This window comes from Chiloscyllium plagiosum, unplaced genomic scaffold (genome assembly GCF_037043375.1).
Source record: "Chiloscyllium plagiosum isolate Xiang-an unplaced genomic scaffold, Cpla_swu_hap1 HiC_scaffold_40, whole genome shotgun sequence".
NCBI classification, from domain to species: Eukaryota; Metazoa; Chordata; class Chondrichthyes; order Orectolobiformes; family Hemiscylliidae; genus Chiloscyllium; species Chiloscyllium plagiosum.
Genome location: NW_028270178.1, coordinates 9,985,434 through 10,046,428, shown reverse-complemented (window position 1 = coordinate 10,046,428; position 60,995 = coordinate 9,985,434). Strand labels below are relative to the sequence as shown.

Here is a 60,995-nt window from a genome sequence, read left to right as displayed (position 1 = left end):
CTCATATCACCAGGGAACTGTCTGTGTGGAGTTTGCATGTTCTCCCTGAGTCGGCATGGGTTTGATCCAGTGGTGGGACTTGGCCCCGCTAACTGACCCACCGCGTTCAGCGGTGTGCAGGCGAGGTGGGTAAGCCACAGGAAAACCCCAACATGGGCTGTGGGAGATGGAAGGCTTCTCCCCTGGCGATTGGTGCGCTCAGATGGGCAGAATGGACTCATTCTGCCCGGCGGGGATTCTCGAATCTGGTTTAGCCTGGGCGCCAATCTCAGGGGATGACAACAGAACAGTTCACAAGGCAAAGTTCTCAACTGAAAAGACACACATCTGAAGCAGCAGACATCGTAGATTAGATTAGATTCCCTACAGTGCGGAAACAGGCCCTTTGGCCAACCAGTCCACACCGACCCTCCGAACAGTAACCCACACAGGCCCATTTCCCTCTGACTAATGCACCTAACGCTACGGGCAATTTAGCACGGCCAATTCACCCTGACCTGCACATCTTTGGACTGTGGGAGGAAACCGGAGCACCCGGAGGAAACCCACACAGACACGGGGAGAATGTGCAAACTCCACACAGTCAGTCGCCCGAGGTGGGAATTGAACCCTGGTGCCTGGCGCTGTGAGGCAGCCGTGCTAACCACGGAGCCATTGTGCCGCCCCTAATGTCGGGAGAGAACTCCAGAGGCTGCAGGAAGGATACAGGAGCGCAGGTCCAGGTAAGAGGAACCTCAGCAACATGGACACATTGGAGCAGCTGGAACTGTTCTCCTCAGAGAAGAGACAGCCGAGAGGGGAGAGGATTGAGGTTTTCAAACCCAGGAGGGGTCTGGACAGAGTGGAGAGGGAGAAATATCTCCATTGAGAGAGGGATCGAGACCCAGAGGGACACAGATTGAAGGCGATTGGGAAAACAAGCGACGGGTGACACAGCGAGGGGTTAGGGTGTTGGACGTACTGCCTGAGGGTGTGGGGGAGGGAGGGACATTCGAGGGGTTAGGGTGTGGGACGCGCTGCCTGAGAGTGTGGGGGAGGGAGGGTCATTCGAGGGGTTAGGGTGTGGAACGTGCTGCCTGAGAGTGTGGGGGAGGGAGGGTCATTCGAGGGGTTAGGGTGTGGGACGTGCTGCCTGAGAGTGTGGGGGAGACAGGGTCATTCGAGGGGTTAGGGTGTGGGACGTGCTGCCTGAGAGTGTGGGGGAGACAGGGTCATTCGAGGGGTTAGGGTGTGGAACGTGCTGCCTGAGAGTGTGGGGGAGGGAGGGTCATTCGAGGGGTTAGGGTGTGGGACGTGCTGCCTGAGAGTGTGGGGGAGGGAGGGTCATTCGAGGGGTTAGGGTGTGGGACGTGCTGCCTGAGAGTGTGGGGGAGACAGGGTCATTCGAGGGTTAGGGTGTGGGATGTGCTGCCTGAGAGTGTGGGGGAGGGAGGGTCATTCGAGGGGTTAGGGTGTGGGACGTGCTGCCTGAGAGTGTGGGGGAGGGAGGGTCATTCGAGGGGTTAGGGTGTGGGACGCGCTGCCTGAGAGTGTGGGGGAGGGAGGGTCATTCGAGGGGTTAGGGTGTGGGACGTGCTGCCTGAGAGTGTGGGGGGAGGGAGTTCATTCGAGGGGTTAGGGTGTGGGACGTGCTGCCTGAGAGTGTGGGGGAGGGAGGGTCATTCGAGGGGTTAGGGTGTGGGACGTGCTGCCTGAGGGTGTGGGGGAGGGAGGGACATTCGAGGGGTTAGGGTGTGGACGTGCTGCCTGAGAGTGTGGGGGAGGGAGGGACATTCGAGGGGTTAGGGTGTGGACGTGCTGCCTGAGAGTGTGGGGGGAGGGAGGTTCATTCGAGGGGTTAGGGTGTGGGACGTGCTGCCTGAGAGTGTGGGGGGAGGGAGGGTCATTCGAGGGGTTAGGGTGTGGGACGTGCTGCCTGAGAGTGTGGGGGGAGGGAGGGTCATTCGAGGGGTTAGGGTGTGGGACGTGCTGCCTGAGAGTGTGGGGGAGACAGGGTCATTCAAGGGGTTAGGGTGTGGGACGTGCTGCCTGAGGGTGTGGGGGAGACAGGGACATTCGAGGGGTTAGGGTGTGGGACGTGCTGCCTGAGAGTGTGGGGGAGGGAGGGTCATTCGAGGGGTTAGGGTGTGGGACGTGCTGCCTGAGAGTGTGGGGGAGACAGGGTCATTCGAGGGGTTAGGGTGTGGGACGTGCTGCCTGAGAGTGTGGGGAGACAGGGGTCATTCGAGGGGTTAGGGTGTGGGATGTGCTGCCTGAGAGTGTGGGGGAGGGAGGGTCATTCGAGGGGTTAGGGTGTGGGACGTGCTGCCTGAGGGTGTGGGGGAGGGAGGGTCATTCGAGGGGTTAGGGTGTGGACGTGCTGCCTGAGAGTGTGGGGGAGACAGGGACATTCGAGGGGTTAGGGGTGTGGGACGTGCTGCCTGAGAGTGTGGGGGAGGGAGGGTCATTCGAGGGGTTAGGTTGTGGGACGTGCTGCCTGAGAGTGTGGGGGAGACAGGGTCATTCGAGGGGTTAGGGTGTGGGACGTGCTGCCTGAGAGTGTGGGGGAGACAGGGTCATTCGAGGGGTTAGGGTGTGGGACGTGCTGCCTGAGAGTGTGGGGGAGGGAGGGTCATTCGAGGGTTAGGGTGTGGGACGTGCTGCCTGAGAGTGTGGGGGAGGGAGGGTCATTCGAGGGTTAGGGTGTGGAACGTGCTGCTGAGAGTGTGGGGGAGGAGGGACATTCGAGGAGTTAGGGTTGTGGGACGTGCTGCCTGAGAGTGTGGGGGAGGGAGGGTCATTCGAGGGGTTAGGGTGTGGGACGTGCTGCCTGAGAGTGTGGGGGAGGGAGGGACATTCGAGGAGTTAGGGTGTGGGACGTGCTGCCTGAGAGTGTGGGGGAGGGAGGGACATTCGAGGGGTTAGGGTGTGGGGGAGGGAGGACATTCGAGGGGTTAGGGTGTGGGACGTGCTGCCTGAGAGTGTGGGGGAAGACAGGGTCATTCGAGGGGTTAGGGTGTGGGACGTGCTGCCTGAGAGTGTGGGGGAGGGAGGGTCATTCGAGGGGTTAGGGTGTGGACGTGGTGCCTGAGAGTGTGGGGGGAGGGAGGTTCATTCGAGGGGTTAGGGTGTGGGACGTGCTGCCTGAGAGTGTGTGGGAGATAGGGGTCATTCGAGGGGTTAGGGTGTGGGACGTGCTGCCCGAGAGTGTGGGGGAGACAGGGTCATTCGAGGGGTTAGGGTGTGGGACGTGCTGCCTGAGTGTGTGGGGGAGGGAGGGTCTTTTGAGGGGTGAGGGTGTGGGACGTGCTGCCTGGGAGTGTGGGGGGGGGGGGGGGAACAGGGTCATTCGAGGGGTTAGGGTGTGGCTCTGTGGCCTTCCCGTGTGCTGCAGAACAATGCACAGCAACATGTGCCTGCCCACTTCAGGGAAGGAGCACCTTAATGCCTAGTAAGGAAGGGTCACTGCGGGGAGCGGCCTTACTCCCTGGGCCCTGTGCTGACCACAGGGAGGGACACTCCGGGGAGCGGCCTTGCTCCTGGGCCCCTGTGCTGGACCACAGGGAGGGACATTCCAGGGAGCGGCCTTGCTCCCTGGGGCCCTGTGCTGACCACAGGGAGGGTCACTCCGGGGAGCGGCCTTGCTCCCTGGGCCCTGTGCTGACCACAGGGAGGGACACTCCGGGGAGCGGCCTTGCGCTGACCACAGGGAGGGTCACTCCGGGGAGCGGCCTTGCTCCCTGGGCCCTGTGCTGACCACAGGGAGGGTCACTCCGGGGAGCGGCCTTGCGCTGACCACAGGGAGGGTCACTCCGGGAAGCGGCCTTGCTCCCTGGGCCCTGTGCTGACCACAGGGAGGGTCACTCCGGGGAGCGGCCTTGCGCTGACCACAGGGAGGGTCACTCCGGGGAGCGGCCTTGCTCCCTGGGCCCTGTGCTGACCACAGGGAGGGACACTCCGTGGGGAGGCCTTGCTCCCTGGGCCCTGTGCTGACCACAGGGAGGGACACTCCGGTGAGCTGCCTTGCTCCCTGGGCCCTGTGCTGACCACAGGGAGGGTCACTGCGGGGAGCGGCTTGCGCTGACCACAGGGACGGTCACTCCGGGGAGCGGCCTTGCTCCCTGGGCCCTGTGCTGACCACAGTGAGGGACACTCCAGGGAGCGGTCTTGCTCCCTGGGCCCTGTGCTGACCACAGGGAGGGACACTCCGGGGAGCGGCCTTGCTCCCTGGGCCCTGTGCTGACCACAGGAGGGACACTCCGGGGAGCGGCCTTGCTCCCTGGGCCCTGTGCTGACCACAGGGAGGGACACTCCGTGGGGAGGCCTTGCTCCCTGGGCCCTGTGCTGACCACAGGGAGGGACACTCGTGGGGATGCCTTGCTCCCTGGGCCCTGTGCTGACCACAGGGAGGGACACTCCGGGGAGCGGCCTTGCTCCCTGGGCCCTGTGCTGACCACAGGGAGGGACACTCCGGGGAGCGGCCTTGCTCCCTGGGCCCTGTGCTGACCACAGGGAGGGTCACTCTGGGGAGCGGCCTTGCTCCCTGGGCCCTGTGCTGACCATAGTGTGGATCACTGCAGGGAGCGGCCTTGCTCCCTGGGCCCTGTGCTGACCACAGGGAGGGACACTCCGGGGAGCGGCCTTGCTCCCCTGGGCCCTGTGCTGACCACAGGGAGGGTCACTCCGGGGAGCGGCCTTGCTCCCTGGGCCCTGTGCTGACCACAGGGAGGGTCACTCCGGGGAGCGGCCTTGCTCCCTGGGCCCTGTGCTGACCATAGTGTGGATCACTGCAGGGAGCGGCCTTGCTCCCTGGGCCCTGTGCTGACCACAGGGAGGGACACTCGGGGAGCGGCCTTGCTCCCTGGGCCCTGTGCTGACCACAGGGAGGGACACTCCGGTGAGCTGCCTTGCTCCCTGGGCCCTGTGCTGACCACAGGGAGGGTCACTCCCGGGGAGCTGCCTTGCTCCCTGGGCCCTGTGCTGACCACAGGGAGGGTCACTGCGGGGAGCGGCCTTGCTCCCTGGGCCCTGTGCTGACCACAGGGAGGACACTCCGGGGAGCGGCCTTGCTCCCTGGGCCCGGTGCTGACCAGTGCCAGCATACTCAGTCGGTGAGGTACCGTTGCAGGACGCTGGACAATATTCTCGAGCTTGGTGTGGCTGAACTCCAGGCTGATGACATTGTAGAGCTTCTCCCGCTCAGCAGCTGGTGTCTCATAGTACTTCACCCACTGTGCCATCGTCATCTCAATGCCTTTCTGGGTATTGACATCCATCACATCCACCATCCTGCGACTCCCTGCAACAACATCAAACAGGAGATCACTCTGGGGGAGGCACAACGCCTGCGGGGCCAGAGAACACACAAGAAGCAGAGGGACAACAGCCCGATCCCCTTCACTCTCATGTTCTCCAAACACCGACTGGAGATGGCAGACAGGGGCTGGGTGGCAGGAAAAGACTCAGGGGATGGGGCAAGGTCTCCCTGAGACAGCAAATAACTTTGTAACCCCCCTCTGAACCCCGACACCCCCTCCCCACTGCTGTCACCCCCTCTGGCCCCTACCCCTCCTCCCTATCTCTGTCACCCCCTCTGGCCCCTACTCCCCCTCCCTATCTCTTAACGCCCTCTGGCCCCTACTCCCCCTCCCTATCTCTTAACCCCCTCTGGCCCCTACTCCCCCTCCCTATCTCTTAACGCCCTCTGGCCCCTACTCCCCCTCCCTATCTATCTAACCCCCTATCCCCCCTCCTTATCTCTTAACCCCCTCTGGCCCCTACCCCCCCTCCCTATCTCTTAACCCCCCCCCCCTCCCTATCTCTGTAACCCCCTCCGGCCCCTATCGCCATCAATTCTTTGAAAACAACTCGATAATTGAACTAAGGAATCCCCAATGTGAATCACTGAGCTAGTAAAGAGGAACTCACTGCAGTGGTTACAACATACTCACCTACAAACATTTTCACGTCATTGACACTGAACCCGGGCTCTGGCATTCTGCACAAGGGAAACAGAATAAAATCAGGCAGTTTCTGAACCAGACATGGAAGCCATTCAGTCCATGGAGTCTGGCCTAGCTCTCTGAATGAGCTCCGGCCAATCCCACTCTTGTCCCACCCTCTGTTCCCCTCCCTGTAAACCTTCCCCTCCTGGGGGTACTTACTGAAGCATCTCTCTCTCAGGCAGCACCTTCCAGATCACAGTAGTGCACTGTGTCCCCAATTCCCCCCCCCCCCATCCCACCCCCCTGACTCTGGGTCTTTGCCCAAATCCCTTCAATCTGGGTCCTTCGGTCGTGCTGAATTAACAAGGGAAATTCCCCTCGCGATAGTGAACGCTTCAATTCAATCTCCCCCCCTTCTCTGCTCAATGGAGGGATCCTTCCAGAGTCTGCAAGTTCCTCATCCCTGGAAACCTTCTGGGAAAACACCTTCCGCACATCCCCAAGGGATACTTCCTGAAGTGAGGAGTTGCAGACTAAATGGGGAGGTGAGATGGTTGCACTGGGTGGGGGTGGGGGCATGCAATTGGTTGAATGGTGTCAGCTGCTTTGGTCAGCAACTCCAACACCCCCCCCCCCCCCCAATTCCCACACACTCACTTGATTCCAAGGCCATCTTTCTTCTTGAAAATGAGCGGACATCGCAGACCATCTCGTTGGACGTACTGGAAAGTGAAATCTACGGGGGCAGCAGAAGGGGACAAGGTTAATGCAGCACGCTCAGCAGGGTCAGGTGGTAACCTGAGGGCGCAGAAACATTGTCAATTCCCTCAATGATTGGAGGATGGCAATCAGACAAATTAGACTAGACCAGATTCCCCCAGAGTGTGGAAACAGGCCCTTCGGCCCACCAAGGCCACACTGACCCGCCCAAGAGTAACCCACCCAGACACATTTCCCCCTGACAAATGCACCTAACGCTACGGGCAACTTATCACGGCCACTCCACCCTGACCTGCACATCTTTGGACTGTGGGAGGAAACCGGAGCACCCGGAGGAAACCCACGCAGACACGGGGAGAATGTGCAAACTCCACACGGACAGTCGCCTGAGGCAGGAATTGAACCCGGGTCCCTGGTGCTGTGAGGCAGCCGTGCTAACCACTGAGTTACCATGCCTTTCCAAATGGTAATAGACCTTTGTTAAATTCAGTCATCTGATGTGGGTCGCCCTGGCTGGGCCCAATATTTACTGCACCGTCCCCAGTTGCTGCCCCACCCCTTGAAAAGGTGGGGGTGAGCTGCCTTCCTGAACCATGTGCTGTAGGGTAGACGCACAGTGTCCCTGAGGGAGGGAATCTGACCCAGGAAGGAATGGAGAGTGAGGGGCTCGGAGGGGAACTTGCAGGGGGGGTGGGGTGGGGTGTTCCCATGTATCTGCTGCCCCTTGTCCTTCTGGGTGGAAGGGGCCGTGGGTTTGGAAGGTGCTGCCTGAGGGTCTTTGGTGAGATCCTGAAGGGCATCTTGTAGCAGGTACAACACTGCTGCTACTGAGCGTCGGTGTGTGGGGGGGGGGGGGGGGGAGTGAGGGGATGTTTGTGGGTGTGGGGTCAATCGGCGAGGGGGGGAGGGGGGGGGGGGGCTGTTTTATCCCGGGATGGTACACACTGCTGCTACTGAGAGTCGGTGTGGGGGGATGGGGGGAGGAGTGAGGGGATGTTTGTGGGTGTGGGGTCAATTTTATCCTTGGATGGTGTGAAGCTTTGAGTGTTGTTGGAGCTGCCCCCATCCATTCATAACCAGATTAGATGGTACACACTGCTGCTGCCACTGAGCCCCAGTGTGGGCTCGATACTTGGGGACTGCACACAGTCTGCTGCATGATCCCCTGACAGATGGGAGAGGCAGGCAGGCAGGCATGACAGGAAGTGAGCAGCTTCCTGTACGTGATCAGTGCCAGCTGCTTCCTGCCACAGAACCGCACTCTGCTTCCGCTGGGCAGGTCTGAGGGTACTGTGGGATCCAGGGCTGGGGAGACAGAGGGGAAGGGGAGGGGCCGGTGCTGGACCGAGTGACAACAGCAGAAACAAAGGGGGAGGGCAAATCAGCGAGGGGTCAGGGGGCACGAGTGACAGGGTGGAGCAGAGGTCAAACACAGGAGAGCTGCACCACTGACGAGTGAGCCAGCAGGCTGGGAATAGCTTACCTTTCCCATCCATAAACCGGACAAAGCTCGCACTGTACATGCCGCTTTCCAGTTTCTCCTCCAGGTCAAACGTCCTCTTCCCCTCGATCTCATCGTCAGATATGCCATCGTCCTCATAGCGACGCCTGGTAACAGCGCGCTGAAAGAGAGACAGACAGACGTCAGGAGCTGGGTCGCTGTGGGGCAAAGGGAGCCAGACAGACCAGCCAGGCAGAGAGCAAGGGACAGCGAGGCAGAGGGAGGGAGTCACACAGGCAGGGAGATAGTCAAACAGTGGTGTGGGTGATCGAGGGCGTGTAAGGGACGGTTACAGCCAAGGAGATCACCACAGAGACAGTGACGAGGAGCACCGCTCGCTGCCCGCCACACCGGGTCAGAGCCGAGGGAGCACCGCGCACTGCCCGCCACACCGGGTCAGAGCCGAGGGAGCACCACGCACTGCCCGTCACACCGGGTCAGAGCCGAGGGAGCACCACGCACTGCCCGCCACACCGGGTCAGAGCCGAGGGAGCACCGCGCGCTGCCCGCCACACCGGGTCAGAGCCGAGGGATCACCGCGCGCTGCCCGCCACACCGGGTCAGAGCCGAGGGAGCACAGTGCGCTGCCCGCCACACCGGGTCAGAGCCGAGGGAGCACCGCGCGCTGCCCGCCACACCGGGTCAGAGCCGAGGGAGCACAGTGCGCTGCCCGCCACACCGGGTCAGAGCCGAGGGAGCACCGCGCGCTGCCCGCCACACCGGGTCAGAGCCGAAGGAGCACAGTGCACTGTTCGCCACACCGGGTCAGAGCCGAGGGAGCACCGCGCGCTGCCCGCCACACCGGGTCAGAGCCGAGGGAGCACCGCGCGCTGCCCGCCACACCGGGTCAGAGCCGAGGGAGCACCGCGCGCTGCCCGCCACACCGGGTCAGAGCCGAGGGAGCACCGCGCACTGCCCGCCACACCGGGTCAGAGCCGAGGGAGCACCGCGCACTGCCCGCCACACCGGGTCAGAGCCGAAGGAGCACCGCGCACTGCCCGCCACACCGGGTCAGAGCCGAGGGAGCACCGCGCACTGCCCGCCACACCGGGTCAGAGCCAAGGGAGCACCGCGCACTGCCCGCCACACGGGTCAGAACCGAGGGAGCACCGCGCGCTGCCCGCCACACCGGGTCAGAGCCGAGGGAGCACAGTGCACTGTTCGCCACACCGGGTCAGAGCCGAAGGAGCACCGCGCGCTGCCCGCCACACCGGGTCAGAGCCGAGGGAGCACAGTGCACTGTTCGCCACACCGGGTCAGAGCCGAAGGAGCACCGCGCGCTGCCCGCCACACCGGGTCAGAGCCGAGGGAGCACCGCGCGCTGCCCGCCACACCGGGTCAGAGCCGAGGGAGCACTGCGCGCTGCCCGTCACACCGGAGCCAGCACCGAGGGAGCACCGTGCACTGCGGGGCCATGCAAAGAGAGCACCGCGCACTGCCCGTCACAGCCGGGCCAGCGCTGAGGGAGCAACGCACACTGCCCGCAACACCGGGGCCAGTGCCGAGGGAGCACCGCGCTCTGCCCTCAACACCGGGGCCAGCGCCGAGTGAAGATCGCACACTGCCCGTCACACCGGGGCCAGCGCCGAGTGAAGATCGCACACTGCCCGTCACACCGGGGCCAGCACCGAGGGAGCACCGCACACTGCCCGTCACACCGGGGCCAGCACAGAGGGAGCACCACACACTGCCCGTCACTTGGGGGCCAGCGCCGAGGGAGCACCGAGCACTGCCCGCCACACTAGGGCAGAGCCAAGGGAGCATCACACACAGCCCATCACTCTGGGGCCAGTGCCGAGGGAGCACCGCACAGTGCCTGCAACACCGGGCCAGCATCAAGGGAGCACCGCACACTGCCCGTCACTCCAGGCCAGCGCCGAGGGAGCACCGCACACTGCCCGCAACACAGGGGCCATATCCCAGGATCACCACGCACTGCCCGCAACACTGGGGCCATATCCCAGGGAGCACTGCACACTGCCCGTCACACCGGGGCCAGCACCAAGGGAGCTCCGAGCACTAACCGCCACACCAGGATAGAGCCAAGGGAGCAGCGTACACTGCCGGTCACTCCGGAGCCATATCCCAGGGAGCACCGTACACTGACGGTCACTCCGGGGCCAGCTCCCAGGGAGCACCGCACACTGACGGTCACTCCGGGGCCAGCTCCCAGGGAGCACCGCACACTGCCCGTCACACCGGGGCCAGCACAGAGGGAGCACCGCACACTGCCCGTCACACCGGGGCCAGCATCGAGGGAGCACCGCACACTGCCGTCACTCTGGGGCAGCACCGCACACTGCCCGTCACTCTGGGGCCAGCATCGAGGGAGCACCGCACATTGCCGTCACTCTGGGGCCAGCGCCGGGGGAGCACCGCACACTGCCCGTCACTCTGGGGCCAGCACCAAGGGAGCACCGCACACTGCCCGCAACACCGGGGCCAGCGCCAAGGGAGCACCGCACACTGCCCGTCACACCGGGGCCAGCACCGCACACTGTCCGTCACAGCGGGGCCAGCACCGAGGGAGCACCGCACACTGCCTGTCACTCTGGGGCCAGCGCCAAGGAAGCACCGCACACTGCCCGTCACACCGGGGTCGGCGCCGAGGGAGCACCGAGGGCTGCCTGCCACACTAGGGCAGAGCCAAGGGAGCATCACACACTGCCCAGCACTTGGCGGCCTGCGACGAGTGAGCATCGCACACTGCCTGCAACACCGTGGCCAGCGCCACACACTGACTGCCACACCGGGGCCAGCGCCAAGGGAGCACCGCACACTGCCCGTCACTCGGGGGCCAGCGCCGAGGGTGCACCGCACACTGCCCGCAACACCGGGGCCAGCGCCGAGGGAGCGCCGCACACTGCCCGTCACTCTGGGGCCAGCGCCAAGGGAGCACCGTACACTGCCCGCCACACCGTGTCCAGCGCCAAGGGTGCACCGCACACTGCCCGCAACACCGGGGCCAGCGCTGAAGGGGCACAGCACACTGCCCGTCACACCGGGGCCAGCACCGAGGGAGCACCGCACACTGCCCGCAACACCGGGGCCAGCACCGAGGGAGCACCGCACACTGCCCGTCACACTGGGGCCAGCACCGAGGGAGCACCGCACACTGCCCGTCACACCGGGGCCAGCACCGAGGGTGCACCGCACACTGCCCGCAACACCGGGGCCAGCGCCGAGGGAACGCCGCACACTGCCCGTCACTCTGGGGCCAGCGCCAAGGGAGCACCGCACACTGCCCGTCACACCGGGGCCAGCACCGAGGGAGCACCGCACACTGCCCGTCACACCGGGGCCAGCACCGAGGGAGCACCGCACACTGCTCGTCACACCGGGGCCAGCACCGAGGGAGCACCGCACACTGCCCGTCACACCGTGGCCAGCACCGAGGGAGCACCGCACACTGCCCGTCACACCGGGGCCAGCATCGAGGGAGCACCGCACACTGCCCGTCACACCGGGGCCAGCACCGAGGGAGCACCGCACACTGCCCGTCACACCGGGGCCAGCACCGAGGGAGCACCGCACACTGCCCGTCACACCGGGGCCAGCACCGAGGGAGCACCGCACACTGCCCGTCACACTGGGGCCAGCACCGAGGGAGCACCGCACACTGCCCGTCACACCGGGGCCAGTGCCAAGGGAGCACCGCACACTGCCAGTCACACCGGGGCCAGCGCTGAAGGGGCACAGCACACTGCCCGCAACACCGGGGCCAGCACCACACACTGACTGCCACACCGGGGCCAGCGCCAAGGGAGCACCGTACACTGCCCATCACTCTGGGGCCAGCGCCAAGGGTGCACCGCACACTGCCCGCAACACCGGGGCCAGCGCTGAAGGGGCACAGCACAGTGCCCGCAACCCCTGGGCCAGCGCCGAGGGAGCACCGTACACTGCCCGTCACACCGGGGCCAGCGCCGAGGGAGCACCGAGGGCTGCCTGCCACACTAGGGCAGAGCCAAGGGAGCATCACACACTGCCCAGCACTCGGCGGCCTGCGACGAGTGAGCATCGCACACTGCCTGCAACACCGTGGCCAGCGCCACACACTGACTGCCACACCGGGGCCAGCGCCAAGGGAGCACTGCACACTGCCCGTCACTCGGGGGCCAGCGCTGAGGGTGCACCGCACACTGCCCGCAACACCGGGGCCAGCGCCGAGGGAACGCCGCACACTGCCCGTCACTCTGGGGCCAGCGCCAAGGGAGCACCGTACACTGCCCGCCACACCGTGTCCAGCGCCAAGGGTGCACCGCACACTGCCCGCAACACCGGGGCCAGCGCTGAAGGGGCACAGCACACTGCCCGCAACACCGGGGCCATCACCGAGGGAGCACCGCACACTGCCCGCAACACTGGGGCTAGCACTGAGGGAGCACCACACACTGCCCGTCACACCGGGGCCAGCACCGAGGGAGCACCGCACACTGCCCGTCACACCGGGGCCAGCACCGAGGGAGCACCGCACACTGCCCGTCACACTGGGGCCAGCACCGAGGGAGCACCGCACACTGCCCGTCACACCGGGGCCAGCACCGAGGGAGCACCGCACACTGCCCGTCACACCGGGGCCAGCACCGAGGGAGCACCGCACACTGCCCGTCACACTGGGGCCAGCACCGAGGGAGCACCGCACACTGCCGGTCACACCGGGGCCAGCGCCAAGGGAGCACCGCACACTGCCAGTCACACCGGGGCCAGCGCTGAAGGGGCACAGCACACTGCCCGCAACACCGGGGCCAGCGCCACACACTGACTGCCACACCGGGGCCAGCGCCAAGGGAGCACCGCACACTGCCCGCAACACCGGGGCCAGCGCTGAAGGGGCACCGCACAGTGCCCGCAACCCCGGGGCCAGCGCCAAGGGAGCACCGTACACAGCCCATCACGCTGGGGCCAGCGCCAAGGGTGCACCGCACACTGCCCGCAACACCGGGGCCAGCGCGGAAGGGGCACAGCACAGTGCCCGCAACCCCGGGGCCAGCGCCGAGGGAGCACCGTGCACTGCCCATCACTCCTGGGCCAGCGCCAAGGGTGCACCGCACACTGCCCTCAACCCCGGGCCAGCGCCAAGGGAGCACCGGACACTGCCCGTCACACCTGGGGCAGCGCCACACACTGACTGCCACACCGGGGCCAGCGCCACACACTGACTGCCACACCGGGGCCAGCGCCACACACTGACTGCCACACCGGGGCCAGCGCCAAGGGAGCACCGCACACTGCCCGCAACACCGGGGCCAGCGCCACACACTGACTGCCACACCGGGGCCAGCGCCAAGGGAGCACCGCACACTGCCCATCACTCTGGGGCCAGCGCCAAGGGTGCACCGCACACTGCCCGCAACACCGGGGCCAGCGCTGAAGGGGCACAGCACAGTGCCCGCAACCCCGGGGCCAGCGCCGAGGGAGCACCGTACACTGCCCATCACTCCTGGGCCAGCGCCAAGAGAGCACCGGACACTGCCCGTCACACCTGGGGCAGCGCCAAGGGAGCCCCACGCACTGATCACCACACCGGAGCCAGTGCCGAGGGAGTGCCACGCACTGCCCATCACTCCGGGGCCAGCGCCAAGGATGCACCGCACACTGCCCGCAACACCGGGGCCAGCGCCACACACTGACTGCCACACCGGGGCCAGCGCCAAGGGAGCACCGCACACTGCCTGCAACACCGGGGCCAGCGCCACACACTGACTGCCACACCGGGGCCAGCGCCAAGGGAGCACCGTACACTGCCCGTCACTCGGGGGCCAGCGCCAAGGGAGCACCGTACACTGCCCGCAACACCGGGGCCAGCGCTGAGGGAGCACCGTACACTGCACATCACTCCGGGGCCAGCGCCAAGGGAGCGCCACGCACTGATCACCACACCGGGGCCAGCGCTGAGGGAGCACCATACACTGCCTGCAACACAGGGGCCAGCGCCACACACTGACTGCCACACCGGGGCCAGCGCCAAGGGAGCACCGTACACTGCCCGTCACTCTGGGGCCAGCGCCAAGGGAGCACCGCACACTGCCTGCAACACCGGGGCCAGCGCCACACACTGACTGCCACACCGGGGCCAGCGCCAAGGGAGCACCGTACACTGCCCGTCACTCTGGGGCCAGCGCCGAGGGAGCACCGCACACTGCCCGCAACACCGGGGCAAGCGCCGAGGGAGCACCGCACACTGCCCATCACTCGGGGGCCAGCGCCAATGGAGCACCGCACACTGCCCGTCACACCGGGGCCAGCGCTGAGGGAGCACCGCACGCTGCCCGTCACACCGGGGCCAGCGCCAAGGGTGCACCGCACACTGCCTGTCACTCTGGGGCCAGCACCGAGGGAGCACCGTACACTGCCCATCACTCCGGGGCCAGCGCCGAGGGAGCACCGCACACTGCCCGCAACACCGGGGCCAGCACTGAAGGGGCACAGCACACTGTCCACAACCCCGGGGCCAGCGCCGAAGGAAAACCGGACACTGCCCGTCACACTGGGGCCAGCGCCAATGGAGCACCGTACACTGCCCATCACTCCGGGGCGAGGGCCAAGGGTGCACCGCACACTGCCCTCAACCCCGGGCCAGCGCAGAGGGAGCACCGGACAATGCCAGTCACACCGGGGCCAGCGCCGAGGGAGCACCGCACACTGCCCGTCACTCGGGGGCCAGCGCCAATGGAGCACCGCACACTGCCCACAACACTGGGGCCAGAGCTGAGGGAGAACCGCACACTGCCCGTCACACCGGGGCCAGCGCCGAGGGAGCACCGTACATTGCCCGTCACTCTGGGGCCAGCGCCGAGGGAGCACCGCACACTGCCCGTCACTCGGGGGCCAGCGGCAATGGAGCACCGCACACTGCCCACAACACTGGGGCCAGCGCTGAGGGAGAACCGCACACTGCCCGTCACACCGGGGCCAGCGCCAAGGGTGCACCGCACGCTGCCCGTCACACCGGGGCCAGCACCGAGGGAGCACCGCACGCTGCCTGTCACTCTGGGGCGAGCGCCGAGGGAGCACCGCACACTGCCCGTCACTCTGGGGCCAGCGCTGAGGGAGCACCGCACACTGCCCGTCACTCTGGGGCCAGCGCCGAGGGAGCACCGCACACTGCCCGTCACTCGGGGGCCTGCGACGAGTGAGCATCGCACACTGCCCGTCACTCGGGGGCCAGCACAGAGGGAGCACCGCACACTGCCTGTCACTCTGGGGCCAGCACCGAGGGAGCACCGTACACTGCCCGTCACTCCGGGGCCAGCGCCGAGGGAGCACCGCACACTGCCCATCACTCTGGGGCCAGCGCCGAGGGTGCACCGCACACTGCCCGCAACACCGGGGCCAGCACTGAAGGGGTACAGCACACTGTCCGCAACCCCGGGGCCAGCGCCGAAGGAAAACCAGACACTGCCCGTCACACTGGGGCCAGCGCCAATGGAGCACCGTACACTGCCCATCACTCCGGGGCGAGGGCCAAGGGTGCACCGCACACTGCCCGCAACACCGGGGCCAGCGCCGAGGGAGCACCGGACACTGCCCTCAACCCCGGGCCAGCGCAGAGGGAGCACCGGACACTGCCCGTCACACCGGGGCCAGCGCCAAGGGAGCACCGTACACTGCCCATCACTCGGGGGCCAGCGCCAAGGAAGCATCGCACACTATCCGCAACACCGGGGCCAGCGCCAAGGGAGCGCCACGCACTGATCACCACACTGGGGCCAGCGCCAAGGGAGTGCCACGCACTGCCCATCACTCCGGGGCCTGCGACGAGTGAGCATCGCACACTGCCTGCAACACCGGGGCCAGCGCCGAGGGAGCACCGCACACTGCCCGCAACACCGGGGCCAGCGCCGAGGGAGCACCGCACACTGCCCGTCACTCTGGGGCCAGCGCCGAGGGAGCACCGCACACTGCCCGTCACTCTGGGGCCAGCGCCGAGGGAGCACCGCACACTGCCCGTCACTCTGGGGCCAGCGCCGAGGGAGCACCGCACACTGCCCGTCACTCTGGGGCCAGCGCCGAGGGAGCACCGCACACTGCCCGTCACTCTGGGGCCAGCGCCGAGGGAGCACCGCACACTGCCCGTCACTCTGGGGCCAGCGCCGAGGGAGCACCGCACACTGCCCGTCACTCTGGGGCCAGCGCCGAGGGAGCACCGCACACTGCCCGTCACTCTGGGGCCAGCGCCGAGGGAGCACCGCACACTGCCCGTCACTCTGGGGCCAGCGCCGAGGGAGCACCGCACACTGCCCGTCACTCTGGGGCCAGCGCCGAGGGAGCACCGCACACTGCCCGTCACTCTGGGGCCAGCGCCGAGGGAGCACCGCACACTGCCCGTCACTCTGGGGCCAGCGCCGAGGGAGCACCGCACACTGCCCGTCACTCTGGGGCCAGCGCCGAGGGAGCACCGCACACTGCCCGTCACTCTGGGGCCAGCGCCGAGGGAGCACCGCACACTGCCCGTCACTCTGGGGCCAGCGCCGAGGGAGCACCGCACACTGCCCGTCACTCTGGGGCCAGCGCCGAGGGAGCACCGCACACTGCCCGTCACTCAGGGGCCAGCGCCGAGGGAGCACCGCACACTGCCCGTCATACCAGGGCCAGCGCCGAGGGAGCACCGCACACTGCCCGCCATACAGGGGCCAGCGCCGAGGGAGCACCGCACACTGCCCGCCACACTAGGGCAGAGCCAAGGGAGCATCACACACTGCCCAGCACTCAGGGGCCTGCGATGAGTGAGCATCGCACACTGCCTGCAACACCGGGGCCAGCGCCACACACTGACTGCCACACCGGGGCCAGCGCCAAGGGAGCACCGCACACTGCCCGTCACTCGGGGGCCCGCGCCAAGGGGGCACAACACACTGCCCGCAACACCGGGGCCAGCGCCAAGGGAGCACCGCACACTGCCCGTCACACTGGGGCCAGCACCGAGGGAGCACCGCACACTGCCCATCACACTGGGGCCAACGCCAAGGGAGCACCGCATACTGCCTGTCACTCTGGGGTCAGCGCTGAGGGAGCACCGCATACTGCCCGCAACACCGGGGCAAGCGCCGAGGGAGCACCGCACACTGCCCATCACTCTGGGGCCAGCGCCAAGGGAGCACCGAGGATTGCCCGCCGCACTAGGGCAGAGCCAAGGGAGCATCACACACTGCCCATCACTCGGGGGCCTGCGACGAGTGAGCATCGCACACTGCCCGCAACACCGGAGCCAGCGCCGAGGGAGCACCGGACACTGCCCGCAACACTGGGGCCAGTGCCACGCACCGATCGCCACACCGGGGCCAGCGCTGAGGTAACACCATACACTGCCCGCAACCCCCGGGCCAGCGCCGAGGGAGCACTGGACACTGCCCATCACACCGGGGCCAACGCCACGCACTGATCGCCACACCGGGGCCAGTGCCGAGGGAGTGCCACGCACTGCCCATCACTCCGGGGCCAGCGCCAAGGGTGCACCGCACACTGCCCGCAACACCGGGGCCAGCGCCACACACTGCCAATCACACCGGGGCCAGCGCCACGCACTGATCACCACACCGGGGCCAGTGCCGAGGGAGTGCCACGCACTGCCCATCACACCGGGGCCAGCGCCGAGGGAGCATCGCACACTACCCGCAACACCGGGGCCAGCGCTGAGGGGGCACCGCACACTGCCCGTCACTCTGGGGCAAACGCCGAGGGAGCACCGCACACTGCCCGTCACACCGGGGCCAGCGTCGAGGGAGCACCGCACACTGCCCGTCACACCGGGGCCAGCGTCGAGGGAGCACCGCACACTGCCCGTCACACCGGGGCCAGCGTCGAGGGAGCACCGCACACTGCCCGTCACACCGGGGCCAGCGCCGAGGGAGCACCGCACACTGCCCGTCACACCGGGGCCGGCGCCGAGGGAGCACCGCACACTGCCCGTCACACCGGGGCCGGCGTCGAGGGAGCACCGCACACTGCCCGTCACACCGGGGCCGGCGTCGAGGGAGCACCGCACACTGCCCGTCACACCGGGGCCGGCGTCGAGGGAGCACCGCACACTGCCCGTCACACCGGGGCCGGCGTCGAGGGAGCACCGCACACTGCCCGTCACACCGGGGCCGGCGTCGAGGGAGCACCGCACACTGCCCGTCACACCGGGGCCGGCGTCGAGGGAGCACCGCACACTGCCCGTCACACCGGGGCCGGCGTCGAGGGAGCACCGCACACTGCCCGTCACACCGGGGCCGGCGTCGAGGGAGCACCGCACACTGCCCGTCACACCGGGGCCGGCGTCGAGGGAGCACCGCACACTGCCCGTCACACCGGGGCCAGTGCAGAGGGAGCACCGCACACTGCCCGTCACACCGGGGCCAGTGCAGAGGGAGCACCGCACACTGCCCGTCACACCGGGGCCAGCGCCGAGGGAGCACCGCACACTGCCCGTCACACCGGGGCCAGCGCCGAGGGAGCACCGCACACTGCCCGTCACACCGGGGCCAGCGCCGAGGGAGCACCGCACACTGCCCGTCACACCGGGGCCAGCGCCGAGGGAGCACCGCACACTGCCCGTCACACCGGGGCCAGCGCCGAGGGAGCACCGCACACTGCCCGTCACACCGGGGCCAGCGCCGAGGGAGCACCGCACACTGCCCGTCACACCGGGGCCAGCGCCGAGGGAGCACCGCACACTGCCCGTCACACCGGGGCCAGCGCCGAGGGAGCACCGCGCACTGCCCGTCACACCGGGGCCAGCGCCGAGGGAGCACCGCACACTGCCCGTCACACCGGGGCCAGCGCCGAGGGAGCACCGCACACTGCCCGTCACACCGGGGCCAGCGTCGAGGGAGCACCGCACACTGCCCGTCACACCGGGGCCAGCGTCGAGGGAGCACCGCACACTGCCCGTCACACCGGGGCCAGCGCCGAGGGAGCACCGCACACTGCCCGTCACACCGGGGCCAGCGCCGAGGGAGCACCGCACACTGCCCGTCACACCGGGGCCAGCGCCGAGGGAGCACCGCACACTGCCCGTCACACCGGGGCCAGCGCCGAGGGAGCACCGCACACTGCCCGTCACACCGGGGCCAGATCCGAGGGAGCACCGCACACTGCCCGTCACACCGGGGCCAGATCCGAGGGAGCACCGCACACTGCCCGTCACACCGGGGCCAGCGTCGAGGGAGCACCGCACACTGCCCGTCACACCGGGGCCAGCGTCGAGGGAGCACCGCACACTGCCCGTCACACCGGGGCCAGCGTCGAGGGAGCACCGCACACTGCCCGTCACACCGGGGCCAGCGCCGAGGGAGCACCGCACACTGCCCGTCACACCGGGGCCAGCGTCGAGGGAGCACCGCACACTGCCCGTCACACCGGGGCCAGCGTCGAGGGAGCACCGCACACTGCCCGTCACACCGGGGCCAGCGTCGAGGGAGCACCGCACACTGCCCGTCACACCGGGGCCAGCGTCGAGGGAGCACCGCACACTGCCCGTCACACCGGGGCCAGCGTCGAGGGAGCACCGCACACTGCCCGTCACACCGGGGCCAGCGTCGAGGGAGCACCGCACACTGCCCGTCACACCGGGGCCAGCGTCGAGGGAGCACCGCACACTGCCCGTCACACCGGGGCCAGCGTCGAGGGAGCACCGCACACTGCCCGTCACACCGAGGCCAGCGTCGAGGGAGCACCGCACACTGCCCGTCACACCGGGGCCAGCGTCGAGGGAGCACCGCACACTGCCCGTCACACCGGGGCCAGCGTCGAGGGAGCACCGCACACTGCCCGTCACACCGGGGCCAGCGTCGAGGGAGCACCGTACACTGCCCATCACTCCGGGGCGAGGGCCAAGGGTGCACCGCACACTGCCCGCAACACCGGGGCCAGCGCCGAGGGAGCACCGGACACTGCCCTCAACCCCGGGCCAGCGCAGAGGGAGCACCGGACACTGCCCGTCACACCTGGGGCAGCGCCAAGGGAGCGCCACGCACTGATCGCCACACCGGGGCCAGCGCCGAGCGAGTGCCACGCACTGCCCATCACTCCGGGGCCAGCGCCAAGGGTGCACCGCACACTGCCCGCAACACCGGGGCCAGCGCCAAGGGAGCACCGTACACTGCCCATCACTCGGGGGCCAGCGCCAAGGGAGCATCGCACACTATCCGCAACACCGGGGCCAGCGCCAAGGGAGCGCCACGCACTGATCACCACACTGGGGCCAGCGCCAAGGGAGTGCCACGCACTGCCCATCACTCCGGGGCCTGCGACGAGTGAGCATCGCACACTGCCTGCAACACCGGGGCCAGCGCCAAGGGAGCACCGCACACTGCCCGCAACACCGCGGCCAGCGCCGAGGGAGCACCGCACACTGCCCGTCACTCTGGGGCCAGCGCCGAGGGAGCACCGCACACTGCCCGTCACTCTGGGGCCAGCGCCGAGGGAGCACCGCACACTGCCCGTCACTCTGGGGCCAGCGCCGAGGGAGCACCGCACACTGCCCGTCACTCTGGGGCCAGCGCCGAGGGAGCACCGCACACTGCCCGTCACTCTGGGGCCAGCGCCGAGGGAGCACCGCACACTGCCCGTCACTCTGGGGCCAGCGCCGAGGGAGCACCGCACACTGCCCGTCACTCTGGGGCCAGCGCCGAGGGAGCACCGCACACTGCCCGTCACTCTGGGGCCAGCGCCGAGGGAGCACCGCACACTGCCCGTCACTCTGGGGCCAGCGCCGAGGGAGCACCGCACACTGCCCGTCACTCTGGGGCCAGCGCCGAGGGAGCACCGCACACTGCCCGTCACTCTGGGGCCAGCGCCGAGGGAGCACCGCACACTGCCCGTCACTCTGGGGCCAGCGCCGAGGGAGCACCGCACACTGCCCGTCACTCTGGGGCCAGCGCCGAGGGAGCACCGCACACTGCCCGTCACTCTGGGGCCAGCGCCGAGGGAGCACCGCACACTGCCCGTCACTCTGGGGCCAGCGCCGAGGGAGCACCGCACACTGCCCGTCACTCAGGGGCCAGCGCAGAGGGAGCACCGCACACTGCCCGTCACACCGGGGCCAGCGCCGAGGGAGCACTGCACACTGCCCGTCACACTGGGGCCAGCGCCGAGGGAGCACCGCACACTGCCCGTCACTCTGGGGCCAGCGCAGAGGGAGCACCGCACACTGCCCGTCACACCGGGGCCAGCGCCGAGGGAGCACCGCACACTGTCGTCACTCCGGGGCCAGTGCAGAGGGAGCACCGCACACTGCCCGTCACACCGGGGCCAGCGTCGAGGGAGCACCGCACACTGCCCGTCACACTGGGGCCAGCGCCGAGGGAGCACTGCACACTGCCCGTCACTCCGGGGCCAGCGCCGAGGGAGCACCGCACACTGCCCGTCACACTGGGGCCAGCGCCCAGGGAGCACCCCCTGCTGCCTCTCACTGCGGGTCAGTGCCAAGGGGAATACCATTTTTGCATTTACCACGAGAAGACCAAGGGAGATTCCTTTGTATTCTACAAAATTTCCCGTCACACCGGGGCCTAGTCTCAGAAAGCTGATGCGGTTCATACTCCTCACTAGGACGCTGCCTCATCTTTGGCGCTTTGTTTGTATAGGAGCCGATCAATTCGGAGGAGTCAGGAGCCGGTCAGTCCCTCAGGCCTCTGCTGCTAGTTAGTAAGATCAGGGCCAATCTGATCATCCCACAACCCAGCACACCACTAACTAGCCTTTCAATCCCCTCAGTACAGCCCCTGGAGGGTGAGAGATCGGGATCATACGGGCACGAGCAGCAGAGGATGGCTATTCAGCCCACTGAGCCTGCTCCGCTGCCCAGCTGAAACGTGACTGATCTGTACGTAAAATCCAATCCACTTTCCAATCTACCTTTCATCCCCACCTCAGTCTTGCTCATCAGGAACGGCAGGTCATTGAGTAAGGTTAAATCTCACGGGAGCTGAAAATGTGTTGCTGGAAAAGCACAGCAGGTCAGGCAGCATCCAGGGAACAGGAGAATCGACGTTTCGGGCATAAGCCCTTCTTCAGGAATGAGGAAAGTGTGTCGACCAGGCTAAGATAAAAGGTAGGGAGGAGGGACTTGGGGGAGGGGTGTTGGAAATGCGATAGGTGGAGGGAAAAAGGGCTCATACCCGAAATGTCGATTCCCCTGCTCCTTGGATGCTGCCTGACCTGCTGCGCTTTTCCAGCAACACATTTTCAGCTCTGATCTCCAGCATCTGCAGACCTCACTTTCTCCTCATAAATCTCACGGGATCCAGGGCGAGCTAGCCAACTGGATACAAAGCTGGCTTGCCAGCGGGAGACAGGCTGGGTGGGTCGAGGGTTGGGTTTTTGTACTGGAAGCCTGTGACCTGCAGTGTGCCACAGCGATCGGCACTATCATTATATAAACAATTTGCATGAGAATTAAGGAAGGACAGTTGATAATGTTGCAAACACCTCTAAGATTGGTGGGGGAATGGACAGTGAAGGAGGTTATCGGGAAACGCAGTGAAATCTTGATCAACAGCGCCAGTGGGCTGAGGAGTGGCAGATGGAGTTTAACTTAGATAAATGCAAGCTGCTGCGTTTTGATAAAGCAAACTCTCAATGATCGGGCCCTGGGGTGTGCTATAGAACAAAGAGGCCCAACAATACAGGTTCATAGCTCCTTGCAAGTGGAGTTACAGGTAGACAGGGTGGGGAAGGCGGCTTTCAGCATGCTCGTGATGGTCGTCAGAATACTGAGTGTACGAGGTGGGACATCGCAGTGCAGCAGTACAGGACTTCGGTGAGGCCACATTTGGAGTACTGCATACAGGTCTGGTCATGCTACTATAAAGAGGATATTATTAAACTGGAAAAAGAGTGCAGAAAAGATTTACTCGGTTGCTACCGTGACTGGAAGGCTCGAGTTATAACGAGCGGTTGGGTAGGCTGAGGTGTAGGAGACTTGAGGAGTGACCTTTTGGTTGTGACAGGCATGGGTAGGGTAGATAGCGCACATGGTAGGGGAGTCTAAAACTTGACAGCATCGGTTTAACGTGAGAGGGGAGGGATACAAAGGGTCGAGGGGGACAATTTCTTACACACAGAGGGCACTGAGTGTTAGGGATGGGCTGCCAGAGGTAGTGCTGGAAGTCAGTGCTATTTCATCTGGACAGGTACCTGGATGGGACAGGGATGCAGGGAGATGGACCGAACACAGGTAAATGGGACTAGATAATGTTGCGAAAACTGGGCAGCAAGCCTAGGTTGGGCCGAAGGGCTTGTTTCCATGCTGGAGACCGCCATGACGAGAAGTCTATCCGCTCCTCTGCCTTGTAAACACTCAAGGACTCCGCTTTCATTAAGTTAGCTGCAAAGCCTGATCTCGGATTGAAGGGGTGAGCTGATTTTGAAACGGTGACCCCTTATTCTAGATTTTCCCACTAAAAGAAGCTTCCTGTGCACAACGACTCTGTCAAGACCTCCAATGTTGCAATGAAGTCACCTCTTCCTCTTCGGAACTCCAGCAGACACAAGCCTATACTCTCCACAAGAGGGTCAACTTATTCTAAAACCTTGCTTCCAAACTATCTGTACCATTCTCTAAATAAGGTGAACAAAACTGTGGTCTCATCAGTTTGCTATGTAACTCAAGTACAACCTCTCTATTTTTTGTGTTCAATTCGCCTCAGGATAAATGAGGACACTCTTACCTTGTCTAATTACTTGTTGTAACCATAGATTAACCCTTTGAGATTCTGGCACTAAGATACCCAAATCCTTCTAGCACAAAGCTCTGCAAACTCTCATCATTTAGATAAGGTGCTTTTTAAGAGTAATTCTTTGTACCAAAATGGGCAATGCCACATCTTTGTCCACTCAGTTAACTCATATTTTGGCTGTAGGTTTGCTCGCTGAGCTGGAAGGTTCATTTTCAGACGTTTCGTCACCATGCTGGCTAACATCATTAGTGAGCCTCCGGTGAAGCACCGCTGGTGTAGCCTGCTTTTTACATACATGCTGGAGTCTCCCTGGGTTGGTGTCACCGCAGGAAATGGCGTCATCATTTCCTATGTCATTCCCTGTTCTTTTCCTCAAGGGGGCAGTAAATGGCACCCATTCACTCAAACACAAAGCGGGCCATGCCACCAGTGCTTCATTCAGGGGCTCACTGAAGATGTTACTTAGTACGGTGATGAAACGTCTGAAAACCAACTTTCCAGCTCAGCGAGCAAACCTACACCCACAACCTCAACCTGAGCTACAAATCTTTTCAAAACTCGCTAACTCATCTGTATCTTTTTTTGTTGTCACATGACCTCTTTTTCCACCTGCTCATCATTCCTTGATCCTCTGGGACAGTCTGTTGATGTATTTTTTAAATCAACGTATTCAAGTATGCACTGACACAAGTAGAACTGAATCATAGAATGCCTACAGTGTGGAAAGAGGCCATTTGGCCCATCAAGTCAGCACTGACCCTGATGAGCATTCCACCCAGAGCTAGCCCCTGACCGTATTCCCCTTAACCCTGCATTTCCCACGGCTAATCCACCTAGCCTGCACATCGGGACACGACAGGGCAATTCACAAAGGCTAATCCAGCTAGCCTTGAACCCAGAACGCTCTGCCAGAGTTAGAGACACAACCACTAAGGCACAAGGCCCTTCTTAACCTGAAATATATTCACGTTTGTAGCATCGAAAGATCTCTGATTGTGTTGGCGGTGAAGAATTTCAAAGATGAACAATCACAAGTGACGCTTGTCCTGCGCTCAATCCAAAATGGTTAAGCCTTTATCCTGCGACTCACACTCTCCATCCTTCATCCGAGTGAGTGTGTGTGCATTGGGGAAGGGGGAAACTACCAGGGCAAGCCCCTTCAGAACAGAGATACAGCAAGGCTCAGAGAGCAGGCCACCCCGAATTTGAGGTTCGCCACATTGATGGGGAGAACATAAAAGGCACCATATTACCTACATGGACTTGGAAAGCAGAACAGACAGAAGTTCTGATAGAAGTTCACAAGCTTACGAGGGACAGAATGGATAGTCAGTCTTTTTCCCAGGTAGAAATGTTAATTACCAGGAAACAGGTTTAAGGTAAACATTGAAACGGGGGGGGGGAGGAGGAGGCAGGTTTGTTGTTTTTTTAAAAAACAGAGGGTGGTAGGTGCCTGAAATACAGTGCCTGGGGAGGTGGTAGACGCAGACATAGCAGCAATGTTTAAGAAGCATCTTGACAGAGACATGAATAGGCAGGGAATAGAGGGATACAGGTTATGTAGAGGTAGAATTTTTAAAAATTTAGATCGGCATCATATGTTGGTGCAAGCTTGGTGGGGCTGAAGGGTCTGTCCTCGTGCTGTGGTGTTCTGTGATGTTAGAACACGGAGGTTGAGGCTCTGGGTATCCTGAATCACAAGAAATGGAACAGACTCTGGGGAAAGGGTGGACAAGGTGAATGTGAGGAGGGGTTTAGAACAAGGGGGCACAGTTTAAAAATAAAGGGTCGCCCATTTAAGACAGATAGGGTGGGGAGTGCTTGGAATTCTGAATCTGAGGCACGGAGGGAGGGAAGGGGGGGGGGGGCAGGCAGGTCAAAGCTCAGTTGGACAGAGATTTTCCTGGGAGTGTTTGATGGGGACAGTGTCAAGGGAACTTTACTCTCAGTTTGAAAGAGTAAAGGCAGTTTTACTTTCAGGTTAAAAGCATACAGCTAGCTTCACGTTTAGATTAAAGCGAGGATAAGGGATCTTTATTTTCAGTTTAGTTTTAGTCTGAAAGAGTAGACCGAGTTTTGATTGGGAAGGGAGGGGACAGCCACTGGAAAGTGGGGTTCAGGTTACATCAGCCATGGTCTCGAATGACAAAACAGGTTTGAGGGACTGAACAGCATACACCCAGCCCTAATCCTCAGTGCCAATATATCGTTGGTATGGAGGGAAAGGATTAGGAGAAGGGGAAAGGTGACCTTTGTGGGACTCAAAGCAGTATTACCTGATATGAAACCAGATCTCCTCTAAACCAGGTACTGGACTATGGAATCCAAACACCTTTGAGGGATTCTAAGAGACAGGATTTACAGGCATTTGGAGATGCAAGGACTCATTGGGCACAGTCAGCATGGCTTTGTACATGGGAAATCATGTCTCATAAATTTCATGAGCTTCTTTTGAAGGGTTGACCAAGAACGAAGATGAGGGCAGTGCAGTAGACATTGTCCATGGACTTTAGCAATGCCTTTGACAAGGTAACGTATGGTAGGTTATTGAGTAAGGTTTAATCTCGTGGAGAGCTAGCCAATTGGATACACAATTGGCAGAAGGTGGTAGACAGTTGTTTTTTGACGAGAGGCCTGTGACCAGGAGAGCGCCACAGGGATCACTGCTGAGTCCACTATTATTCATCACTCACAAAAATGATTTGGACGAGAATTTAGGAGGTATGGTTAAGAGGTTTGTGGGTGATACCAAGATTGGTGGTATAGTGGACAGTGAAGATGGTTGTCTGGAAATGCAGTGAGATCTTGATCAACTGCGCCAACGGGCTGAGGAATGGCAGATGGAGTTTAATTTAGATAAATGCACGCTGTTGCATTTTGGTAAAGCACATCGGCATAAGACTTACACAGTCAATGGGACTGTTAAAGTGAGCTAAGGGTATAGGTTCATAGCTCCTTGAAAATGGAGTTACAGGTCAACAGGATGGTGAAGGCTGCTTTCAGCATTATTCAGCAATAGGGGGCAAGGTGTTTAAAATTTTGTTCTGCGTGGTAATAAATGCCTCACAATCCTGAGGGACAGAGTGGTCTGCTCCTATGAGTTATGATCTGGTGCCCATGACTTGATCAAACCCCGGAAACCCTGAATCTGTGTAGCTGAAACCACATAACCTCAGTAACATTCTGGTACACATCTTCGTTACGGGATTCCATCCTACGGGAAAAGAGAAAGGGAGAAAAGAGAGAAAGAAACGGAAAAGGGAGAGAAAGAGACAGAACGAGAGAGGTGCATCAACAAATTTACAAACTACTTCCTCCTTTCAAATCTGTGGCGTTTGACAAAGAAACTGGCCAATTTCTTTGAAAAACTTTATGCAAGGATGCGGGCATAGATGGCTAGGCTAACATTTATACCTATGAGTTGTCCCTTGGGATGGTGAGCTCCTAATAAACCACCATTGTATGTAGGGCACTCACAGTGCTGTTAAGAAGGGAATTGCAGGATTCTGACCCAGTGCCACTGAAGGAATGGCGATATATTTCCAAGTCGGAATGGTGAGGGACACGGAGGGGGACTTGCAGGGAGTGGCGGTCCCATGTATCTGCTGCCCTTCCCCTCTTAGATGGAAGTGGTTGTGGGCTTGGAAAGTTTTGTCTAAAAAGATTTGGGGAATTTTTACAGTACATCTTGTAGATGGTACACATTACTGCTGCTGCTGAGTTTCGGTGGGGGAGGGAGGGGATGTTTGTGGATGTGGTGCCAATCAAGCAGGGCTCAGTTGCCCCTGAATGGTGTCGAGCTCCTCGAGTGTTGTTAGAGCTGCCCCCATCTAGGGCAAGTGGGGAGTATTCCCTCACCCTCCTGACCTGTGCCTTGTAGATGGTGGACAGGCTTGGCAGAGTAAAGTGGTGAGTTACGCATGGTGATATTCCTCACCTCTAATCTGCTGTTGCAGCCTCTATGTTTATGTGGTGAGTCCAGTTGAGTTTCTAGTCAACTGGAATGCCCAGGATGTTGACAGTGGGGATTCTGCCACAGTAACAATACTGACTGTTGAGAAGCAGTGGTTAGGTTGCCTCTTATTAGAAATGGTGATTACCTGAGATGCAGACGCCCCTCAGAACAGAGCATAGTGCTCCCACCCTCCGACAGCGCGGCGCTCCCTCAGCCCCCACCCTTCGACAGCGCGGCGCTCCCTCAGCCCCCGCCCTTCGACAGCGCAGCGCTCCCTCAGTGTTGGGGGAGGTGACAGAGGAATCGGCAGTGACGTGGGGAGGTGTCAGGCGATGGTTCAGCAGTGATGGGGAAGAGGTGACAGGGAGACGGATTGGCAGCGGGCGAGGTGAAGAAGTGGGGGATTGGCAGTGACGGGAGTGGAGGTGACAGGCGATGGTTCAGCAGTAAAGGAGAGGGATTGGCAGCGGGGAAGGTGATGGAGAGAGAGGTTGGCAGTGATGAGGGGGTAGGACAGAGAGGTGACAGGGAGAGGGATTGACAGTGGGGGGGGGGGTTAGGGATCAGTGACAGAAAATGGGAAAGGATAGCTCTGTCCACAGAGACTCAGTCGCTTCCATTTAGATTCCACAGCCACTTCCCGCCAACCCTTTGCTCACCAGCCTACGGCTCCGACATTCTGGTTCAGCCTCCGGCTCCATCCCGGCTGGTTGTCTCTCCTGCTTAGCGGGGTGGGAGGGATGCCAATCCTCCTCCTCCCCTTACAGCTGCCAAATCCTATCTTCTTCCTGCTTCAAGCCCTGTTGTGTCAGTGGCCCCTTATCTCCAAAGATACAGAGCAAGTTTACTTATTCCCCCTTGCTCCAAGAATAACGCTTTCTCTGTCAGGCCGTCACAACGTCTCAGACAATCCCGCACTCCCTCGATCGATTTAATCGGTCTCTTCAGCAGCAGCGAATAATAACACACCCGATTTCTGTTTCGCTTCACTCTGCCTTTTTTTGAGCATAAACCGTGCAGCTTGGCTCTCAAGAGGCCACTTCTGATTTCAAAACAGCTTCCTGGGTGGTTGAAAACCTGCTCGCACAAGCTCTTCCTCAGTGCTTCAGGTGTCACCGAAGTAATCCCCTCGCGTCGACCACGGCCGTCTCCTGTCGCCTCTCCTTCGACTTTTCGGTTTCTCGGGCTGTCAGCGGCTTTGCCACGTCTATCCCCGGTATCAAAGTGGCTCCCCGCTCCCGCGGCCACAAATCAGAGCGACGCAGACCGAAGCAAGTTGCAAGCGAGACTTTCCAAGTCGAAACGGGTCTCTTATCCCGGACTTGTCCTCGGTCGAGTCCTGGTCGCGAGTCAATCTGGGGGTAGCTCGCCCAAACTTGTGCTGGGTCTGGGTTAATCAGAGCGTGCAGGTTAACTGCAATGTCCCAGACTCATGTAAACAGACTGTTCCCAGGCCCAGGCTCCTATCCCGGGTTAGTCAGACCCCTGTTCCCAGGCCCAGGTCCTATCCTGGGTTAGTCAGACCCCTGTTCCCAGGCCCAGGTCCTATCCCGGGTTAGTCAGACCCCTGTTCCCAGGCCCAGGTCCTATCCCGGGTTAGTCAGACCCCTGTTCCCAGGCCCAGGCTCCTATCCCGGGTTAGTCAGACCCCAGGCCCAGGTCCTATCCCGGGTTAGTTAGACCCCTGTTCCCAGGCCCAGGCCCCTATCCCGGGTTAGTCAGACCCCTGTTCCCAGGCCCAGGCTCCTATCCCGGGTTAGTCAGACCCCAGGCCCAGGTCCTATCCCGGGTTAGTCAGACCCCTGTCCCCAGGCCCCTATCCCGGGTTAGTCAGACCCCTGTTCCCAGGCCCCTATCCCGGGTTAGTCAGACCCCAGGCCCAGGCCCCTATCCCGGGTTAGTCAGACCCCAGGCCCAGGCTCCTATCCCGGGTTAGTCAGACCCCAGGCCCAGGCCCCTATCCCGGGTTAGTCAGACCCCAGGCCCAGGTCCTATCCCGGGTTAGTCAGTCTCTTCCCCCCAATCCAAGGCCCAGGCTCCTGCGCCGAACTGTCTCAGGACCCCCGGGAGGGGGAAGGAGGTGGCTCCTGTCGCGGACGAATCGGACCCTCCCCCGGCCCGCGGCCGACGTGACGCTGGTCGCTGGTCGCTGGTCGCAGGCCCCGCTCCCCGCTCGCCCGCTCGCCCTTCACTCCGCCAGAACCAGGGCCCGGAGCCGCTCGGCCGCCATTTTGAGCCGCTGCCCTCCTCCTTTCTCCACACAAACACTGCCCCGGCCTGCGCGCGCAGCGTCCACGCCCAGCCGGCCCGCCGCCATTGGCCGGACGGTGGCGACGGGCGGGCGGGCGGGCCAATGGGGGCGGGGGGGCGGGGAGGTGGGGGGCGGGCTCTTCCTCCCGATTGACCGGGCGCCCGGGATGGACGGGCGCCTTGGCCAATAGGCTGGCGGGAAAGGGGGAGCAGAAAACACACTCGCCGGCTGCTTCCCCCCCTCGTCGTTGATGGATGGGCGTTTTGACCAATAGTGAGGGCGAAGGCGACGTCAACAACTCTAATTGGTCGAAGCCCGCTTAATGGATGTCGGTGGAAACCAATAGCTTTGAGGGAAGGACGAACCGCCCTCCCCGATTAGTTCCCCCGCCCTTGATTGACGGGGCAAGGTGACGAGCGGCGGGCGGAGAGGGCGCGCGACCCGATTGGACCGAGCGGGAGTGAGGACGACAGCGACAAGGCGAGAGGTAGTGGGCGGGGCTACAGTCTCCGATTGGTTTAGCCGTCCATCCAGGACGGAGCAAGAGGGGATGACAATTGGCTAACCACTCTATCCATCAGCACCACCAGACCAATAGGATCGGGGGCGTTTCGGCGAAGTGGGAAGCGCGAGCGGCGAGCTCCAGATGCAACGTACAAGGTTGGCGCTTGAGGTGCGGGAGGAGTAGCCCTGTTCCCATTGGTCCGATGAGCGTTAGTGACCACCGGCCAGACCAATGGGCGAGGAAGCACCGCTCAACCGCCACCGATTGACAAGGTGACCTTCCAAGCGGAAACGAAACGGGCCTCTGATAGACAGGCACACAGTCCAATAGTTGAGGAGGCTCGCGCGCATGTCGCATGTCTATTAGTGAACCTGGACCAAAGGGGTGGGAGGCTGGCGGGTTCTGGCAGCAATTGTCCCTCTCCGTTTGGCCAAAGCGGCCGTCAATCAGCGGCGGGCCCCGCCCCCTTTGACTTTTGAAAAATAACCGTCAGTCGGAGGGTAGCCGCCAAAATGGGCAACACAGCGGCAGTGAGGAAGGTGAAGGTGACCGTGACCCCCCCCTCACCACCCCCACCCCCACCCCCACCCTCACCCTCAACCTCTCCGTTAACCCCTGCCCTTCCCCCACTCCAACCCACACCTTTGACCCGATCATTCATCCTATCCCGACCGTCAACCCAACCTTCGACCCCGCCACGACCCCAACGGCCAACCCAGCCGCCGACGCCAACCCAACCTTCGACCCCGCCACGACCCCGACGGCCAACCCAGCCGCCGACGCCAACCCAACCTTCGACCCCGCCACGACCCCGACGGCCAACCCAGCCGCCGACGCCAACCCAACCTTCGACCCCGCCACGTCCCCAACGGCCAACCCAGCCTTCGACCCCGCCACGACCCCAGAGGCCAACCCAATCTTTGACAACACGGCCCCAACCGCCGACGCCAACCCAGTCTTCGACCCCGCCACGACCCCAGCAGCCAACACAACCTTCGACCCCACGACCCCAACCGCCAACCCAATCTTCGATGCTGTCACGACCCCAGTGGCCAACCCAACCTTTGACCCCACGACCCCAACCGCCAATGCCAACCCTGCCCTCTAGTCCACGACCCCAAATGCCAACTCAACCTTCGACCCCACCGCGATCCCGACCGCCAACGCCAACTCAACATTCGGCCCCATCACAGCCTCGACCACCAATGTCAACCGAACGTTCAACCCTGCCACCGACCCAACCTTCAACCTCACCCCGACCCAAAACACCTACCAAACCAACCTCATCCCGACCCAAACCACCGACTCCCACCAAACCTCTGACCTCACTACGACCCCAACTGCCAACACCAACCCGGATTTTGACATCGTCACGACCCGAACTAACAACCCATTCTTCAACCCCACCACGATCTCAACCATCTTCACCAGCCCAATCTTCGATTTCAGTCCAACCCTGGACACCATCGCTGTCCCAGTCTACGACACCACCACAATCCCAGATTCTATCCCCTTCCCATTCTTTGACCTCCACGAGACCTCAGACGCCAATGCCATCCCAACGTTTGACCTCAACACGACCCAAGACGCCATCGCCGTCCCATTCTACGACCCCGTCACGACCCCAGACACCATCACCATCCCATTCTGCAACCCCGTCACGACCCCAGACTCCATCACCACCCCGTTCTTCAACTCGGACGCAACCCCAGATGCCAATGCCAGTTCAACCTTTGACACCAGTGCGTCCCCAGACACCAATGCCAATCCAACCCTTGACCCCAACACAACCCCAGACACCAAGGCTATCGCAGCTCTCAACCCCACCACAAACCAAAGCACCTGCACCATCCCAACAATTAACACTGCCACAGCCCCGCCCACCGACCCCACCCAAATACATCTCCCGGACATCCACTGCCTCGCAAACTTTCCCACAGCCCCAACCTCTGGCCTCAAATCCATCACCAGACCAGACAGCGAAGGCCTTCGAACCTTTGACCTTGGCACAACACCGCCCACCAACGCCAGCCAAGCCCACGAGCCGCACCTCCACAGCCTCACAAACCATGCCACCCACGATGCCACAAGCCATGACCCAACGTCAACCTCTGACGCCCATGAAGTCCCACCCAGCAAGCCCACCCCCATCCTTACCCGCTTCCTCCACCCCAGCTCAGGCCACAGCAGGGGTGGAATCCCAACTTTCGACCCAGGAAAGAGCCCAACTACTTGGGTCTGACCATCGTTTGAACCCCTCCCCAACACCGAATGCCAATGCTCTCCCACCTTTGAACGAAAATTCCGTGGCTTCTGAAATGACCCCGTCTCCCACCCCCCACCCTTCCTCTATCCATGTGGGCCAACCTCCAAGCCCACCCACACCCCAGAGTACATCTTCTCCCTCCCAACCTTCCACACCCCCGCTTCCCTACCCGGTGAACCTCAATCTCTCCCGCCTCCTGATGCGCCACACCTCGCGCCATTTGAGCTTGCATTTGCCACACTACCATACCCACCGCCCATTCACACCGCCCTTCCCCTACCGGCTGCCTCCGCACCCTTTATCGCCCCTTGTCCTCTCCTACCCAGAATCCAGTGGGACCCAATCGCAACAGGCCACACCCATCCATACCAACATATACCCCAATCCTAGTGCCCTAACCGGCCATACCAACCCTACCAACGCTCACCCCCACTTGCCAATTGGCCGTGTGGACACACCCCGGCCCCAGGCATGGCCTCTCCCTGCCCCCGTGGTGCCCGTGCAGTCTCAGTCTCAACCCCGTCACTCTCCCACACATGGCGCCCACTCCCACCCTCACCATTCTCCCCCTGCGCAGACCGAGCGCCCACCAGTCCTGAGCCATCAGGGAGCTCCCGGCCAACCTGCTCTGCATGCACACCACCCACATTCCAACTCAGTGCCTGCCCATAGCCCCCTCAGTCTCCCTCACCACTCACCACACAGCCATCACCTGGCTGGTCATGGCCACACAGAGCTCAGTGCCAAGCAGCCGGGTGCCCCTGCCCCATTGCAGGTAAGTGGCTCCACTCACCCACATGCCCACCCTCACCCACACAGGCATGGACACGGGCGGGATGACGATGTGTCCCCGACCTATGCACCAGAACCAGACAACCTACAGCAGCTCTCACACTCACACCTTCATTCTGCACCAGGACCAACGCACCTCCACCCTCACACTCACCCACACCATGCCTCCCTGCCATCTTCTGGGACCGCTCACAGCCACATGCAACCACATGAGGAGCACAGCTCACACACCCACACCCACATACACACCCATGGGCACGTTCACACAAAAATGCCAGATCCCAGGCACACAGTGACACCACATCAACCCCACACACACCCACACGATGTACCCCACTCCCACCCACACGCACTGACACACACATAACCCACCCCACACTGAGACACACAGAACACCCCACACACTGACACTCACATAACTCCCCCAACTGACACACACATAACACCCCCCACACACTGACAGACACACAACACCCCAAACACATTGACACACACATAACACCCCCCATACACTGACACACACATAACACCCCCCACACATTGACACACAAATGACCTCCCCACACTGACACACACATAACCCCCCCACACACACTGACACACGCATAACACCCCCCACATACTGACAATCACATAACATCCCTCCAAACTGACGCACACATAACCACCCCCACTGACACTCACATACACCCCCGCACTGACACACACATAACTCCACATAGACACACACATAACCCCACACATCGAAACACACATAACACCCCCCACACACTGACACACACATAATCCCCCCCACACACACAGTGACACACACATAACACCCCAACACTGACACACACATAACCCCCCTCACACATGACACTCACATAACGCCCCCACACACTGACACACACATAACCCCCCTCACACATGACACTCACATAACACCCCCCCACACTGACATGCACATAACACCCCCCACACACTGTCACTCACATAAGCCCACACACACACACAGACACACACATAACCCCCCACGCTGACACACATAACACCACACCACACTGACACACACATAACCCCCCCACACACACTGACACACACATAACCCACCCCACACTCAGACACACATAACTCCCACACACACTGACACACACATAACACCCCCCACAGACTGACACACTCATAACCCCCTCCACACACTGACACGCACATAATCCACCTCACACACTGACACACACATAACCCCCCCACACACACTGACACGCACATAACCACCCCCTACACACTGACACACACATAACACCCCCCTACACTGACACACACGTAACACCCCGCACACACTGACACACATAACACCCCCTCACACATGACACTCACATAACACCCCCCCACACTGACATGCACATAACACCCCCCACACACTGATACACACAAAATACCCACACACTGACACACACATAGCCCCCCACCACTGACACACACATAACTCACCCCACACTGACACACACATAACTCACCCCACACTGACACACACATAACACCCCCACACTGACACACAAATAACCCACCCACACCGACACACACATAACCCCCCCCCACACTGACACACTCATAACACCCCCACACACTGACACACACATAACCCCCCTCACACATGACACTCACATAACACCCCCCCACACTGACATGCACATAACACCCCCCACACTGACACACACATAACCCCCCTCACACATGACACTCACATAACACCCCCCCACACTGACATGCACATAACACCCCCCACACACTGTCACTCACATAAGCCCACACACACACACAGACACACACATAACCCGCCACGCTGACACACACATAACACCCCACACACTGACACACACATAACCCCCCACGCTGACGCACACATAACATCCCCACACACTGACACACACATAACCCCTCTCACACTGACACACACATACCCCCCACACACTGACACACACATACCCCCCACACACTGACACACACATAACACTCCCCCCACACTGACACACACATAACTCTCCTCCCACATTGACACACACATAATCCCCCCCACACACTGACACACACATAACACCCCCCACACTGACACACACATAACACTCCCCCCACACTGACACACACATAATCCCCCCCACACACTGACACACACATAACACCCCCACACACTGACACACACATAACACCCCCCACACTGACATACTCATAATCACCCCTACACACACGGATCCACACATAACCCCCCACTAACACTGACACACACATAACCCCCCCAAGCTGACACACACATAACACCCCCCACACACTGACACACACATTAACACCCCCCTCACACACTGACACACACATAACCCCCCCTCACACTGACACACACATAACACCCCCACACACTGATACACACATAACACCAACCCATACTGACACACATATAACAACCCCCACACTGACAGACACATAACACCACCCACACACTGATACACACATAAACACCTCACACACACACTGATCCACACATAACCCACCCCACACACTGACACACACATAACCCCCCACACACACTGACACACACATAACCCTCCCACACACACTGACACACACATAACCCTCCCACACAAACTGACACACACATAACAACCCCCCACACATTGACACACACATAACACCCCACTCACTGACACACACGTAACACACCCCACTCACTGACACACACGTAACACACCCCCACACTGACACACACATAACCCCACCACTCACAGACACACACATAACACCCACACAGGCACACACATAACACCCCCCACGCTGACACACACATAACACCCCCACACACACCGACACACACAGAACCCCCCACACACTGACACACAACTAACCCCCCCCACACACACTGACACACACATAGCCCCCCCACGCTGACACACACATAACTCCCCCCACACACTGACACACACATAACAACCCCACACTGACACACAAATAACTCCCCCACACTGACACACACATAACTCCCACACACACTGACACACACATAACACCCCCCACAGACTGACACACTCATAACCCCCTCCACACACTGACACGCACATAATCCACCTCACACACTGATACACACATAACCCCCCCACACACACTGACACGCACATAACCACCCCCTACACACTGACACACACATAACACCCCCCTACACTGACACACACGTAACACCCCGCACACACTGACACACATAACACCCCCTCACACATGACACTCACATAACAACCCCCCACACTGACATGCACATAACACCCCCCACACACTGTCACTCACATAAGCCCACACACACAGACACACACATAACCCCCCACACTGACACACACATAACACCCCCCACACTGACACACACATAACACCCCCCACACACACACACTGACACACACATAACCCCCCCACACTGATACACACATAACACCCTCACACATTGACACACACATAACCCCCCCTCACACTGACACACACATAACACCCCCACACACTGATACACACAAAATACCCACACACTGACACACACATAGCCCCCCACCACTGACACACACATAACTCACCCCACACTGACACACACATAACTCACCCCACACTGACACACACATAACACCCCCACACTGACACACAAATAACCCACCCACACCGACACACACATAACCCCCCCCCACACTGACACACTCATAACACCCCCACACACTGACACGCTCATAACACCCCCCCCCACACTGACACACTCATAACACCCCCACACACCGATACACACAAAATATCCACACACTGACACACACATAGCCCCCCCCCCATGCTGACACACACATAACCCCCCCCACACACACACACACACACTGACACACACATAGCCCCCCCATGCTGACACACACATAACCCCTCATCACTGACACACACATAACTCACCCCACACTGACACATACATAACACCCCCACACTGACACACAAATAACCCACCCACACCGACACACACATAACCCCCCCCCACACTGACACACTCATAACACCCCCACACACTGACACACACATAACCCCCCTCACACATGACACTCACATAACACCCCCCCACACTGACATGCACATAACACCCCCCACACACTGTCACTCACATAAGCCCACACACACACACAGACACACACATAACCCGCCACGCTGACACACACATAACACCCCACACACTGACACACACATAACCCCCACACACTGACACACACATAACATCCCCACACACTGACACACACATAACACCCCCACACACTGATACACACATAACACCAACCCATACTGACACACATATAACAACCCCCACACTGACAGACACATAACACCACCCACACACTGATACACACATAAACACCTCACACACACACTGATCCACACATAACCCACCCCACACACTGACACACACATAACCCCCCACACACACTGACACACACATAACCCTCCCACACACACTGACACACACATAACCCTCCCACACAAACTGACACACACATAACAACCCCCCACACATTGACACACACGTAACACACCCCACTCACTGACACACACGTAACACACCCCCACACTGACACACACATAACCCCACCACTCACAGACACACACATAACACCCACACAGGCACACACATAACACCCCCCACGCTGACACACACATAACACCCCCACACACACCGACACACACAGAACCCCCCACACACTGACACACAACTAACCCCCCCCACACACACTGACACACACATAGCCCCCCCACGCTGACACACACATAACTCCCCCCACACACTGACACACACATAACAACCCCACACTGACACACAAATAACTCCCCCACACTGACACACTCATAACACCCCCACACACTGACACGCACATAACCCCCCCACACACTGACACACTCATAACACCCCCACACACTGATACACACAAAATGCCCACACATTGACACATACATAGCCCCCCCATGCTGACACACACATAACACCCCCACACTGACACACACATAACCCCCCCACACACAGACACACTCATAACACCCCCACACACTGATACACACAAAATGCCCACACACTGACACATACATAGCCCCCACACGCTGACGCACACATAACACCCCCACACTGACACACACATAACCCCACCACACACTGACACACACATAACCCCCCACCACTGACACACACATAACCCACCCCACACTGACACATACATAACAATCACCAACACACTGACACACACATAACCCACCCCACACTGACACATACATAACAATCACCAACACACTGACACACACATAATCCCCACACTCTGACACACGCATAACCCCCCCACACACTGACACTCACATAACACCCCCTACACACTGACACACACATAACCCCCCCACTGACACACACATAACACCCCCCACACACTGACACAAACATAACACGACCCCTCACACTGACACACATAATCCCCCTCACACTGACACACACATAACACCCCCCACACACTGACACAAACATAACACGACCCCTCACACTGACACACATAATCCCCCTCACACTGACACACACATAACCCCACACACACACTGACACACATAATCACCCCTACACACTGACACACACAGAATAGCCCTCCACACTGACACTCACATAACTCCCCCCCCACACTGACACACACATGACATCCCCCACACACTGACACACACACAACCCCCCCACACACTGACACACACATAACAACCCCCCCACACTGACACACACATAACAACCCCCCCCACACTGACACACACATAACAACCCCCCACACACTGACACTCACATAACTCCCCCCACACACTGACACACACATAACATCCCCCACACACTGACACACACACAACCCCCCCACACACTGACACACACATAACAACCCCCCCACACTGACACACACATAACAACCCCCCACACACTGACACACACACAACCCCCCCACACACTGACACACACACAACCCCCCCACACACTGACACACACATAACAACCCCCCACACACTGACACACACACAACCCCCCCACACACTGACACACACATAACAACCCCCCACACACTGACACACACATAACACCCCCCACACACTGACACACACATAACAACCCCCCACACACTGACACACACACAACCCCCCCACACACTGACACACACATAACAGCCCCCCACACACTGATCCACACATAACCCCCCCACACACTGACACACACACAACCCCCCCACACACTGACACACACACAACCCCCCCACACACTGACACACACATAACAACCCCCCACACACTGACACACACACAACCCCCCCACACACTGACACACACATAACAACCCCCCACACACTGACACACACACACAACCCCCCCACACACTGACACACACATAACCCCCCACACACTGACACACACATAACAACCCCCCACACACTGACACACACATAACACCCCCCACACTGACACACACATAACACCCCCCACACACACACACACACTGACACGCACATAACCCCCCCACACTGATACACACATAACACCCCCCCACACTGACACACACATAACACCCCCCACACACACACACACTGACACACACATAACCCCCCCACACTGATACACACATAACACCTTCACACATTGACACACACATAACCCCCCCTCACACTGACACACACATAACACCCCCACACACTGATACACACAAAATACCCACACACTGACACACACATAGCCCCCCACCACTGACACACACATAACTCACCCCACACTGACACACACATAACACCCCCACACTGACACACAAATAACCCACCCACACCGACACACACATAACCCCCCCCCACACTGACACACTCATAACACCCCCACACACTGACACGCACATAACACCCCCCCCCACACTGACACACTCATAACACCCCCACACACCGATACACACAAAATATCCACACACTGACACACACATAGCCCCCCCCCATGCTGACACACACATAACCCCCCCCCCCACACACACACACACACTGACACACACATAGCCCCCCCATGCTGACACACACATAACCCCCCACCACTGACACACACATAACTCGCCCCACACTGACACATACATAACACCCCCACACTGACACACAAATAACCCACCCACACCGACACACACATAACCCCCCCCCCACACTGACACACTCATAACACCCCCACACACTGACACGCACATAACACCCCCACACACACTGACACACTCATAACACCCCCACACACCGATACACACAAAATATCCACACACTGACACACACATAGCCCCCCCCCATGCTGACACACACATAACCCCCCCCACACACACACACACACTGACACACACATAGCCCCCCCATGCTGACACACACATAACCCCCCACCACTGACACACACATAACTCACCCCACACTGACACACACATAACCCCCATACACTGACACACACATAACCCCCCACACACTCTGACACTCACATAACACCCCCCACACACTGACACACACATAACACCCCCACACTGACATTCACATAGCCCCCCACACACTGACGCACACATAACCCCCCCCCAAACACACTGACACACATTTAACACCCCCACACTGGCACACACATAACACCCCCACACTGGCACACACATAACCCCCCACACACACTGACACTCACATAACACCCCCCCACACACACTGACACACATTTAACACCCCCACGCTGACACACACATAACACCCCCACGCTGGCACACACATAACACCCCCCACACACTGACACACACACATAACCCCCCCCACACACTGACTCACACACATCCCCCCCCACACACTGACACTCACATAACACCCCCACACTGACACACACATAACACCCCCACACTGACACACACATAACACCCCACACACTGGCACACACATAACACCCCCACACTGGCACACACATAACCCCCCACACACACTGACACTCACATAACACCCCCCCACACACACTGACACACATTTAACACCCCCACGCTGACACACACATAACACCCCCACGCTGACACTCACATAACACCCCCACGCTGGCACACACATAACACCCCCACACTGGCACACACATAACACCCCCACGCTGGCACACACATAACACCCCCACACTGGCACACACATAACACCCCCCACACATTGACACACACATAACACCCCCACACTGGCACACACATAACACCCTCACACATTGACACACACATAACACCCCCACGCTGACACACACATAACACCCCCCACACACTGACACACACACATAACCCCCCCCACACACTGACTCACACACATCCCCCCCCACACACTGACACTCACATAACACCCCCACACTGACACACACATAACACCCCCACACTGACACACACATAACACCCCCACGCTGACACACACATAACACCCCCACACTGACACACACATAACACCCCCACACTGGCACACACATAACCCCCCCCACACACTGACACACACACATAACCCCCCCCACACACTGACTCACACACATCCCCCCCCACACACTGGCACACACATAACACCCCCACACTGGCACACACATAACACCCCCACACTGGCACACACATAACCCCCCCCACACACTGACACTCACATAACACCCCCACACTGGCACACACATAACACCCCCACACTGACACACACATAACACCCCCACACTGACACACACATAACACCCCCACACTGACACTCACATAACACCCCCACACTGGCACACACATAACACCCCCACACTGGCACACACATAACACCCCCACACTGGCACACACATAACACCCCCCACACACTGACACACACACATAACCCCCCCAACACTGGCACACACATAACACCCCCCACATACTGACACATACTGACATACACACATAACCGGCCCACACACAGATCCACACATAACCCCCCCCACACACTGACACACACACATATCCCCCCCCCCCACACACTTACACTCACATAACCCCCCCCACACACTGACACACACTGACATACACACATAACCGGCCCACACACACTGATCCACACATAACCCCCCCACATACACTGACACACACACACAACCCCGCCACGCTGACACACAAATAACACCCCCCGCACACTGACAGACACATAACCACCACACACTGACACACACATAGCACCCACCACACACACAGACACACACATAACCCCCACACACTGACACAGACGTAACACCAACCCCACATTGACACACAAATAACACCCCACACACACTGACACTCACATAACCCCCACACACTGACACAGACGTAACACCAACCCCACATTGACACACAAATAACACCCTCCACACACTGACACACACATAACCCCCCTCACACTGACACAAACATAACATCTCCCACACTGACACACACATAACACACCTACACTGACACACACATAACCCCCCTCACACTGACACACACATAGCATCTCCCACACTGACACACACATAACCCCCCTCACACTGACACACACATAACATCTCCCACACTGACACACACATAACACGCCTACACTGACACACACATAACCCCCCTCACACTGACACAAACAAAACATCTCCCACACTGACACACACATAACACGCCTACTCTGACACACACATAACACCCTCCACACAATGACACACACACATAAAACCCCCACACTGGCACACACACAATACCCCCACACTGACACACACATAACCCCCCTCACACTGACACACACATAACACCCCACACACTGACACACACATAACCCCCCACAGATACTGACACACACATAACACCCCCCACACACACACACACACATAACCCCCCCACACTGATACACACATAACACCCTCACACATTGACACACACATAACCCCCCCTCACACTGACACACACATAACACCCCCACACACAGATACACACAAAATACCCACACACTGACACACACATAGCCCCCCACCACTGACACACACATAACTCACCCCACACTGACACACAAAGCCCCCCACCACTGACACACACACAACTCACCCCACACTGACACACTCATAACACCCCCACACACTGACACGCACATAACACCCCCACACACACTGACACACTCATAACACCCCCACACACCGATACACACATAACACCCCCACACACACCGATACACACAAAATATCCACACACTGACACACACATAACCCCCCCATGCTGACACACACATAACCCCCCCCACACACACACACACACACACTGACACACACATAGCCCCCCCATGCTGACACACACATAACCCCCCACCACTGACACACACATAACTCACCCCACACTGACACACACATAACCCCCACACACTGACACACACATAACACCCCACACACTCTGACACTCACATAACACCCCCCACACACACTGACACACACATAACACCCCCACACTGGCACACACATAACCCCCCCCCACACTGACACACACATAACACCCCCACACTGGCACACACATAACCCCCCCCACACACTGACACACACACATAACCCCCCCCCCCCCCACACACTGACACACACACATAACCCCCCCCCACACACTGACACTCACATAACCCCCCCCACACACTGACACACACACATAACCCCCCCCCCACACACTTACACTCACATAACACCCCCCACATACTGACACATACTGACATACACACATAACCGGCCCACACACAGATCCACACATAACCCCCCCCACACACTGACACACACACACAACCCCGCCACGCTGACACACAAATAACACCCCCCGCACACTGACAGACACATAACCACCACACACTGACACTCACATAGCACCCACCACACACACAGACACACACATAACCCCCACACACTGACACAGACGTAACACCAACCCCACATTGACACACAAATAACACCCTCCACACACTGACACACACATAACCCCCCTCACACTGACACAAACATAACATCTCCCACACTGACACACACATAACACGCCTACACTGACACACACATAACACCCTCCACACAATGACACACACACATAACACCCCCACACTGACACACACATAACCCCCCTCACACTGACACACACATAACCCCCCTCACACTGACACACACATAACCCCCCTCACACTGACACACACATAACACCCCACACACTGACACACACATAACCCCCCTCACACTGACACACACATAACACCCCACACACTGACACACACATAACCCCTCCACACTGACACACACATAACCCCCCTCACACTGACACACACATAACACCCCACACACTGACACACACATAACCCCCCTCACACTGACACAAACATAACATCTCCCACACTGACACACACATAACACGCCTACACTGACACACACATAACACGCCCACACTGACACACACACAACACCCCCACACTGACACACACATAACCCCCCTCACACTGACACACACATAACAGCCCACACACTGACACACACATAACCCCCCTCACACTGACACACACATAACATCTCCCACACTGACACACACATAACACGCCTACACTGACACACACATAACACCCTCCACACAATGACACACACACATAAAACCCCCACACTGGCACACACACAACACCCCCACACTGACACACACATAACCCCCCTCACACTGACACACACATAACACCCCACACACTGACACACACATAACCCCCCCACACTGACACAAACATAACATCTCCCACACTGACACACACATAACCCCCCTCACACTGACACACACATAACCCCCCCACACTGACACAAACATAACATCTCCCACACTGACACACACATAACACGCCTACACTGACACACACATAACACCCTCCACACAATGACACACACACATAAAACCCCCACACTGACACACACATAAACCCCCTCACACTGACACACACATAACACCCCACACACTGACACACACATAACACCCTCCACACACTGACACACACACATAAAATCCCCACACTGGCACACACATAACACCCCCACACTGACACACACCGAACACAGCCACACACACTGACACACACATAACACCCCACACACATAACACCCCCACACTGGCATACACACAACACCCCCACACTGACACACACATAACCCCCCTCACACTGACACACACATAACACCCCACACACTGACACACACATAACCCCCCCACACACTGACACACACATAACCCCCCCATGCTGACACACACATAACCCCCCCCACACACACTGACACACACATAACACCCCCAATCTGGCACACAGATAACAACCCCACACTGACACACACATAACCCCCCTCACACACACTGACACACACATAACACACCCCACACTGACACACACATAACACCCCCCACACTGACACACACATAACACACCCACACAGACACACACATAACACACCCACACAGACACACACATAACCCCCCACAGACACTGACACACACATAACACACCCACACTGACACACACATAACACCGCCCACACACACACACTGACACACACATAACCCCCCCACACTGATACACACATAACACCCTCACACATTGACACACACATAACCCCCCCTCACACTGACACACACATAACACCCACACACACTGATACACACAAAATACCCACACACTGACACACACATAGCCCCCCCCACACACTGACTCACACACATCCCCCCCACACACTGACACACACACATAACCCCCCCCCACACACTGACACTCACATAACACCCCCACACTGGCACACACATAACACCCCCACACTGGCACACACATAGCCCCCCCACACTGACACACACATAACACCCTCCACACTGACACTCACATAACACCCCCACACACTGACACACACATAACCCCCACACACTGACACACACATAACACCCCACACACTGACACACACATAACCCCCACACACTGACACACACATAACCCCCACACACTGACACTCACATAACACCCCCACACACTGACACACACATAACCCCCACACACTGACACTCACATAACACCCCCACACACTGACACACACATAACCCCCACACACTGAAACACATATAACACACCACACACATAACCACCCCACACTGACACACACATAACACCCCCTACACACTGACACGCACATACCTCCCCCACACTGACACACACATAACCCTCAGACACACATAACCCTCAGACACACACTGACAAACACATAACCCCCCCCACACTGACACACACATAACCCCCCTCACACTGACACACACATAACACCCCACACACTGACACACACATAACACCCCACACACTGACACACACATAACCCCTCCACACTGACACACACATAACATCTCCCACACTGACACACACATAACACGCCTACACTGACACACACATAACACGCCCACACTGACACACACACAACACCCCCACACTGACACACACATAACCCCCCTCACACTGACACACACATAACAGCCCACACACTGACACACACATAGCCCCCCCATGCTGACACACACATAACATCTCCCACACTGACACACACATAACACGCCTACACTGACACACACATAACACCCTCCACACAATGACACACACACATAAAACCCCCACACTGGCACACACACAACACCCCCACACTGACACACACATAACCCCCCTCACACTGACACACACATAACACCCCACACACTGACACACACATAACCCCCCCACACTGACACAAACATAACATCTCCCACACTGACACACACATAACCCCCCTCACACTGACACACACATAACCCCCCCACACTGACACAAACATAACATCTCCCACACTGACACACACATAACACGCCTACACTGACACACACATAACACCCTCCACACAATGACACACACACATAACACCCCCACACTGACACACACATAAACCCCCTCACACTGACACACACATAACACCCCACACACTGACACACACATAACACCCTCCACACACTGACACACACACATAAAACCCCCACACTGGCACACACATAACACCCCCACACTGACACACACCGAACACAGCCACACACACTGACACACACATAACACCCCACACACATAACACCCCCACACTGGCATACACACAACACCCCCACACTGACACACACATAACCCCCCTCACACTGACACACACATAACACCCCACACACTGACACACACATAACCCCCCCACACACTGACACACACATAACCCCCCCATGCTGACACACACATAACCCCCCCCACACACACTGACACACACATAACACCCCCAATCTGGCACACAGATAACAACCCCACACTGACACACACATAACCCCCCTCACACACACTGACACACACATAACACACCCCACACTGACACACACATAACACCCCCCACACTGACACACACATAACACACCCACACAGACACACACATAACCCCCCACAGACACTGACACACACATAACACACCCACACTGACACACACATAACACCGCCCACACACACACACTGACACACACATAATCCCCCCACACTGATACACACATAACACCCTCACACATTGACACACACATAACCCCCCCTCACACTGACACACACATAACACCCACACACACTGATACACACAAAATACCCACACACTGACACACACATAGCCCCCCCCCACACACTGACTCACACACATCCCCCCCACACACTGACACACACACATAACCCCCCCCCACACACTGACACTCACATAACACCCCCACACTGGCACACACATAACACCCCCACACTGGCACACACATAGCCCCCCCACACTGACACACACATAACACCCTCCACACTGACACTCACATAACACCCCCACACACTGACACACACATAACCCCCACACACTGAAACACATATAACACACCACACACATAACCACCCCACACTGACACACACATAACACCCCCTACACACTGACACGCACATACCTCCCCCACACTGACACACACATAACCCTCAGACACACATAACCCTCAGACACACACTGACAAACACATAACCCCCCCCACACTGACACACACATAACCCCCCTCACACTGACACACACATAACACCCCACACACTGACACACACATAACCCCCCTCACACTGACACAAACATAACATCTCCCACACTGACACACACATAACACGCCTACACTGACACACACATAACACCCTCCACACAATGACACACACACATAACACCCCCACACTGACACACACATAACCCCCCTCACACTGACACACACATAACCCCCCTCACACTGACACACACATAACACCCCACACACTGACACACACATAACCCCCCTCACACTGACACACACATAACACCCCACACACTGACACACACATAACCCCTCCACACTGACACACACATAACCCCCCTCACACTGACACACACATAACCCCCCTCACACTGACACACACATAACACCCCACACACTGACACACACATAACCCCCCTCACACTGACACAAACATAACATCTCCCACACTGACACACACATAACACGCCTACACTGACACACACATAACACCCCCACACTGACACACACACAACACCCCCACACTGACACTCACATAACCCCCCTCACACTGACACACACATAACAGCCCACACACTGACACACACATAACACCCCCTACACACTGACACGCACATACCTCCCCCACACTGACACACACATAACACCCCACACACTGACACACACATAACCCCCCCACACTGACACAAACATAACATCTCCCACACTGACACACACATAACACGCCTACACTGACACACACATAACACCCTCCACACAATGACACACACACAACACCCCCACACTGACACACACATAACCCCCCTCACACTGACACACACATAACACCCCACACACTGACACACACATAACCCCCCCACACTGACACAAACATAACATCTCCCACACTGACACACACATAACCCCCCTCACACTGACACACACATAACCCCCCCACACTGACACAAACATAACATCTCCCACACTGACACACACATAACACGCCTACACTGACACACACATAACACCCTCCACACAATGACACACACACATAAAACCCCCACACTGACACACACATAACCCCCCTCACACTGACACACACATAACACCCCACACACTGACACACACATAACACCCTCCACACACTGACACACACACATAAAACCCCCACACTGGCACACACATAACACCCCCACACTGACACACACCGAACACAGCCACACACACTGACACACACATAACACCCCACACACATAACACCCCCACACTGGCATACACACAACACCCCCACACTGACACACACATAACCCCCCTCACACTGACACACACATAACACCCCACACACTGACACACACATAACCCCCCCACACACTGACACACACATAACACACCCACACAGACACACACATAACCCCCCACAGACACTGACACACACATAACACCCACACACACTGATACACACAAAATACCCACACACTGACACACACATAGCCCCCCCCACACACTGACTCACACACATCCCCCCCACACACTGACACACACACATAACCCCCCCCCCCACACACTGACACTCACATAACACCCCCACACTGGCACACACATAACACCCCCACACTGGCACACACATAACACCCCCACACTGGCACACACATAACACCCTCCACACTGACACTCACATAACACCCCCACACACTGACACACACATAACCCCCACACACTGAAACACATATAACACACCACACACATAACCACCCCACACTGACACACACATAACACCCCCTACACACTGACACGCACATACCTCCCCCACACTGACACACACATAACCCTCAGACACACATAACCCTCAGACACACACTGACAAACACATAACCCCCCCCACTCACTGATCCACACATAACCCCCCATACACACTGACACACACATAACACACCCACACTGACACACACATAACACCGCCCACACACACACACTGACACACACATAACCCCCCCACACTGATACACACATAACACCCTCACACATTGACACACACATAACCCCCCCTCACACTGACACACACATAACACCCACACACACTGATACACACAAAATACCCACACACTGACACACACATAGCCCCCCCCACACACTGACTCACACACATCCCCCCCACACACTGACACACACACATAACCCCCCCCCACACACTGACACTCACATAACACCCCCACACTGGCACACACATAACACCCCCACACTGGCACACACATAGCCCCCCCACACTGACACACACATAACACCCTCCACACTGACACACACATAACACCCTCCACACTGACACTCACATAACACCCCCACACACTGACACACACATAACCCCCACACACTGAAACACATATAACACACCACACACATAACCACCCCACACTGACACACACATAACACCCCCTACACACTGACACGCACATACCTCCCCCACACTGACACACACATAACCCTCAGACACACATAACCCTCAGACACACACTGACAAACACATAACCCCCCCCACACTGACACACACATAACCCCCCTCACACTGACACACACATAACACCCCACACACTGACACACACATAACACCCCACACACTGACACACACATAACCCCTCCACACTGACACACACATAACATCTCCCACACTGACACACACATAACACGCCTACACTGACACACACATAACACGCCCACACTGACACACACACAACACCCCCACACTGACACACACATAACCCCCCTCACACTGACACACACATAACAGCCCACACACTGACACACACATAACCCCCCTCACACTGACACACACATAACATCTCCCACACTGACACACACATAACACGCCTACACTGACACACACATAACACCCTCCACACAATGACACACACACATAAAACCCCCACACTGGCACACACACAACACCCCCACACTGACACACACATAACCCCCCTCACACTGACACACACATAACACCCCACACACTGACACACACATAACCCCCCCACACTGACACAAACATAACATCTCCCACACTGACACACACATAACCCCCCTCACACTGACACACACATAACCCCCCCACACTGACACAAACATAACATCTCCCACACTGACACACACATAACACGCCTACACTGACACACACATAACACCCTCCACACAATGACACACACACATAAAACCCCCACACTGACACACACATAAACCCCCTCACACTGACACACACATAACACCCCACACACTGACACACACATAACACCCTCCACACACTGACACACACACATAAAACCCCCACACTGGCACACACATAACACCCCCACACTGACACACACCGAACACAGCCACACACACTGACACACACATAACACCCCACACACATAACACCCCCACACTGGCATACACACAACACCCCCACACTGACACACACATAACCCCCCTCACACTGACACACACATAACACCCCACACACTGACACACACATAACCCCCCCACACACTGACACACACATAACCCCCCCATGCTGACACACACATAACCCCCCCCACACACACTGACACACACATAACACCCCCAATCTGGCACACAGATAACAACCCCACACTGACACACACATAACCCCCCTCACACACACTGACACACACATAACACACCCCACACTGACACACACATAACACCCCCCACACTGACACACACATAACACACCCACACAGACACACACATAACCCCCCACAGACACTGACACACACATAACACACCCACACTGACACACACATAACACCGCCCACACACACACACTGACACACACATAATCCCCCCACACTGATACACACATAACACCCTCACACATTGACACACACATAACCCCCCCTCACACTGACACACACATAACACCCACACACACTGATACACACAAAATACCCACACACTGACACACACATAGCCCCCCCCCACACACTGACTCACACACATCCCCCCCACACACTGACACACACACATAACCCCCCCCCACACACTGACACTCACATAACACCCCCACACTGGCACACACATAACACCCCCACACTGGCACACACATAGCCCCCCCACACTGACACACACATAACACCCTCCACACTGACACACACATAACCCCCCTCACACTGACACACACATAGCCCCCCCACACTGACACTCACATAACACCCCCACACACTGACACACACATAACCCCCACACACTGAAACACATATAACACACCACACACATAACCACCCCACACTGACACACACATAACACCCCCTACACACTGACACGCACATACCTCCCCCACACTGACACACACATAACCCTCAGACACACATAACCCTCAGACACACACTGACAAACACATAACCCCCCCCACACTGACACACACATAACCCCCCTCACACTGACACACACATAACACCCCACACACTGACACACACATAACCCCCCTCACACTGACACAAACATAACATCTCCCACACTGACACACACATAACACGCCTACACTGACACACACATAACACCCTCCACACAATGACACACACACATAACACCCCCACACTGACACACACATAACCCCCCTCACACTGACACACACATAACCCCCCTCACACTGACACACACATAACACCCCACACACTGACACACACATAACACCCCACACACTGACACACACATAACCCCCCTCACACTGACACACACATAACACCCCACACACTGACACACACATAACCCCTCCACACTGACACACACATAACCCCCCTCACACTGACACACACATAACCCCCCTCACACTGACACACACATAACACCCCACACACTGACACACACATAACCCCCCTCACACTGACACAAACATAACATCTCCCACACTGACACACACATAACACGCCTACACTGACACACACATAACACCCCCACACTGACACACACACAACACCCCCACACTGACACTCACATAACCCCCCTCACACTGACACACACATAACAGCCCACACACTGACACACACATAACACCCCCTACACACTGACACGCACATACCTCCCCCACACTGACACACACATAACACCCCACACACTGACACACACATAACCCCCCCACACTGACACAAACATAACATCTCCCACACTGACACACACATAACACGCCTACACTGACACACACATAACACCCTCCACACAATGACACACACACAACACCCCCACACTGACACACACATAACCCCCCTCACACTGACACACACATAACACCCCACACACTGACACACACATAACCCCCCCACACTGACACAAACATAACATCTCCCACACTGACACACACATAACCCCCCTCACACTGACACACACATAACCCCCCCACACTGACACAAACATAACATCTCCCACACTGACACACACATAACACGCCTACACTGACACACACATAACACCCTCCACACAATGACACACACACATAAAACCCCCACACTGACACACACATAACCCCCCTCACACTGACACACACATAACACCCCACACACTGACACACACATAACACCCTCCACACACTGACACACACACATAAAACCCCCACACTGGCACACACATAACACCCCCACACTGACACACACCGAACACAGCCACACACACTGACACACACATAACACCCCACACACATAACACCCCCACACTGGCATACACACAACACCCCCACACTGACACACACATAACCCCCCTCACACTGACACACACATAACACCCCACACACTGACACACACATAACCCCCCCACACACTGACACACACATAACACACCCACACAGACACACACATAACCCCCCACAGACACTGACACACACATAACACCCACACACACTGATACACACAAAATACCCACACACTGACACACACATAGCCCCCCCCACACACTGACTCACACACATCCCCCCCACACACTGACACACACACATAACCCCCCCCCCCACACACTGACACTCACATAACACCCCCACACTGGCACACACATAACACCCCCACACTGGCACACACATAACACCCTCCACACTGACACTCACATAACACCCCCACACACTGACACACACATAACCCCCACACACTGAAACACATATAACACACCACACACATAACCACCCCACACTGACACACACATAACACCCCCTACACACTGACACGCACATACCTCCCCCACACTGACACACACATAACCCTCAGACACACATAACCCTCAGACACACACTGACAAACACATAACCCCCCCCACTCACTGATCCACACATAACCCCCCATACACACTGACACACACATAACACCCCCTACACACTGACACGCACATACATCCCCCACACTGACACACACATACCCCCAGACACACACTGATATACACACATAACCCCCCCACACACACACACACACACATAACCCCTCTCACACTGACACACACATAACACCCCCACACACACTGACACACACATAACTCTCCTCCCACACTGACACACACATAATCCCCCCCACACACTGACACACACATAACACCCCCCACACTGACATACTCATAATCACCCCTACACACACGGATCCACACATAACCCCCCACTAACACTGACACACACATAACCCCCCCAAGCTGACACACACATAACACACCCACACTGACACACACATAACACCGCCCACACACACACACACTGACACACACATAACACCCCCCACACACTGACACACACATAACACCCCCGACACACTGACACACACATAATCCCCCACACACTGACACACACATAACCCCCCACACACTGACACACACATAACTCTCCCCCCACACTGATACACACATAACCCCCCTCACACTGACACACACATAACTCTCCCCCCACACTCACACACACTTAATCCCCCACACACTATCACATACATAACACTCCCCCCACACTGACACACACACAACCCTCCCACACACTGACACACGCACAACCCCCCACGCTGACATACACATAACCACTCCCACACACACTGACACACACACGACACCCCACACACACTGACACACACAGAACCCCCCACACACTGACACACAACTAACCCCCCCACACACACTGACACACACATAGCCCCCCCACGCTGACACACACATAACTCCCCCCACACACTGACACACACATAACACCCCCACACTGACACACACATAACACCCCCACACTGACACACACATAACACCCCCACACTGACACACAAATAACTCCCCCACACTGACACACACATAACACCCCCACACTGACACACAAATAACTCCCCCACACTGACACACTCATAACCCCCCCACACACTGACACACTCATAACACCCCCACACACTGACACACTCATAACACCCCCCACACACTGACACACTCATAACCCCCCCACACACTGACACACTCATAACCCCCCCACACACTGACACACTCATAACCCCCCCACACACTGACACACTCATAACACCCCCACACACTGACACACTCATAACACCCCCACACACTGATACACACAAAATGCCCACACACTGACACATACATAGCCCCCCCATGCTGACACACACATAACACCCCCACACTGACACACACATAACCCCCACACACACAGACACACTCATAACACCCCCACACACTGATACACACAAAATGCCCACACACTGACACATACATAGCCCCCACACGCTGACGCACACATAACACCCCCACACACACTGACACACATTTAACACCCCCACGCTGACACACACATAACACCCCCACATTGGCACACACATAACACCCCCACACTGGCACACACATAACCCCCCCCACACACAGACACACACACATAACCCCCCCCACACACTGACACTCACATAACATCCCCACATACTGACACACACTGACATACACACATAACCGGCCCACACACAGATCCACACATAACCCCCCCACATACACTGACACACACACATAACCCCCCCCACACACTTACACTCACATAACACCCCCCACACACATTGATCCACACATAACCCCCCCACATACACTGACACACACACATAACCCCTCCCACACACTGACACACACACACAACCCCGCCACGCTGACACACAAATAACACCCCCCGCACACTGACAGACACATAACCACCACACACTGACACACACATAGCACCCACCACACACACAGACACACACATAACCCCCACACACTGACACAGACGTAACACCAACCCCACATTGACACACAAATAACACCCTCCACACACTGACACACACATAACCCCCCTCACACTGACACAAACATAACATCTCCCACACTGACACACACATAACACACCTACACTGACACACACATAACCCCCCTCACACTGACACACACATAACATCTCCCACACTGACACACACATAACACGCCTACACTGACACACACATAACCCCCCTCACACTGACACAAACATAACATCTCCCACACTGACACACACATAACACGCCTACACTGACACACACATAACACCCTCCACACAATGACACACACACATAAAACCCCCACACTGGCACACACACAACACCCCCACACTGACACACACATAACCCCCCTCACACTGACACACACATAACACCCCACACACTGACACACACATAACACCCCACACACTGACACACACATAACACCCCACACACTGACACACACAAAACCCCCCACACACACTGACACACATAACACCCCCAATCTGGCACACACATAACAGCCCCACACTGACACACACATAACCCCCCTCACACACACTGACACACACATAACAGCCCTCACACTGACACACACACACTGACACACACATAACAGCCCCACACTGACACACACATAACCCCCCTCACACACACTGACACACACATAACCCCCCACACTGACACACACATAACCCCCACACACTGACACACACATAACACACCCACACACTGACACACACATAACCCCCCACACAATGACACACACACAACACCCCCACACTGACACACACATAACCCCCCTCACACTGACACACAAATAACACCCCCCACACAATAACACACATACATAAAACCCCCCTCACACTGACACAAACATAACACCCCCCACACTGACACACACATAACACACCCACACTGACACACACATAACACCCCCCACACTGACACACACATAACACCCCCCTCACACTGACACACACATAACCTCCCCACACTGACACACACATAACAGCCCCCTCACACTGACACACACATAACACCCCACACACACTGACACACACATAACACCCCCACAGACACTGACACACACATAACAACCTACACACTGACACACACATAACCCTCAGACACACATAACCCCCAGACACACACTGACTTACACATAACCCCCCCCCCCACACACACACATAACCCCTCTCACACTGACACACACATAACTCTCCTACCACACTGACACACACATAGCCCCCGCCCCACACTGACACACACATAACACCCCCCACACACTGACACACACATAACACCCCCCACACACTGACACACACATAACCCCCCACTAACACTGACAAACACGTAATCTCCCCCCACACACACTGACACACACATAACACCCCCCACACACTGACACACACATAACTCTCCCCCCACACTCACACACACTTAATCCCCCACACACTATCACATACATAACACTCCCGCACACACTGACACACACATAACCCCCCTCACACTGGCACACACATAACACTCCCCCCACACTGACACACACATAACCTTCCCACACACTGACACACACACAACCCCCCACGCTGACATACACATAACCACTCCCACACACACTGACACACACACGACACCCCACACACACTGACACACACATTAACACCCCCCTCACACACTGACACACACATAACCCCCCCTCATACTGACACACACAGAACACCCCCCACACACTGATACGCACATAACACCAACCCATACTGACACACATATAACAACCCCCACACTGACAGACACATAACACCACCCACACTGACACACACATAACACCCCCCACACACACTGATCCACACATAACCCCCCACACACACTGACACACACACATAACCCTCCCACACACACTGACACACACATAACCCTCCCACACACACTGACACACACACATAACCCTCCCACACACACTGACACACACATAACCCTCCCACACACACTGACACACACATAACCCTCCCACACACACTGACACACACATAACAACCCCCCACACACTGACACACACATAACACCCCCTCACTGACACACACGTAACACACCCCACACACTGACACTCACATAACCCCACCACTCACTGACACACACATAACACCCCACACAGGCACACACATAACACCCCCCACGCTGACACACACATAACACCCCCACACATACTGACACATACATAGTCCCACACTGACACACACATAACCCCCACACACGCACTGACACACAACTAACCCCCCCCACACACACAGACACACACATAGCCCCCCCACTCTGACACACACATAACTCCCCCCACACACTGACACACACATAACACCCCCACACTGACACACAAATAACTCCCCCACACTGACACTCTCATAACACCCCCACACACTGACACGCACATAACCCCCCGACACACTCATAACACCCCCACACACTGATACACACAAAATGCCCACACACTGACACACACATAGCCCCCACACGCTGACGCACACATAACCCCCCCCACACACACTGACACACATTTAACACCCCCACGCTGACACACACATAACACCCCCACATTGGCACACACATAACACCCCCACACTGGCACACACATAACCCCCCCCCACACACTGACACACACACATAACCCCCCCCCCACACACTGACACTCACATAACACCCCCACACTGGCACACACATAACACCCCCACACTGACACACACATAACCCCCCCCCACACACTGACACACACACATAACCCCCCCCACACACTGACACTCACATAACACCCCCACACTGGCACACACATAACCCCCCCCCACACACTGACACACACACATAACCCCCCTCACACACTGACACTCACATAACACCCCCACATACTGACACACACACATAACCCCCCCCCCCACACACTGACACACACACATAACCCCCCCCACACACTGACACTCACATAACACCCCCACATACTGACACACACACATAACCCCCCCCCCCACACACTGACACACACACATAACCCCCCCCACACACTGACACTCACATAACACCCCCCACATACTGACACACACTGACATACACACATAACCGGCCCACACACAGATCCACACATAACCCCCCCCACACACTGACACACACACATAACCCCCCCCCACACACTGACACACACACATAACCCCCCCCACACACTGACACACACACATAACCCCCCCCCACACTGGCACACACATAACACCCCCCACATACTGACACACACTGACATACACACATAACCGGCCCACACACAGATCCACACATAACCCCCCCACACACTGACACACACACATAACCCCCCCCACACACACAGATCCACACATAACCCCCCCACATACACTGACACACACACATAACCCCTCCCACACACTGACACACACACACAACCCCGCCACGCTGACACACAAATAACACCCCCCGCACACTGACAGACACATAACCACCACACACTGACACACACATAGCACCCACCACACACACTGACACACACATAACCCCCCCACACTGACACACACATAACCCCCCCACACTGACACACACATAACACCCCCAATCTGGCACACACATAACAACCCCACACTGACACACACATAATCCCCCTCACACACACTGACACACACATAACACCCCACACACTGACACACACATAACACCCTCCACACTGACACACACATAACACCCCCACACACTGACACACACATAACCCCCACACACACTGACACACACATAACCCCCACACACACTGACACACACATAACCCCCCACACACTGACACACACATAACCACCCCACACTGACACACACATAACACCCCCTACACACTGACACGCACATACATCCCCCACACCGACACACACATAACCCTCAGACACACATAACCCTCAGACACCCACTGACAAACACATAACCCCCCCCACTCACTGATCCACACATAACCCCCCATACACACTGACACACACATAACACCCCCTACACACTGACACGCACATACATCCCCCACACTGACACACACATAACCCCCAGACACA

At 58.1% G+C, this 60,995-nt stretch overlaps 1 protein-coding gene across 1 annotated transcript; it reads right to left on the bottom strand.

The window, feature by feature from the left end:
• Window positions 1-4,763: 4,763 nt before the first annotated feature.
• LOC148138306 (lysine-specific demethylase 2A-like) lies at window positions 4,764-30,031 on the bottom strand. The gene is made up of 5 exons (XM_087981621.1): window positions 28,428-30,031; window positions 8,128-8,266; window positions 6,582-6,660; window positions 5,931-5,977; window positions 4,764-5,278 (listed from the first exon to the last, which is right to left on the bottom strand). The coding sequence occupies exons 1-5, from the start codon at window positions 28,467-28,469 to the stop codon at window positions 4,764-4,766; spliced, it is 822 nt and encodes a 273-aa protein (XP_087837747.1). The 5' UTR covers window positions 28,470-30,031.
• Window positions 30,032-60,995: the final 30,964 nt, after the last annotated feature.

Excerpts from the sequence above, each read along its gene's own strand:
- LOC148138306 (XM_087981621.1), bottom strand. The coding sequence starts at position 28,469 with ATGGAGCCGGAGGCTGAACCAGAATGTCGGAGCCGTAGGCTG. Across the intron at positions 8,267-28,427 it reads AATGTCGGAGCCGTAGGCTG|CGCGCTGTTACCAGGCGTCG; the intron begins GTGAGCAAAGGG and ends TCTCTCTTTCAG. Across the intron at positions 6,661-8,127 it reads CCGGTTTATGGATGGGAAAG|ATTTCACTTTCCAGTACGTC; the intron begins GTAAGCTATTCC and ends CTGCCCCCGTAG.